Source organism: Protopterus annectens, chromosome 11.part0 (assembly GCF_019279795.1).
Source record: "Protopterus annectens isolate FY-2018-M chromosome 11.part0, PAN1.0, whole genome shotgun sequence".
Classification (NCBI taxonomy): Eukaryota; Metazoa; Chordata; order Ceratodontiformes; family Protopteridae; genus Protopterus; species Protopterus annectens.
Genome location: NC_056745.1, coordinates 837,805,624 through 837,877,712, shown reverse-complemented (window position 1 = coordinate 837,877,712; position 72,089 = coordinate 837,805,624).

Sequence of the window (72,089 nt, the reverse complement as noted above, 5' to 3'; positions counted from 1 at the left end):
GGGAATATGGATTAACTGAAAAAGTGGGCAATAAACCAAAAATAGTTTTCAGAAGAGGACCCAACATTAAGAACTTATTTGAAAGGAAGAAAGACAAAGATAGGATTCCATTAGGTAATATGAGGAAATGCAATGGCTGCAGGGAATATAGGTACATCTATGAATGCAGGAATATAGTGATAGAGGGTCACAATAGAATAATTTCAGTGACAGGGAATTATAACTGTAATACAAAAGGAGTTGTCTATGTGGCCTTGTGCCAGTCATGCTGTGCATATTATATAGGAAAATGGAAAACAAGTTAAAAAAGTGAATTTACCAACACATTTATGCAATTAAGAGACAAGACAAAACAAATGCCTTATTTAGACACAGCATAAACTGTAAGGATTTAAAAAAATCCTCTTCTGTGTATTGGAAAAGGTAGGTAGACAGGAGAGGGGGGGGGTAATTGGCCCTGTTTTTTAGAATATAGGGAAACAAACTGGCCACAGTTTTTCCTGGTATCAATGACAGGATTTTTCTAAGGAGCTTGCTTCATTTAAAGGCAGATGAGATTAGATAAAAATGGTTTAAGTGTTTGAACAGGGAATCAGGGAAGTAAATAGTGTGGGAAGAAATAGCCAGGGAATTGTCATGGCGAGGCTTGTATAGGCCCTAGGGCCGATAGCCTAGTACCAACCTATGAACTTATGAAAGTAATTACGTTAGTATCTAATATATGTATTGTTATTTATAAATATATTTTCTTAACAGATGAAATGTTTTATATGTTTATTATATATGTATTTTTTATAGGAGAACTATGCATGTATCATAGACAGCTATATATTTTTAAAGAAATAACATAGTAATGTGTTTTTAACTCGAGAGCACACTTAACTAATTAATTCATTTAAGTTAATTGATTGTGATTAATCAACTGAATTGTATATAAAAAAGGGAAGAAGTATGCAAGGTTTTGTATCTGATGAAGTTCAGTTTGTATTGAGTGTGAATAAAGGGAATGAAAGCGCTTATAACCTTACCCTGCCTGGTGTCTAGTTCTTTTCAAGGAGAAGGAATCCTGTGACATTTCTGTTGGATTATTTGCTTTTATGTGTTTTACTATTGTGATTCTTGGAGAGGTCAGAGCAATCAGCAAAACTGTTTTCCATTTTTAAAAACCTCAAGTAAGCCAGGTTAGCTGGTTCAAATAGAGCAGGTGTTAGCTTCCCTAACACAAAATTAAGATCCCAATGAGGGGCCTCCAGTTTTCTTGGAGGCCTCTTACACAAAACCCCTTTCAAAACTATTTTGACATGAGACTGTTTCAATGAGGAGGAAACATGGGCAGACATGCTGAAATGGCCAATAAATGAACCTTGACAGAGGAGTAAGAAATCATAGGATAGTAACTCACACAAATATTATAAACCCAGAAAACAGCTAGTCCTGAATGGGTGCTGGTTATGTTGTGGCACCAACTAGAAAACCTTTTTCATTTGCTAATATATTATTTTCTGGTACCAGGTTTTCTTGCTTCAGTTAGTACCCTCTGCACATCATCAGTAAAGAGATGTCTAAAAGGAATTAAGACCCTATCATTCAGGCAGTCAACTGAAGTTGATTGTTATTGGAGTGTATCAAACACCCCTGTTCTTGTGTGAGAAGTTTGTGGTAATTACAAATAAAGAAAGAACCACCGTTACCTGGGTCAGAAGGGAGTCTCCACAAGGATCTTGGAGGATTTCTTCTGAATCTTCAAAAGTGCACTGGATATTAGTGGAAAGGATAGAAGAGCATACAGGAACATTCCTGTCCATGGAAAAGAAAAGGCATGTATCTTCCAGGCATTCTTGCATGGAGTCCTGGAGCAAAATCTTGCAGCTGATTGTTCAGAGAGGATGCAAAGAAGTCTACATGAGAAACTCCCCCCTGATAGAAGAGAAATATCCAGAACTGGTCCCTAAGCATTTTCTTTCTTTGGAACTAAAACATCCTTAAAATATAATTCCTTTCCCATCTGAGAAAAGAGAACTGGTTCTATCACTCCCTGGGACAGCATGTGATGAAGGACATGTGAAAATAAAAGACTGTGGTCCTGAGGATGATGACTTACCCTCTGGAAAGGAGGAATCTCCCCTCATTGCTACCTGTAACCTTGATGGATGATCTTCAAAACCAATTTGTCTGAAACAATCTGTTGCCAAAGAGAAAAATGGATATTCAGACTTTCTGGAAGACAAAAGGGATGGAAGGAAGTGAGGAGGAACAAAGTCTCTTAAATAATTATTGTGACTTATTGGACTATTCTTGGTTTTGGGAGTTTCCAGAATTATTCTTGGAACTCCCTTGTCATTCCTTCTTAAACATCTATTTTCCTGCATTTTGTTGAGACTGTTTATTTTGTTTCTTACCAAAAAATGGGTGATGAGTTGAGAATCCCTTTGACAATTTGGAAAAGGAGAGCTGAAAAATCTTAGACGTTCCCTGTATCAGCATATCCCTTTCATCCCACTTTTTGAGCACCTTTGCAGCAGAGAGGTCAAAAACGAAATCTCTACTCAAAGGAGAATTTAAAATCTTATTTTAACATCATCTAGGAAGTTCTGAGAATGCAGCCATTCAGATCTCCTCAAAAACAGAACCAGTGGCCACAGCCCTTGAAGAAGTATCAACAGTAATATACGCAATCTGTATACAATGAAAGTATCACAAGAGTCACGCACACATTTTATAAGTGAATAGTGACTTGAGCAAAAGAAGAAATTACGTTATTTAAAGCTGATTTTTCTTCACAAGAAAAAAACTACAAAGCATTCCTGATACTTTCACAATTAGTCCAGACAAACCTTAACATATGAGCCTGACAATTCAAAATTCTGAAAATCAGAGTTGTAGAAGCAGACACTTTTTTCCCCATGCTTATCTATAATCTCCTCCTCCTTATCAGAAATAGTACGACTGGAATGAACTAAATGTTTACCATCAGAAGGGTTAACTAAAGCTATAGCTGCTGGATCAGGTTTGTGAACAGTGTATAAAAGCTTAAAATATTGAGGAACTTTATACACCCTATCTTTCTTTTTTAGGGACGGCTGGCTATCAAAAAAATTGCAGAAAGTGACACACACATCCTCCAAAGCAGATGAAACTGGAGAAAGGGGTGCAGGTTCTGGAAATTCCTTCTGTAAAAATTCATAGTATTTTCTGAGGGGCTGAGAAACCTTAGTGCTGTCCCACTGAAAACATTGGCACATTCTAGAAATAGTCTCAGGGAATGAGAAACCCTCACAGGGAGAATCAGAAACAAAGCTCACCTTCTGAGTCTGAATCAGAAATCTGAAGAGAAAATGCTTTATTTGTCCTTTCATCCTCCTGTCCAAATTCAGAATTTTAAATCTCTTCAAGATAGGAAGTATCCCTCTTTTTTTTACCAGGAGCCACATTACAAGAAGGATCAATAGCCTGAATTATACCCTGAGACAGACACAGTAAACTACTCCCATCTAAGCAAATTTAAGTAGGAGTTAATAACATGCTTAGTTTTCTGCTTCTTTTTGACAGGAAACATTTGGCAAAGAGTTATTCGTGGCAGTAGTAGCTTTCCTAGGGATGGACACAACATTCTGACAAAACAGGAAAGCCTTCCCTGTTCATTCTTCCAGGACCAACATGAATGGCTTAACTTACCCACTGATGGGACCCCAACAACTGTAGAGGATGTGTTTAACCCCTGGCCAATAGTGGCTTTAGGTGCTACACTAGAGGGATTCAGGGTAAAAGATGAGTAGTATTAGGTACATCAAATGGTCACAGCAGAATGTCCTACCTGCAGCTGAGGTAAATTGCTAGCCTGATTGGGTTCCAAGGGCTGTTTGCTTTTTTTTTCTTTTTGTGGCTGGAAGAAGGACCTATTGTGGGATCTGCTAGAAAGATGAAGATGAAGAGGAATTTCACCTTTCAACATGATAACGACTCCAAGCATACATCCAAATTAACAAAAGAATGGCTTCACCAGAAGAAAATTAAAGTTTTGGAATGGCCCAGCAACAGCCCAGACCTAAATCCAGTAGAAAATGAGGGGTGATCTAAAGAGGGCTGTGCACAAGAGATGCCCTTGCAATCTGACAGATTTGGAGCACTTTTGCAAGGAAGAGTGGGCAAATATTGCCAAGTCAAGACGTGCCATGCTGATAGACTCCTACCCAAGAAGACTGAATGCTGTAATTAAATCAAAAGGTGCTTCAACAAAGTATTAGTTTTAAGGGTGTGCACACATAGCAAAGTATTAGCTTAAGGGTGTGCAACCAGCGTATTGTACGTTTTTTATTTTTTATATTTTTTTCCCTAACAGATTTGTTTTTCAATTGAATTGTACAGGTTATACATCACATTAAAGGTGAGAAAAGTTTTGAAATTATTTATTGTGGTCTCAGTTTTTTATATCACAGAAACCTGGCATTTTAACAGGCGGTGTTTACACTTTTTGTATCCACTGTAGATGCCTTCTGTGCAGAATCTGCATGTCTTCCTTGTGTTTGTGTGCTTGTCCTCTGGGTGCTCTGCTTTCCTCCCACATTCCAAAGAAATACAGTAGGGGGATTGGACAGTCTAAATTGGTGTATGTGAGTGTGGGGGGTGGGTATTAACTCCCACAGAAGGGCTAGCAACCCAGCAGTGTAAACCTTGGGTCTAGATGATTGTCACTGGTGAAGTGACACCCCGACCCCATGTGCAAAAATTTGAAAAAGGGGTTGTTGATGGATGGGTTGATGGATTCCCCAGATAACAGCTGGAGGAACTGATAACAGCAGATACATGTGTTGATTGTTAACTGTACTGAGCATGTGAAAGTTGTCTGCATACTTGAAGTTAAAAATATAGGGATGAGTTACACCTGCCTGCCATTGATAACAAATGCATTTTTTTTGGACAGTCAGTAAATGCGTGACCATGGCAGGGCTAGCCACTCAATTATGTAAAATATGGCTGTGGGTGATTTGGTCATGTTGACTAAAGTCACCAGATGGGCATGAGCATTTGCCAGTGATAAGTGGGTTGAGGACCCAGCCTACTCCAACCTATGCCAGGGACCCATGTTATGGTGGGACAGGTGTATGTGCCCCTATTGGCCAGTGTGTGCCTGCCATAAAGCTCAGCAGCCCTGTGTCAATAAGCTATTGAATGGCTGGTGTCCAATTGTCCAGGCTGGGTTACCTGAGATAGCTCTGTTGAGTGAAAGCTGGATGTAAAAGTAATCAACCTGCCAAACATAAACTAAGAATTGCTACACTCAGTATAGGTTCACTGACAGGATGGAGTTTGGAAGTGGATGACATAATGGTACAGACAAGGGTGGACATCCTATGTATCCACAGCCAAAAAGAAAAAGTAAATCTTCTGCAATAAACTGCTCAGTTCTAAAAATTCAATGGAAAAAAAAACAACAACAACAGCAGCAGTAACACAGCGAGTTGATAAAACAAGCCGAGACTTTAATAAAAAATGATGAGCGCTTTCGCAAAACCACTTGTAAAGAGGTATGTCTGTAAAAATAGTTTTTAAAGTAGATAGATTGCTAATGACTTAATTATGCTTAGTCTTTGAATTGTACTAGTATCAAGTAATTAGTTACTTAGCAACCATAATTGTCTGTGTGTCTATTGGTTGGGGTGGCCCAGGGGAATATTATCTTTGTATTTAGTTCATGGTGTTTTAGTTGTTGAATATGCTCTGAAGAAGCAAAAGTGTTTTTTTTTCAAAAGCACTCATCATTTTTTATTAAAGTCTTGGCTTGTTTTATCCACTCGCTGTGTTTCTGCTGTGGTTTTTGTTGTTTTTTTTCCATCCTATGTATCCAAGAGACAAGATGAAAGGGCAGTGCAGCAAAGCCACTTGGCCTGGGATCCAGAGTCTATTACAAAAACACAGAACAGCACTGTATATAATCCACAAAACTCACACAAAAAATAGCACCAACAGATTGCTTTATCGTGTTATTAAATCTGTTGGCGCAATTTTCTGTGAGTTTTATCCAGAGTCTATTACTCAGGAGGAAAGGCTAGAAATGGTATGGGAAATGCAGTGAGACAGAGGCTTCAGAAGGCAGTGAGGGATGTCATCAGTATTAGTGGCAGACTCATGGCAATCAGACTTCAGTCTAATGATAGGACAGTACTTATAATCTCAGTCTATGCTACACAACAGGGTTGTGATAGTGAAGACAGGAGTACATTCAGACAGCAGTTGCAGGACCTACTTGATAAAGCAGGACAACAGGAATTGGTGTTGATAATGGGTGATCTGAATGCACATATCAGGACTGACAGAACAGGATATGAGGATTGCCTGAGTCCGCATGTGAAGGGCAATAGGAATAAAGAAGGATAGTCCATTCTAGACTTCCATCTGGCAAATGGCTTGATAGCAGCCAACACATGGTTCAGAAAGAGAAATATAGTCACAAGATCACATACAGTAGTGACCAACATGCAACTCAGCTAGACTTCCTCCTATTAAGGAAAGGGCACTAGGGCAGAATCAGTGATGTTAAAGTCTTCCCCAGTGAAACTGCTGGCCCATAGCATAAACCACTGGTTGCCAAATTCAGCTGCAAGCAGTGGTCAGAGAAGGCTCTAAGGTCAACACAGACCAGGCTGAAGACCTGGAGGATGACTGGAGAGAAAGTACAATTGTTCAAGGAATTACTCAGGGCTCTAGCACCCCAAGAAGAGGAGGAAATAGGTGGAGTTGAAGAACAATGGCAGCACTTCAAAACAGGATGGGTGAGGACTATGGAACAGATATGTGGCCGAGCCATGTATGAAAATAAGCTACATAAAGAAAGCTGGTGGTGGAAAGCAGAAGTCCAGGAAGCCATCAAAAGAAAGAAGGAGTGCAGAAAAAAGTGGGAGATAGAAAAGACAGACCAGGCTAGGAAGGATTACTGGTTGACTAACAAACAGGCTAAGGAAAAGTTGCAATAGCAAAGAACAGAGAATCAGTGGCACTCTACCAACTTCTGGAAAGTGGCACAAAGAAGCTATATCAGGTTGCAAGGCAAAGACAGGAAGATAAATAAGATATTGTGACACCTTCATAAGGGATGCCAGCAACAACCTGCGCACTAGCCCACAGGACATCAAAGGCAGATGGAAGGAGTACTCCCAGCAGCTTTTGAATGAAGAAAACCCCACAATAACTGTACTTCCCCAGACATACCCTACAATGAGTGAAGAATAGTAACACACCATAGAAGTAAGAACACCACTAAGGAAAATGAAGTCGGAGAAAGCAGCAGGTTCAGATAAGGTCACAACAGCTACGATAAACATGTTGCATGAGATAGGAGCCATGGCTCCTGAGGGTATTCATAGCAGTGTGGAGAGGAAGATATAGCCCAGATGACTGGAGAATAAACATACTCGTGCCTGTATACAAGAACAAAGAGGACATCAACAACAGTGGGCAGTACAGAGGTATCAAACTCCTGCCATATTGCATGAAAGTTGAGGAGAGGGTGATTAATAAACAGATACGCACAGTAGTAGAAAGTAAGATGGCAGATGAGCAGTTCAGATTCAAATCAAGATACAGCATAAGTGGCCCAATTTTTGCAGCTAGGCAGACAGTTGAGAAGAAGCTAGAGGTGAGGAATGTGTCCATTTTGGCATTCCTTGACTTGGAGAAAGCATAGGACAAGGCCCCAAGAAAGTTGACTTAGACAGTCTTGCTATGGTTCAAAGTCCCAGAAACATTGGTAGAATTAGTGCAGGCAATGTTCAAGGATCCAATGACTCAAGTATGAACAGTGTTCAGTTTCACAGAGGAGTTTCCAGTTGGTGTGGGTGTGCATCAGGGTTCAGCTCTGAACCCACTGTTATTCATACTGGTGGTGGATGTCGTTAACAAACAAGTCAGAGGGGACAGATCAACAAAGTTGCTGCATGCAGACAATGTGGCATTACAGGCAGACTCTGAGCAAGAACTTTAGCAAAGGATAGGGGAATGGAATGCAAAACTAAAGGCAGATGGGATGAAACTGAGTACAGATAACACAGTGATAATGACAGCAAATTGAGAAAATTGGAAGAAGTTGAGAACTTGAGATAGAAGGGAAGATAGTGGAAAAGGTTAACAGCTTAAAGTATCTGGAAGGGCTGGTTGAGGAGAATGGAAGTATGAATGAAGAGGTCAAAGCTAGAATCAGAAGGGCTGCAGCCAAATGAGATAGAGTGTCAGGTGTAGTGTATGACAGAAGAATGCCAAAGAAGCTGGAAAATAAGGTGTGCAAAACAGTGGCATGACCAGTACTACTATATGGTATAGAAATTTGGGCAGTAAAGGCAGAGCAGATGAGGAAGCTAGAGATGATGAAAATGAAGTCCCTGAGATGGGTGGTAGGATGCACACTGTGGGACAGATGACAAAATGACATAATAGCAGATGCCAAAGTAGCTCCAATTGCAGAAAAGATCAAACAGAACAGATTACAGTGGTTCACATGCATGTACAGAAAAGCAGAAGACAATCTGGTGAAGAAGATTTGGGACAGACAGGAAGAAGGCAAGAAGAAATGAGGGTGTTCAGAGAAGAGGTGGATGGATTGTGTGGCAGAAGATCTGTGACAGTCAGGCATGAGTGGCGAAGAAGGCAGGAGTGTGGCAATGAATCGAAAGAGATGGCAACAGTTATCATGACACCCCAACCCCATGTAGAAAATAAGGAAAAAGGAGTTGATGGTGATGATGAGCATCTAAAAGAGTGTACAAGATCAAAACCATAGGTAACCTCTGAGAGACAGAAAAAAAGGAGAAGCATAAAGGTGACCATTTTTGAGCAAGTCAATACAAGCTTATCAAAATAATCAGTGCATTTTTAATTTTTCATGGATTGCAGTCAAGAAAATGCATGATCAGTATCCCTGCACATATTTATGTCTAACATAAGAATACCAGATAGTTAAAAGGAAATTAGCTATTTCAGAATAACCAGCTCACCTATGTCAAATCTAAATCCAACACGAGTAGAAATGTGTAACAGGATTTCAACATGCACGATAGAGTTGCTCATTGACCCCATGCTGGAAAATGCTGTGATATACTTAGAAAGCAAGTCTATATTTTGTGCCACAATTCCGAGAGTGGAGAGAGGGGTGATAAAGAGAATCCTATCCATTGACTATTACTGTGCCTGATAGGCTTTTTGCAACTTCAACTGACAAGGATAATGGACAGGAAACCTTATGATCAATTTAATCCAGTGACATTTTTCATCTAATGGTTAGATCTAGGGAGTAGTCAAAGAAACTGAATACTATGTGCATAATGGTCCTAAGGTGTTATAGAATAAATTACTGGAATCTGTCTGGCACACTGGCGTAAATTATGAAACTGGACTGAATATCTGGTATGATCACACTTTAAGAACTAAGTGTGAAGAAAAGCATTCATAATACACAAACTGAGAGAATGTGAAATAAAATATAACATAGTGTTCATTTTGCTTGGGGGACTGGTGCCTCTTATCCATCCCACTGTTAAAATTAGACAGTAATGGGAGGAGATTAAGGGGGCTAGGGACACCTTTATTAATGTAATCAATGAGAAATACTCCATAATTAATGTTTTTTAATCACTCATTGCTCTTGTTGCCTGTTAACCATCAACCCCCTCCTGGTTAGTCAGCCCATTTGTTTACCATCATCAGGATAAGAGTTGACAAGTAGTGCTATCAATGAAATATCATTAGTGGTGATTTTTCTTCTTTTAACCATACTGTCCCCAATAATGCCTGGCTTGTAGAGCAGGAGGGGATGTGCAATGGACTAACTACACTGGCAATCACTCATTTCTGCAAGTCCCCCTTCCCTCAAATGTGGAAAATAGTTTTTACCAGTCTACACAGGAGAAATTGAAATTCACCATGTGCTCCCCAAGTGCCTGCTACCCTCCCTCTGGGGGAGGCACTTGGCTGTGCCCCTTCACTCCTGTGTCTCCCTACATGACTCCACCAGTGCCAGGGCCATAATCAAACCCCTGTTACCTGGGTTGCAGTAAGGGCTCCATTCTTCTGTGGCATGGAGCTTGACATACTCCATAATGATTTTTGTAAAATTATCTGAACCCACAATCAGCCACGCATGTGAAATTCAGAACCTTATATAAAATACAGTCATCCAGATTACTTTGAGGAAACTTGTGTCTAAGTCAAGTTACATTCTCAGATATCGCAACCTTACTTTTTATCTTTTCATTGAAAATCACATTGAAACTATGTTCCTTGACACGAACTCTATTCTGTTCTCCCAACAGATAATAATGAGGTTGAGGTCAGGAGCAGTGGCTGGACAGATTACCATATATGACCATAGCTTCTGTTTTGGCAGGTTTAAGCGATAGTCAAATATTCCTCATCCACTTAATAAAGGAATCTTGACTGCTTTCTAAGGATTGAAGGGCAACCTATACTCTTGAAGAAAGAAGAAGTAAAACTGAGTATAATCAGCATAGTGCTGAGAAGGCAGAGCTTTGTGTTTGATACCATCTACAACATGAAACAGGTAAATGGTAGAAAACAGGACCTAAAATAGAGCTATGTGGCACTTCACAACCCATAAAGTAGACTCAAGATATTTATATGTGAATCACCCTGCAGGTTCATCTCAAAAGTAGGAGACAAATCAATCAAAGGCAGTGGAAGAAAGAACACTATAGTTATGCAAGCACTTGTTTATGATACCATGTTCAGCCGTGCCAAATGTTTCTGAGATATTTTGAAGGACCAATACAAAGAGTCAATAATGATTCATCACCAGCAGATGAGTCTTAAAAAGTCCAGTGAATGATGTCTTGGCACTGCAGTACATCCTGAATCCATGCTGATATGGATTTAGGAGATCATGGGTCTTAAGAAGACTCAAACTGAATGCTGACCACATTCTCAATAATCTTACCTATAAAACAAGTTAGAGATGGGATGGTAACTTTCCAAAATCTCAGCAACCAAGATGCTTTTCTTTAGGCCTGGGAGAATGAAGCTCATGAGCTTAGAATATTAAAAATACTGAAACTGATATCAGAGCAAATCAAAGGGCCATCTGGCTGGATCAGTCATGGCATACTGGAATCATAGGGAAGAGGATCATATCTAATGAAATCATCCTTTCCTACAAAGAAATGAGCATTAACATCACAATAAGAGTCTGAAAATGGCTTCTGGTAAAATGACAGGATAGACCATGCAGCCTGTAAACTATCAGTAACAGCACAGTAGTTCATTGTAGAGCAGCAGAAATTTACCTGTGCAAAAAATAAGGCCTTCTTATAAGATTTTAAATGGTATCTATATTGGAATATGTTAAGCTCAAGTGAAGGTGGGTACATTTTCACCTGAATTCCAGGCTTTATCCTCTCTTCTCAGGGAATGATGACCAAGATTGTTCCATAGCTTACTTATCACTACTGTATCTGAACATACTTCAGCTGTGTGAACTGATCAAATGCAGTGGCTATTGCTTCCTTCTAGATCATGACCAAAAAAATTAGCCCCAGGATTCAATAAACTCTGTGTACGGTTTGTGCAGAGCCTACATGGAGTATTACCATGTACAGGAAATAGTGGCCATGGTGGTAGTGTGTAATCAATATTAATGAAGCTCTGCAAACTTAAACAAGGTTTCACAGCGTGCACCAGTGCATCTGACCATGAAACCTCTCTATGAATGCAGATAGTACTTCTGCATACCTCTCAACTGTACAAACCTTCCCAGAATGTCCAGATGTCCGGCTCATATTTTTGGCCTCTTACTCATAAAATTGTGGTTTACTGGCAAATCATTGCCAAATCTTTGAGGACCGAAGTCCAAAAATAATGACAGACTTCATGCGCAACAGAAAAGTTATGCTAATGCAAAACCTCTTAGTCTATCAACTTTCTAAGTTTGTAAGACCAATACATCAAAATTGTCCCTATTTTTGGTCCTTTGTCCTCCATTATGTATGGCTTTGTATAATTGTTTAATCTTCTCTCCTTTTTTATTTTGTATTTTTTTTTTTACTTTTCTTTCAAGGTTTGTATGATGCACTGCTTGCAGCAAATGGCTTCGGTTATGATTATCTCATTTGTGCGACTGGACCACACATGTATCAGAAAATGACTCAGACATCCAAAAATAGAAACCGGATGCATTCAATTAATACTGCTGGGCATCACACAAACCCGGTAAGGGAGGCTGCACTATGCTAATACAATGAAGTTAACAATGAATACTAATATAGGGGACCTTATGTAACTAATCCTGTGGTGAAAGGTGTTAGGTGTAAGACTGGCGTGCAGATGGTCCTGGGTTATAATATGTGGTATGCAAACTTTTTAATTACTTTGTTTTTCCACGTCACATTATATTTACTATCCCAGTTGAGTAACAAAGTTGCACAAGTGGCTGTATATCAAATAACCTTAAGAATGGGCACTGTCTAGTTTATGACACATTTGAAAACGCCGCACTTCACTTATCATCAAGCAAACAAATCCACTTGGCTTACCATGTTTGTGCAACGGTAAGCAGAGCACAGCTTTTTCAAATGTATCAAAATGTAGACAGTGTGCAGTCTCAGTAAGCACACTATGTGCAATTGTCAGGAAAACATGATGTTTAATGCGGAATAGGCAGGAAATGCACATTAGACATTGAGCTTAATCTTTTGTAGACCTGGCTGCTGTGATTGGAGATGGTGTGCACTTCTGAGCGCAACACTGGGGCATTCAGGAGTCCAAGGTTTTTGTTGGGCTCCTGGTTAAGGATTATGACCCTCATCACTTGGAGAGTAACTATACAGGCTCACAGTACAAGTCTGAGGCCTGGAATAGTATGACTAGGGCTTTGTCCAGTGTAGCAGGTATCCCACGCACTGGAGAACAATGGCATCATCACTATGATGATCTCAGAAGGAGGAAACGGGATAGCCTTGATCGTTAGATCAGGGAATGTCAGGCAGGGAACATCCCACAGTTGCATATGTATAACTTACATTGAGTTGCTGTGTCTTAATTGTAAATACTAAAGCTGAATATAGTCAACACTGGTATTCATGATGGCATTCTTTTCTTTTTTTCTTTTTCCACAGCTGCAGAAAAGAGGGCCTCGAACATGAGGTCTCACACACTGCGAATGATAAGGATGAAAAAAAAATGTAGCATGTAAGCATAATTATATATTGTGCTGTTACTGTAGCCTTAACAGTTAAAGATGGATTAGTTGTTATATCATACAGTTGTATAAGACTGAGCATGCATATCTCAACTGTAAAAGCAATTATGCATGCATTAGTCTGTAGCATAGCTCACAACTGGCCATATTTTCACTGAATACACAGTTTTGAATCACTGTTTTGGTCTATTCCTTATAACATTTATGATTTTCTGCCAAATAACCGAGACTGAAGTCAGTAAATAATGAGTGTCAAAATGTATGTTAATGCAAATCCTATGCAGCCTTTCATGTTTGTAAGAACAACAATTAAAATCTGTCCCTATTTTTGGGTCATTATACCCCCATTATTGTATGCTCTGTTCAAATATCTTGCTCTAAGTGGTTGACAAGTATGGTCTGTATCACAAAGCAACAGTTGCACATTCTCAGATAACAGTGAGCATGATTCTATGAAGTGTAAAAGGAAAGTGTGCATGCATTATGCTGTAATCCAAAAGAAAAGTGCAGTATGACAGTATTCACTGGTTGTTAGTTCAAATAGCACACTTCCCAAATATAAAACTTATTCATTTACAATACTGTTTCAGGTTTTCATCGTTAAATATACAATACTGTTATGTTTTCATCATTATAGCATTTGAAGTTCAGACCTCTATACCTGTGGCTTGAGTGGCCTGCTGTTAAGTGTAATCAGTGTACATGGAACAATATCTGCACCCATAAATGATTGCTGGATGCAATCTGATCTGTGCTATAGTGTGTATGTCTTAGGAACAGGCTAATACTCAAAGTAATAAAGACATTTCTTACAAGACAGGAAACTGTTGGTGAAGGACACAAGAAGGGAGTGAACACCTTGGTTGGGGTGGGGGGATGGGGGAATCATGAACTTATGGATGTCAAGTTTGGTGACAGTGAGAATGGAGTCCTCATCCACTGGACTGTCATCACTGTCACCTCACTGCACCAATGGCTGCAGTGTCTGTCATCTGCTTGCCCTTGTGTTATTCAGGACAATAATGGAGAGCAGTGTCTCAACTCAGCGTAGGCGTGCAGCAATTGTATGGGACACAATCTTACACAACAAAATGATCCCCTCTGTCTCTGCTTCCAGAAGAACCACAGGCCTATCCTCTGGGGCAGAACTACCTGAGGGTCCACGTAGGGCAGGGGTTGCATGGGGGGTGCTGTCTGGCTGCAGCCCAGAAGTGCTGGGCCTTGTTGCTGTAGCCAGTGGAAAGAGTTTAGCCAGATCACAGTGAACCAGCCTTCCCTGCTGTGCTATACTAATAACATAAAACATTAGCATACAATAATAAAATAAAACATAACCGGAAAAATGTAAATAATAAAAGAAAAATTATGACAAAGAAAAACAAATATTATAAATAACTATAAAAAATACAAACACAATTAAAAATAATATTAAATAAACAAATAGGTAAGAAAGAAATTAAAAATTATACATAACACAAAAATTAAGTAAACAAAAAAAAAGAAGAAAAAGAAGAAAAGGGGAGGGGTAAGAGAAAAAAAAGAGAAAATTACTAATGTCAAATGTGACATACGATGCGCATGTATACAATTCTATGACTATTTTGATCATACCAATCCACCTCTTAGTGCAAGAAAACTGGACAAACTGTGTCAAAATGAGTGTACAAAGGCCCAAAGATAGAGATATATTTTAAATATTACTCCTATTAACCGAGAAAGTTGTTAGAGTAACAGGTTTTTTTTGGAACATACATTTTTAAGAAGGATTTGATGTGTCAGAAAACCACACATTTTATGAGGAACATACCAAATATATGAAATACAAATATGGGCATGCTGCAAATATCTGAACAGTTGAGAAGTATGATTCTGCTACCTTTACTTTTAACACTACCAACTCTTAGCAAATAACTTTTAAATAGTTACAACAACCAAGCTCATAACAGATGCACAGTATATAGTTTACTATCAAAATGTGGAACTGCACTTATGCAAAACTGGGATGGTCGAATGCCATACCTCTCAACTTCTTAGTATAAGAAATCTGGACAAAGCCTGAGAAAATGGAGGGACAAAGGCCAACAATAGGGACAGATTTTAAATATTGCTGTTACAAAGTTATACAGTTGCTAGAGTAATAGGTTTTGTGTTACAATGCATTTTCTGAAGGACTTAAAGTCTGAAACTCAAATGTATGTCATTACATAACGACTTCAATCCTCAGATCATTCCAGTGACTTGCCAGAAAATCACAAATTTTATGAGGAATAGACCAAAAATAAGAGGCAAAAGTCTGGACATTCTGCAAAAATCTAGACAGTTGACAGGTATGTCAAATGCATGTTTCCCAGTTTCAATAATGCCGATCTGGAAATGTTCGAACCCACATTAGCGAATGGTAGTGTGCAATCGCTAATATGAGATCAACTACAGTGGGGATTGGGAAATTTACCCTTTTCCTCACTGTAGTGCAATCTTGGAGTTGGAATATATAATATGCAGGGAATGCGGGGGGCACAGCCCCACCCATATGTGGAGTGCAGGGGGGCTTGCCCCCATGCAAAAACTAAAAAAGAAACAGGAAGTTAGGAGTTCGAATGGCGATCACCATGTTTATGACGTTCAGATATTGGTATACCCGAAGTTCCTAAAATCGACATATATATAGTCGCTGCTTTCATTAAAAAATATTGTGTGATTGCTGATTTTGATAGTAAACCCAACATATTGCTGATTGCATCAGGCAATCATGGATATGTGAATATATTGTACATATGCATGTACCAATTACACTGATGACAATCTTCAGCAGGCTATTGTTGTCCCTGGTTTATAGTTCTTACTTGCAATATTGATGTGAACAGTATTACATAGTTGGGAATTGTGGTTTTTGAACTAACAACCTCTTATTACTCTGTAGTATTGGACTGTTGTTTTATCCTACAAACTAATGCATTGCATACTTTTCCTTTACAATTGAAAAATGCATACCCAATGTGATACAAGTGTTTAACACAGTAAGCTGCATTTACAGTTAATGCTATGATAGCAGTACTATTTGGATACATACATATCACTTTCTTTTCACATACATGCCAATCTTGCTTCATAAATTTGCTGATTCAGTAATCTATCTGCATGAGCTGTGGAAAAAGCAGAACACAGCAGAATACCATTAAGAATACCAATCCTGAACAAATGCAATTGCTAACTTTTACAAATATTGTCTGTAAGCGATACTTACATATCTGTGGAGTGCTGCCAGTCTGACATTCTGCGATCCAACATTCAAGGGAATCCTTCTTAGGTTCATAGGTAGGTACTAGGCTATCTTCCTGAAGGCGTTTATAAGCCTAGCCAGAATGTGTTAGCTTTCACCGCCCCCTTAGATTAGTTCCCTGTGCCTCTGTCCAGCAGAGCCACTGAAGTGATCCCCGGGGTAAACTTTCTGTTGAAGAGTTTCTTTTGAAGAGTGTTAGTGAGGAGCTCTGCCTAATGTAGATTGGGAAGTCTCTGGGACAGGAATCTATCCCACCAGCACGTCCTATTTATTGTTGTGGTGAGGTTTAGATCCCTAGAGCGTGTGGCTCGAGGGGATATGGTTTTCTTTAGGTGGAGCATGTCCATCAATTCTGGGGTGGACATGGCCTTGTATGTCAGGCAGAGATCACCTCTGAGTAGGCAGTATGCAACTGAGTACAGCTGGAGTTTCTTCAGTCGAGCTGCATAGGGCATCTCTTTGAGTCCAGTAATCCTCTTGGTGAGGTACTTCTGTGGTCTTTCCAGCTGTTGCAGGTGTCTTGTAAGGTACATCCCAAATGGGGCGTTGTACTCTATGATGGGTCTGATGAGTGATGAGTAGAGGGGCACAATTACCTCTTTTGATCTGGATGCGAACCCTTTTGTGATTAGGTGGGCCACATAGAAGGATTTTCTAACCACTTTGGCAATGTGATTATCAAAGGAAAGATTACTATCTACTTGGGTCCCCAGATCCCTTATTACGTCTTCCATATTTAGGGGACTACCACCTATGTGGTAGTTTATGGGTACTTTGTTTTTTCCAAAGGGGATGACTATGCAATTTTTGGCATTTAGCTTGAGGCCATGATTTTGACACCAGGTATCCATCTCAGTGAGACCCTTTTGGAGGATGTCTGTGTCAGCTGGAGAGCGAATTATAACCCCTAGTTTGCAGTCATCTGTGAACTTGGTCAGCCATAGTCCTCCTGTGCTTGCCTGTACCTCTGAGATGTATATGCCAAACATGAGGAGTCCTAGGACTGAGCCCTGGGGAATGCCACTTGTAACCGGTTTAGAGTTGGACCTAGCTCCCACAACTCTCACCATGTGGGTTCTGTCCGTGAGCCAGTTGGCAACCCATCTTGTGACATAGGGGTTTATGTTCAGGCTGGTGAGCTTGTCTATAATACCAGAATGGGGAATGGTGTCAAAGGCCTTTGTGAGGTCTAGGTAGGCTGTGTGTACCACCGTTCCCTCATCTATAGCCTTGGTAACTGTCTCAAAGAAGTTCACCAGGTTTAGGAGGCATGATCTGCCCTTAACAAAGCTGAACTGGGTAGGGTCCAGTGTTTGGAGGTTCCCAATGTCTATGTTAATGAGTTCCATGATGCAGACCAAGCTAGTCAGGCTTATAGGGTGATAGTTCCCAGGGTCTGTTGTGGCTCCACCTTTGTGGAGCGGAATAACCGTTGCTGTGTGCCACTCTATTGGGTATGTTATTTTGCCTTAAGGGCTGTGATTGCATGGCACACTGGTTTTGTGAAGTATGTGTTTCATGGTTTGTGTTGGGGGTGTGAAGGTTGCTTGGATGTCTGCTTTGGAGGTCTCTGTTGCTTTTGCAGATTTTTATTTAGAGCCTCCGAGTATGTTTTTGTGTATTTATGTGTGTTTTTTGCCTGTGTTGATTTAATGGGTCTGTGTGAGACTGGTGGTGTGATGCAAGTATTTGCCTTCTCCTCTTGACTGTCTGATCCAGTCTTGGGTTGAGAGAGCTTAGCCTCCAGTTTGGTTGTATAACTGCATCTCTCGCATGTATTAGTGTTTGGTGGAAGGAGGAGAAGGTTGTCTGTCTACATGAGGCAGTTGTAACATTGCCTCAAAATGCCCAGATTCACCAGTTGGACTGGAGAGTACAACTGAAACTGCCCTTTGGATATGCCTGGATAGGTACAGTGAACTGTTTTACTGATTGGCTGGTAAGGTCGAATAGACAGCCTTGTCCTTCTGTACAGTATAGGGGGGGGTCTAGTGCTAGGGTTTATAAGTGCTTGCTATGAGTTTTGAGCAAGTGCCGGGCTGAGAAATGAATGGTTTGAGTGCTTAAGTTGAAAGTTTGTCTAGTACCAAGGGAAAAATTGAAGATTATGTTAGGAACCTGGGTGGTAATTCCCAGATATGCTCAGAATTAGTCCAAAATGACAAAAATACACCGAACCCACAGACATTGCCAACATCCTAGCTGACAGGTTCAGCGCAAACTTCTCCCCCCCCACCAAAAGGGCAAATATCTATCCCAGCAGAGTGCTGCCCCCCTGACATCTCAGATGCTCAGGTAAGAGCCCCCTCTCCAAAGCATAAAACACAGCATCAATGGGACCAGATGGTGTCCCGGGCTGCGTCCTACATGAACTCAAAGAAGAGCTAAACCCAAACATAAAACTACTGTTCAATCTCAGCCTTACTACAGGATATGTGCCCAAAGAGTGGCGTACAGCAACAGTGGTCCCTCTCCATAAAGGTGGTGCCTCAAAGGATCCTGGAAACTATCGCCCCATAAGCCTGACTAGCTTGGTCTGCAAAGCTATGGAAAGGATCATCATGGACCTCATAAATAAAGATATTGAGACCTACAAACACTGGATCCTACCCAGTTCGGCTTTGTTAAGGGCAGATCCTGCCTCTTAAACCTGGTTGATTTCTTTGAAACAGTCACCAAGGCCATTGACAGGGAAGGTGGTCCACACAGCCTACCTGGACCTCGCAAAAGCCTTCGATACAATACCCCACTCGGGCATTATAGATAAGCTCACCAGCTTAAATATAAACCCTATGTCACTAGATGGATTGCAAACTGGCTCAAGGACAGAACCCACATGGTTAGAATTGCTGGAGCCATGTCAGACTCTAAACCAGTTACAAGTGGTGTCCCACAAGGCTCAGTCCTGGGACCTCTCTTGTTCGGTATATATTTCTCGGAGGTACAGGCCAACACGGAAGGACTGTGGCTGACCAAGTTCGCAGATGACTGCAAACTGGGCCATAATCGACTCTCCAGCCGACACAAGCATCCTCCAAAAGGGCCTCATAGAAACAGACAACTGGTGCCAGAGCCATGGCCTCAAGCTAAATGCCAAAAAGTGTATAGTCATCCCTTTGGCAAAACAAAGTGCCCACAAATTACCACATAGGTGGAAATCCATTAAGTACAGAAGAAGTGATTAGGGACCTGGGGACCCAAGTTGATAGCAATCTCTCATTTGACAACCACGTGGCCAAAGTGGTTAGAAAACATTTTATATAGCCCACCTAATCATGAAGGGCTTCACATCTAGATCAGGGGAGGTCATTGTGCCTCTTTACTCATCCCTCATCAGGCCCATAATTGAGTACAATGCCCCTTTTGGGATGTACCTTACCAGACACCTGCAGCAACTGGAAAGACCCCAAAAGTACCTCACCAAGAGGATCAAAGGGCTCAAACAGATGCAATATGCTGCCCGGTTAAAGAAACTCCAGCTCTACTCAGTGGCATACCGCCTGTTCAGAGGCGATCTGTGCCTGACGTATAAAGCCATGTCCAACCCAGAATTAATGGACATGCTGCACCTCAGAAAATCCAAATCCCATCGAGCCACGCTCGAGACTTGAACCTCAGCACTGAAATAAATAGGACATGCTGGAGGGACAGATTCATAACCCAGAGGCTCCCTTCACTCTGGAATAAAATCCCAGTCCAGGTTAGGCAGAGTCCCTCATTGACTCTCTTCAAGAGGAATCTTGATGAGTGGATGGGAGATCGTAGGTTTACCCCGGGTATCACTTCTGTGTCACTGTTAGATAGAGGCACAGTATACTAACCTCGAAAAAGGGCATAGCAAAATAAATTTAAAATGGGTGGTGAAAGCCAAACACATTCTGGCTAGGCTTATAAATGCCCTAGGGCAGATAGCCTAGTATGAACCTATGAACCTATGAACCTATAAGACTTTGCGGAGCCGGTAATAGTTATACCCTAGCTAACTGGCGCTACCCAGCACGCAAAACCGGGCAAATGCGGTTTTTATAGCAGGGAAATGAAAGAGATAGAAGTTAGCCCAAAATGGCCAGTAAACTACTAATTTCTGGGCTGATACCACTCCTCCAGGGACAGATAGGCTGCTCAAAGCTCCCCTCTCTCACAGGTGAACAGAGAAATTTCCTTCTATCCAAGTAAGGTATGGGCAAACAGAGAGACGTGTAACACAGCCCTAAATTCAGCACTAACCTGAAAACTGGACTATACTAGCTTAGAAAGGCGGGAAACAACTGTATTTTTTTTTTCAGAAAATAAAGCATATACAATCAAAAAACACAGAAAAGGATACTTATTGTTATATATCTCAGATCAGAGTTGTAGTCAATGCCCCTAGTAATAAAGTAGGAAGAACCACAAATACAGTAAAAGCCGATGAATAAAGTGCAATATATATATATATATATATATATATATATATAAAACAAGAGAAAATGAACAAACCGATTTAAACAAGTTACCCAATTAACCAGAAAAAAGCTGAAAACTGAGCCCTGTTCCAGCAGTCTTCAATCAGACAAGTTCTAACTGCAAACTCCTGCCACTAGGGTGCACGGGAACCTTCTCCAAAAAAAGATGGCCTGTATCAGTGCTCAAGTTATACAAACAAAGCTAGATTCAGCAGACCTGAATCTGATCTATGCTACAGGAACAAGGTGCACCAATTTCAGAACAGTTCAAATAAGCAGGCACAATAAGCCTGTGACCAGAAATTCCCAGCTCAGAAGGGAAGAATTCAGCAACTCCTCCCACAAGAGTGCAGACCACAAACCTTCTTCACGTAGAATAAATGGCCTGAAGCCCAAGTGCTTATACCAGAACTAATACACTTTTAGAATAGCAGACACTGAGCCTTCAATCAGCAATTCCCAGCTTAGAAGGATGTAAGCTACCTGTCCTGCCACAACAGTGCAGACCACAAACCTTCTTAATGTAAAACAACTGGTATGAAGCCAAAGTGCTTAAACCAAAAGACTTAGAATAGCAGTTACAATTTAATCAGGCTACTACCATGCAGTAATAAATGCAGCAGAATAAATAAAACTGAGTACTTTTAAGAAGAGGCAAAAGCAAAATAAAGTAGGAGGAAACACAAACACAGTAAAAGCAGATGAATAAAGTGCAATTTTTTGTCAGTAAAGTGCAAGGAGAGAGGAAGGAGGAAAATCTTCTCTCTGTATTAAGTAGAGTGAACACTAGACTCAGAATATGATCTCACTGTACTCAGTTAAGTGAGCAAATGAGATGGATCCAGAAGGAGTGTTCAAATACAGACTTACAGGAGGGGCGGGATATTCCAAAGCCACCAACACTAACACCAAGACCAGAACAGGGACTGTGGGTGGGGAGCTAATTGCAGAGAGACACAAAGCACACTATTCAGTGAAACAATTAGGTAACAGAAAAAAATAAAATACAGTACTTTTAAAACTGCAAGTTTGCACTTAGAAAGAATAAAACAAAGTACTGCAAGTTTGCAATTAACTTCAACTTCTAATGCAGGTGATTGTAGCCAACCAAATCACTCAGAAATTGAGCATTAAATGAATTCTCAAACTCTGTGGCTAGCACTGAAAGTACAGAGGAAACCCTCTAGGCTAACAGTTAAATATCAGATAACAAAGAAGTGGGAAGACCACCACCCCCTCTTACAGCAGAGAGACACACAGCACACTATTCAGTGAAACAATTAGGTAACAGAAAAAATAAAATGCAGTACTTTTAAAACTGCAAGTTTGCACTTAACAGAAGAATAAAAACACAGCATGGCAAGTTTGCACTTAACTTCAGCTTCTAATGCAGGTGATTGAAGCCAACCAAGTCACTCAGAAATTGAGCATAAAATGAATTCTCAAACTCTGTGGCAAGCGCTGAAAGTACAGAGGAAACCCTCTAGGCTAACAGTTAAATAGATAACAAAGAAGTGAGCAGACCACCACCCCCTCTTACAGCAGAGACACACATCACACTATTCAGTGAAACAATTAGGTAACAGAAAAAAAATAAAATGCAGTACTTTTAAAACTGCAAGTTTGCACTTAACAGAAGAATAAAACACAGTACTGCAAGTTTGCACTTAACTTCAGCTTCTAATGCAGGTGAATGTAGCCAACCAAGTCACTCAGAAATTGAGCATAAAATGAATTCTCAAACTTTGTGGCTAGCACTTAAAGTACAGAAGAAACCCTCTAGGCTAACAGTTAAATATCAAATAACAAAGAAGTGAGAAGACCACCACCTCCTCTTACAGTGGAGAGACACATAGCACACTATTCATTGAAACAGGTAACAGAAAAATAAAATACAGTACTATTAAAACTGCAAGTTTGCACTTAACAGAAGAATAAAACACAGTACTGCAAGTTTGCACTTAACTTCACCTTCTAATGCAGGTGATTGTAGCCAACCAAGTCACCCAGAAGTTGAGCAAAAAATGAATTCTCAAACTTTGTGGCTAGTACTTAAAGTACAGAGGAAACCCTCTAGGCTAACAGTTAAATATCAGATAACAAAGAAGTGAGAAGACCACCACCCCCTCTTACAGTAGAGAGACACATAGCACATTATTCAGTGAAGCAAGTAGGTAACAGAAAAATAAAATACAGTACTATTAAAACTGCAAGTTTGCATGTAACAGAAGAATAAAACACAGTACTGCAAGTTTGCACTTAACTTCATCTTCTAATGCAGGTGATTGTTGTCAACCAAATCACTCAGAAATTGAGCATACCTCATCTTGAGGTCTCTGTAGTGATGTCTACACTGTTTGCCAGTGCAGGGGATACTGGCAGCACTGGACAAATCCCAGACCAAACTATTCCATGCATCTGATTTGTAATCGGATCCACGATAGTGCTCCTGCAACAGCCGGGACCATACTCATTCACTAGGAGTCCAACAAACACTTTGGACTCCTGCAAACCCGTTCTTTGAGACCGAAATCTCAAAACCTCTCCATGAACACCAGCCATGTTAATGCAGATGAAGACCAATCTATAATGATGTTTCCCACCAATTCCAGTTATCACAGATACTGAGAGTGTGCACTTTTTGATTTTCCCATATTTGAAAATGGTGCACATCGCTTACCATTGCGCAAACACAAGTAATGTGTTTGTGCAATGGAAACCATTACAGAGATGGTAACCAATTCAGACATTAATACATAAGTACATAACTGACACAATATTAGTGTGTCAGCCATCAGGAACATAATTATAAGAAATACAGGGTCAACTGCGATAATTGAGAGTGACTGTAATGTGAAGTGAGGCACCATTAAAAAAAGAATGGAGTCTGCTGTGTTCGAACCCTTGACCTTATGCATAGTAGTCTTACACTTAGCTGTTGCCACAAGATGAATAAAAAAATACTTGTCTCTGTTTAATTTTATTGCTATCTAATGCAAGGTCACAACAGTAATATAAAGGCTGCAATCCTTGTAGTTGAACCCAGGACCATGTAGATTTCAGCCTGACACTTAACATCTTCAGCCACAGGAGAAGTTACATGACCATCGTCCAGATTAATTTTGAGGTTCACACTGTTAAACACAGCATAACTGCACTTAGCAGGTTTGCACAAGGCACAGTCACATTAATAAAATGCATACAATGTCTATTATTAGATGTCTGGGTCCTGTCTGCTACCTGGGTGGTTTAATCGTCTAGTTTGTGCACTGCCACTGTGCAGACAAACCAGCTGAGCATAGGCAAAACCATTTGTGATAAGTGCAGCACCACACAAACAGTGGCCCAAAAAATTAAGAGGAAAATAAAAACAAGTAATAATAAGTAGAAAATGAAATCAATGTATGACAGACACAGTACAATACGTTAGTACACATGACATATGCCTACATATGTCTGGAATCCAAATCACCATCCAGTGCACATTCAGAACACAGGATGGATGCCATAATCATGTTTTCTACAAAAACACCTTTGTAGCAAACAACAACACTCATTCAGCACACTAACAAATTAAACAGAATGTACAGCTGTAGTAAAATATTACATGTTAGTTACACATTTAGTGAAATGTTGATCTTTGAAAATACTGCACTTAGTGATTATACACCCTGTTATGATTCTTACTTGCAAATATACAGCACTGTCCTACTTTTCTGTATTCTTTGGTCATTCAGCAGTTATCTGACCAGTACTCTGGGACATACAGTGTGTAAACCATTCTATATCATTGCACTTACCGTGTCAAAGGATATTAACTGGGAATGATATGATATGCAGTTGCCAACTAAGGAAAGCCAGGTTGGATGTCACAAACAAGCATTGCCTGTCCTTTTGGGGGTGGGGGATTAAATGTGTGTTCATGCTATGGCACTAACAAGACTGTGTTGGTCTGATCACTCTGCTTGTTTAGCATCCTGTCTGTTGTCTGATTTAGGGAGGGTTGAGAAGGCAGAAACTGCAATGTGTATCCTTACTGTTGAACTTTTCTATGTAATGCTTTCCCAGTACAAAAGTATGGTGAAGTAGGAGGATGGTTTTAGGCTGCTAGGTGGTGAGGTACAGTGTGCTATGGCTTATTTCCTAGCCAATGCAAGGGCATACTGAGCATGCCTATGTTTGCCTACAACCACACCAGCTGCCAGTTTCACTTTTGACTCATCATCGGCCTGTGGCTGTGGTGACCTTGGCATTGTCAGAAGGATGTGTTTCCCCTTCCCCTTGCTGATCTTGCTAAAGCTGTTTCCACAAGATTAACTTGGGTAGCATAGCACATATTATGGGCATTGTGGGACATGTCAGTGGATTGAAATGGAGGCCTTGGCCAGATGTATGCAGGCACTGGCACTTTGACTGCAGTAGCTCAAAAACATGCTCTATGACATTACAGGTTGGACCGTGTGTCTCTTTAAGGTGTTCATGTATGTGTGTGTGTGTGTGTGTGTGTGTGTGTGTGTGTGTGTGTGTGTGTGTGTGTGTGTGTGTGTGTGTGTGTGCACATTTCTGATGAGTTTCGTCAGCCATGACTCCAGTGCATAGCATGCATCCACCTCTAAATGAGCCTGTTAGATATCCTCCATAGCATACATGTGGTGTGGTGCAGTTGTCAGATGTGGCACATACGGTAGTCATGTTAACTGCCAGGTTTGCCAGCACACACATTCCAGATTATTCCCATGCCATTACACATGACCTGGCAGTTGTTCGAGTGGTGGACCTTACAGTTAATGTAGACCCTACCCTGTTCCCCAGGTGTTGTTTTCAAGTGTACATGACTGCGATATATGGCACACATTACTTCAGGGTAGTGAGATACATAGCACAATTGTAGCATTCTTGTGACACTCTCCACAGAACTAATGGTAAAATATATGTGCTGTCTGCCATGTTGTAGCATAGCATGCAGGAATGTTTGGGAGATCCTGGATGCTGATGCCTATGACACACCAAGCATGTCCTCCAGTAGTCTGTGAAAGGTACTTTTGGCTAAGATTCTAAGTTCAACACATACCTTATTTTCCACTGTGATGGGTTCCCTCCATTTGGCTCTGGCTCTGGGTCAAGGCTGCCAGAGGTCACACAGTTCTTGTACTGTGTCCTTGGCCTGCAAAGTTTTCACCTTCTCTGTCTATGGCTATTGGTGGCAGCAGCAACAGCACTGGCCTGTAGCACAGACAAATGCATTGAAAAAGGAGCATCTACTAACAATCTGTCTGTGATTACTTTGTGTCTGCACTCCACTATTTTCCCAATCTGCATAAAAATAGCATGGCATCCACATGGATGCTTTACATCTTGTTGAATAGCTCCACAAGGTTGGTTGAGTATCATGCAATTCAGCTGCTCGTGCTGTAATCAGCATTTCTGAAGCGCAGACGCAATCCATTACTAATGTAATCCATTATAAAAAGTCAAATCTGTAGCTAGGCAAACTGAGAAGAGAGTTATTGCATTGTTTAACTCAGTGACACATTTATTTTAAACAGTACATCTCTACAGCAGAGTATTGTAATCCAGCAGCTATGTATCTATTTTGTTACCTTCATAATGCATATGCTGGAATGTAGCTAAGAATAATGTGAAGTAAATCTATATGCATTTTTTAGAACTGTAATCATGACATGGCCTTGTTTTTCAAGCCATTTCAGAGGTACAGAGGATGTTGAGTAGGCTGAAATTATAATGCTATGTGATAACTATGTACACGTTTCATGGAAAGGTCCTTTGATAGCACTTTTAGTATTTTACAGTTGTTTGGTTAGTACAATTGATCCTTAGCCTATTATTTTGTTTGGGGGCAAATATGAGTTCCTGCTATGGCACAAACCAGAATGGACATTTAATTTTGGGTGAGTGAGCATAGCTGAGTATCTGTTATGGCTTAAACAAGGATCTGTTTCTGTTGTTACTCTCCTTGTTTTTGTATCCTCCCCATTACATTTTGATCCTTTTGAATCTTTAAAGTATATCAAGTGTTGAATACTGACAGCCTTCCTTTACTGCTTTATCTATAAACAGTTTATTTGTACTTATGCGATCCTTATATGTGTTATCATTTTTTTGTCTTTCAGGACATAAAATGTCTGACATAGGCCCCCCCTTTACCAAGGCAGAGAATGACCTCATCATAGAGGCACTACATCAACATCATGCAGTACTGCTGTCCAGAAGGTGGGCCAATTTGGCTCAGAGTACAGCCCTGTGGGATGAATTAGTTTGCAAAATAAATGAGATTGGGTGACACAGTCGCATTTATGAGCAGGTGCGTCACAGAGTCATTGATATGATAACAATTGCAAAGAGGCATGCAGCTGCAGTGGCACATGACCACTAGAGGACCAGTGATAGGCCTGCTGCAGAACCCCCTCTCACTGCCAAAGAGGAATTCCTGGAAAACATTGTCACACAGGACAGCTCCCAGCAGTCAATGACCCAGTACATTCTAGACATGGGTGTCACTCTTGCGTCTCAAGATGAACTTCTATGTATGCTTTGTTAGATCATCATTAGAGTACTGTGGCATTCTAAAATAGTGTCAATAGTTTATATGTGTGTCAAGTTGTTTTTTGGGTGGGGGAATTGAAGATTGCTGCAGTTTTAAGCTTATTTTGAAATTGTCAGCCACATTCTTTTTCAGTTACTTTCACTATAGATGAGTAAAGATATTATCCCCTGTTATACTGTTAAATGTGGTGCTGTTGCCATTACCTTACTTTACTCATTTCAGGACCATCAGGAATTCAGAGACTTAGGGCTCCTGCATTTGGTAAGCATAATACATTTATGTCAGTACTGTAGATAAATTCCAAGATATCTGATAATGTGTCTTTTCAGGCCTGCTATATGTATTGCTGTACTGTCTGCATACCTGTCAACTGTACAGATTTTTGCTGAATGCCCAGATTTTGGACTCATATGCCTGGCCTGTATTTTATATTATGGTGATTTTCTGGCAAATTATTGACAAGTCATTAAAGATCACTGACATAAAATAATGACAGACATCTGAGTTTCAGACTTCATACCCTTCAGAAATGTCATGCTAAAGCAAAACCTGTTATTCTATCAACTTTCTAAGTTTGTAAGAGCAATATTTCAAAATTGTCTCTATTCTTGGGCATTGGTCCATCCATTTTTTATGGCTTTGTCCAGATTTCTTGCTCTAAGAAGTTGAGAGGTATGATTGTCTGTAATAGCAGCAGCAGTATAAATTGTTTAGCATATATTGCAACATAGTAGTGCAGGTATTAATGTATTCCTGTGTTTCTTTCTTTTATCACAGGTGATCATGGAAGTGGTTATGTGTCCATTACACCACCTGATATCAGTGTCCCATCGGACTTTGATGATGATGATGGTGGCCAAAGTGTGGCACAGCCAGGGGTTACAGAGGCTGAATCTGAAACTAAGGTTGACACTCAGTGACCCTCTCATTTTACCTGTACACAGCCAGTACACCTACGCATCCCCAGTCCACTGAGGCCACAGACATTAGACAGGTGGAGGGCAAGGACATTGACCAGGGAAGTGTAGCTACTGCTGCTTCACAGCCTGTTGACTCTGGCCCTAGCCAAACTGTTGGCAAGGTGCCACACAGGAGGCTCAATAGGGGTGCTCAGAGGAAGCCTGTCCCTCCTCCACCTGGTGCATGTGTCTCTTCACATATAATGTTACGTATGTTTAGAGTCATCTTGGAGGCACAGACACATTCAGAAAGGTGCTCCAGACAAATGCTCAGGGTTCTAGATGTGTTACAGTTTGACATCCATGACTGCCTCCATCGTGTTATTGATTCCATGGATTGGATGAGCAACACATTGGAGTGAGGTGTGTCTGTGATGGAGCAGAGAGTATCTGTCATGGAATGCATATTGTCTGTGATGGTGCATCTGCTGGGAGGGGAACGTTGGCCTCATGGGCGTAGTTCAGCAATTACATCTGCTGTAAGCCAAATGTGGTCATGCCTGATAACACTACCATACTGGCAGTACTTCTGCTGCTCCATCAGGGAGTGTGCTATCCCAGACATGGCAGTCCATGGGGTCGTGGCCCTGGGTGTTTCCATGAAGGAAGCACATCTAGCAGACATCACTCACCTGCAGGTAGTAGCCCTGCATCCAACCTTGGGCATGGAGGTGCCAGTGCAACTCCTGGCATCCAGTTCTCATGGTCAGGGTGACAAAGATGAACTGTCAATTCTACCATGCATGGCTCACATCTGTCCAACATACAGACACATACAGCTAGCACTGAACATGGCTGTGTGCATGCAGACAGTCACACAGCAATGTTACATTCTGGGCACCTACAGACACACACACAACATTTTCATGGTCCATCTTGCCTGCTTCACTTCCTTACTTACACACACGCACACAACTTTTGTGTCAGCCTAGGCTTCCTGCATCCCATACAACACGCAGTGCAAGTAATGATAACTGTGCCATATCCCTGTTTTCTATCTTTTGGCTTCAGGGATAGTAAAGCTGTGTCTGATGCACAGGGTGACTATTTACATAAATGATGATTACATCTGCATGTGTGGTGTTGAACTGATGATTGCACCTGTTAGTTATGTTGTTCTTGGTCAGTTATACAGATGCTACCATCATCATTTCATTACTTTACAGTGGATGCTCTTGTAAGAGTTGTGAGGTTAACAACTGAATTTTGTATCATATAATTTGAAATGTTCTCTCTATGGCAGAGTTGTGGTGCACATCAGAGGTCACAACATCAGATCCAGATATCAGGATTTTAAGTATGCACTGTAGTCAACTCTCATCAAAACAGTAATACAATATAACAGTATGTCTGGCACGTACATCACCATAGCTTCATAGGTACATAGGATGTTACTAGGTTATTGACCTGATGGTTTTTAGAAGCCTAGCCAGGAAATCACAATATAAAATTCAATGTCAGATATCATGTATGGGCAAGATTTGTCTAGCAAGAACTACCCATGTCCAGGTGAGAAGCAGGGACAATGCAGGGCAGAGATTAACAGTTTCACATCAAGTCATCCAGGCTGTGATGAAACAGTGTCATGGAGGTGCTTAGCTTGACATGGTTTTGAAGCCTATTCCAGAAGAGTGGCAACCTATGGGAGAAATATCTATCTCTCCAACATATCTTATATATATATATATATATATATATATATATATATATATATATATATATATATATATATATATATATATATCAGTCTACACTGATGTCCCTTGAACAGCTGACTGTAGTCCCAAATGACATATGGAGGGGCATCATTTCCATCACAATTGGGTCAGAGATAGCACTGAAAGGCATACATAAGTCACCGCGAACCAGCTATATCATACTGATTACAGTGATGGCTACAGTCTGTCCATATTAGACACATGTTTGGCAGCCTGATATATATTACTTGTAAATCTCCGAGGTCTGTGAAGTTTCTGCAGGTGTCTGTTAAATAGCAAAGGGAGCATTATATTCAGGAGTAGGCCTGAGGAGGGATGACTATAGGGGAATTAGAACTGAATGTAATACTGCTGCAATGGTTTTGCTAATCTGATGCAATATGCAGAAAACCTTCCTCACCACAATTGACACATGTTGCAGTCTACTTGTATTCCCAGGTCTATCAATGCATAATTGCTTATTAGGGTATTCAGGGTTATGTCAGAATAAGCTGGAACATTGTTAATAACAAAGGAAATGATGATGCATTTATATGACGGTTGTTTAACAGCACAGAGTTGTTATCAGTCATTGGTCTGTGTAAGCCCCTTTTGAACAGCAATCACGTTGCTATAGGATACAATGACAGCACCTAAGTGTTCTTCAACCACAAACTTGGCTAGCCACAGACACTCTATTTTGGTGTGGACTTCTGAGACGTATATGGCTAACTTGAATGGACACAGTAGTGATGCTTTTTATAACCTATGGGTGACAGTTCTGCTGCTAGAGGTGAACTGTCCCACTTTGAATGAGTATTGTTTGTCTATGAGCCAGTTTGCAACCCACTGGACAACATAGCAGTTGATATTCACCTGGCTTCGCTTCTCAATGATGCATGTATGTGGGATTGTGTGGAAAGCCTTGGCCAAGTCAAGATACACAAAATCAATGTTTTACACACATGTCTGTGGTCACATTATTGAATACCAACAGTTTTAGCATGCACAACTTTCCCTTGAGGAAGCTATGGTGGAAGAGATGTAGGGTTTGGATGTCAACTCTGTTCTTGTATCTGACATCCATGAAAATCCATTCCATTGTCTTACAGTTGAGGCTTGTGAAACTTAAGGGACTATAAGCACATGTGTATGTTGCTGATCCACTCTTGTGTATGGGGAAATAGGTTGCTGATTTTAAATCCTGTGGACAAAGGCAGTACTCAAACTGTAATTGTATAGAGTGCCTAGTGCAGTAGTTAGCTGGTTAATAACATTAGGAACACATGCTAGAATGTCATATGGTCCCATGGAGGCTGTGTTTCTAGTATTGGAGAGATCAGTGATCACTTGCTCTTTGTAGAGGCAGGTTGGAGGTGATGTTAAAGACGTGTTGTGGTAAGCTTGTGGGTAGGTGTGGTGGTGGGGGGGGTAATTGTTATCCAAGCATGTCCGCTAGCTGGTTTTAAATTTACACTGGTTCTGTGTGTGCAATGCCATCCACAATTAATTTAGCACACATCTGAGTTATACCTTTGATGTCGCATATGTAGCACAGGAAAGCCTTATGGTTATCCTTGGCTATGCTTTCGACATATTTCCTGTAGCTGCTGTGTGAGGCTTTTACAAGGTGTCTTATTGTCTTGTTTAGGCTGTGGATGTTAGTCTTCCAGTCTGGGATTTAAACTTTTGTATTTGTAGACATCAGCCTTATTTGCTTACTGTATAATCAAGTAATGTCAGACATTCATCAGCATGGTTATGATTTTATTATGGATCTTTCTTTGAACTTATTAGGTACATCTGTGTCTATACATGTGTGTAGATGTTTATACAGGGCATCAGGGTATGGTTCACAGGTGAACGCTAGGCTAACTGCCCTGAAGGGTCATTTTAAGCCTAGCTAATAACCTGTGATCAGAATCAAACCCTGTACTTGTGTTTATAAGGTGAAGACCTTAACCATCCTTACTATAGTTGTTAATATCCTATGTGGAAACTGGAGTGTGGAAGATTATTATACCATCCCTTAGGATGGCAAATTTACCTTGGAAGATGTATGTTCAGCTGACCTCTCATTTTTTAATTCTGTACCTATTACAAAATCTGAAAAACTACTTTATGGATGGATTAAAACAGTGCAGGCCCTATACATGAGGGCTTGCATTGGTCAATGCTTTTTGTGAGAACTAGATCTAGAATATTACAGACACTTGTGGGATGGTCCAGTCTTAGCTCTATGGCATATGTGTTATCATAGTCCAGGAATTGTTGTGCAAGTGAGTTTGGCCTCATATAAGTTTCACAATCAATGTAGTCATAGTTGCAATCATCTCTGAGTAGGTTGCATTGTTCAACTTTAATTGTTACAAGTACTTATAAGTAAGTTGTGTGGCCTTTCTTATTCATGGAAGGGGACATATAACTAGTGATAACATTTAGGGGTTTCTTAGCCACAGTAAATTGGAGTTATATTAACTCCAGAGATGTATGTTTTCTACCCCTGTAAAGGAGGAGGAATTATCCTCAATGAGGAGAGATAATCCTCATTGCAATCTGAATGTGTGGAAGGCATTGTAGCCTTGCAAGGCCAGGCTACTTACTGCAGCCTTGCATCAGGTTTCTGGGACTGCACTTCCATTGGGACAAATGCTGACAGAGAGTGCAGTTTCTGATGTTAACTCCAACAGTTTAGCAGCATGACCCTTACTTTGTTGGAGTTGCATATTTTCATATGGTAACTTCTGCTTTTGTGATATTGTCTAATAAAGGCATTATGGTTATCCAGCAAACAAAAGTCTAGAGGTCCGAGGTGAAGTTCATGTCTTTCAAAGCAGCATGGTCTATCCACAATGTCATCCCACACTGACAGGAACTGGAGCCCCTTAGTATGATGCCAGGCACATAACCAATTTCAGAGGATCATTTGTTCTTTATATTGTTGTCTCATCCTAGGTGAGCTTATAATGTTGGTCAAACACAGGGGCATACATGCCTGTGACTCAAATTTAGAGAGTTGAGTCATGTCTGTCTCTATGTATTCCCTAGAGGTATGTTTCATGTTGTGCATACCAACACCAACTATGATGGATTAATAGTGGGACTTGTGGAGAGACTTAATTGCATGTGTGATGTGACAGGTATTTGTGACAGACAGTTGACTCTACACTTCTCCTTGTTTAAGGTGGAAAGTGGGGAAGATGTATGGCGCACTGTACAATCAACTGTAAGGACAACCTTTGCAATACATAACTATTGCCTTAGGCACTTCCTGGGCAGACACTGGTGCTCTTTGTTTATGTGTATTGTGTGCTTTGGTTTTAGTGTTAGGTGTACCATGCTTGTGTTTTGGATGTCTCTGCTGTTTCTGTAGGTTGCTGGAGAGTATCTCTGCTCATGATGGTACTTCACTGATGTTGTAGTACAGACCTGAGGCATTATCTGCTCTGAGTCAATAAAGACATGTCAACTAGGCTAGCAGATGAAAGAGAAGGATACTAACAGCTCATAATGTGAGGTGTGATCCTGTTGTCTACATAGAGAATGAGAAAAGGATGGGTGTATGTGATATTGTGCTATTTTTCGGGAACTAACATATGGGGTGTACAGTAGGAGGTCTATCCAAAGTGAAATCTATACTTCTGTTGTGGAGAGATAAGATGTGACATTAATGCTCATTTAACTAACATTTACCCCGCTATGTTGAGCTGTAGAAGATCTGCTCTACTAGATAGTATTGGCCGATTGTAAGGGAAAATAATTTAATTGTTTTTTGCTGCATCTATAACTGCAAAGAGTTAAGCTCTCTGCACGCAAAAAAGAGCAGAGCAGCTAAGACAATAAAACATTGTTAAAGCTAAAAATGAGAGCAGAAATAGTTAACTTAAAAATATATAGTCCTAGTGTACACTCCAGGCATAAGGGTACAGGGGTGTTTTCTCACATATCATGTGTAATGATGTTTACTTATCAATAGGTGAACTGAACTGGATTCATGCAGTGTGAATCCAATGTATAGTGTGGGCAACACAACTGCAACACAATATAAGCAGTAATTGACAATTCACTTGTTAATAATATTACATAGGCAACAGAGTCAAAAGCAACACAGTTTTTTTAAATGAATCATAGCAACACAATGCAAATGAACTATACTTTTTTCTTACATAAGTAAAAGCAGCAACTGCACATACTGCAGGGCTTTCATTTCATAACAGTGGCCTGATGAATATACATAGAACAGTGTTCCATAGGCTGTTGTAGAACACTTTCTGTTTAATGTCCAGTAATAGCTCAGACACACATACACTACCTCCACCCAGTTGACTGCAGTGAGAATAGAACCCCTACCTAAGTACACAGACTACAGAACACAGTACTTAACGCATGTGCCACAGCACAACTCTGATTTTAACATGACTGCAAGTGAACTTATAGTAGATGACATGAGCAGGCCATGTGGGGGACAAGAGGTTGGAGGGCTGCTTGAAATGGATGTTTGTGCAAGTGCAAAAACACTGTAAAACCATGACATTGGAGAAGTCAGTTAGGAATACACACTTCCACTTTTTATGGACAGACACGCACACACGCACACACACACACCTAGTTGACTTTGGTCAGAATAGAACCCCTACCTATCTTAGTACACAGACTACAGAACACAGTACTTAATGCAGGTGCCACAGCACAAGTTTGATTTATATAAGACTGCAGGTTAACTTATAGTAGATGACATCAGCAGGCCATGTCGGGGACAAGAGGTTGGAGGCCTGCTTGAAATGGATGCTTGTGCAAGCACCAAAACACTGAAGAAACATGCCATTAGAGAAGTCAGTTTGGGATACACACTTCCACTCTTCTTTATAGACACACACACACACACACACACACACACACACACACACACACACACACACACACACACACACACACACACACACCCACACACCCACACACACACACACACACACACACACACACACACACACACACACACACACACACACACACACACACACACACACACACACACACACACACTCTACTGCAGTGAAAACCAAACCCCTACCTAAGTGCATAGACTACAGAACACAGTACTTAACGCAAGTGCCATGGCACAAGTCTGCTGTATCTACAACTGCAGATGAACTTACAGTAGATGACATCAGCAAGTCATGTGGGGAACAATAGTCTGGGAGGCCTACATGGGCAGATCACTTCTTAGTGTCATCTGAGGCTAGTAGCCTAACAAACGTAAACTGTTTAGAAGCCTAGGTGTGTAACAACACCAGTACCCTTTTTGAGCTCATTTGGCATTTTGATTTTGGCACACAAGCCTGTGAGCATCACCAAATGGCCCTGTCAATGAAAAAGCACACAACATTATATATTACACTATGTATTGTGGTTGATATATGTGTTGAAAAATTAAGGAGACCCCATGATTGTACTAATTGTTGGTGTGGTTGGTGATGGGTAAACAAATGGGTGAGTGAAAATATATACACATATAGTTATATTGTGCCCTCAGTTTGCAATGTTTCCACATGTAGTTTTAGGTCAGACAAAGGAACCAAGAAATATAGAGCAATAAGAACATATCAAATCTATTATATATATATATATATATATATATATATGTATAATGTGATAGTGGAAGAAGCATTGGATGTACGCTATGGTTAGCTAAGTGTACATGAATGCTCATTTGCCTCTTTACCTGTTTGTGCGTAGGTAAGCAGTGCACAAACGCGAGCTACATTGCTATCATCTGAGACTTACTATTGGGTAATACATATCTGCTATTATAGCACACTCCTATCTCTACTCCAGGCCAGGATTTCTCAATGACTGAAGCAATAATTGAACATATTCACTTTCTATTGTTGACAGTCTGACATACATCATATCTGTTTTTTTCCCTGTTTCTGCAATGCTGCAATTCATGCAAACTAGATAAGCCTTCTTAAAAATATTTTCTAGCTGCAGCACATCGCACAAATGTGGAATTAAAACAAGACAAAGAGGATAAATATTAAAAGTATGGTACACATAAGCAAAGTCTGTAAAAGCACACTACTAATTGATAGTACACATCCAAAATTTCTACTTATGTCAGGATTAGAACCCCTACACCAATACAGCTTCAGCAAAAAGGATGACTGCCTTAGTCCTCTTTGCCACAGAAGCAACTTCCCAAGAATTGGGGTTATTCATCACACAACCAACTGCATAATAATGTACACTGCTATCAAACCATGGACTGTATATTGTACAATTAATTCTCTGTATTATATTTGGACATAGAGCAGTTAGTCACACAACCTCTCATAATTATGGTTACAAATACACATCTGTCTGTTTTACGTGCGTGTTTGTTGGTGAATCATCAGTTACTTAACGTATGCAATGTGTAAGTAATTCTATAAAATTATCATTAAAATGTGAGAGGATATTAACTGTGGCATAAACACATATATACTGTGGGTTTGGGGTAACAAATCTGAGTTACTGCTATGGCAGGTACAAGGGTACACTCCTCATTTGGGGGGTGGGGCAACAGGGTGCATTTACTGTTATGATGCAGACAAGTCTGAAGTCAGAAACTGCAATGTGTAGCCTCACTTTCTAACTTCTCTCTTGAATGATTTACTAGTATTCTGCAGAGGTATGTTTGTGTGAATGTTTCATGCTTGAGGCCCTACTAATTATTTAGTAAAATAAGTATCTGTAGTCCCATGTTGATGTAATTTCTGTACAAATCCACCACCATTTACTTGCTTACTCTACCAAGTTACAAGAGAGATTCAAGGATATGTCATAATAATCTTCAAGAATACAGTCTAGGTTCAGGACTTACCTTGCAAATGGAGCAGTTGACACACCTCTAGTTCAGGGCTGACTCTGTCTGATGCAAGCAGTACACATCCTATACATGTATGTGTGAAGTGAAGTATATGTGAAGTGTTGTGTGAGTTGTCTGGCATCAATTTTAATATATGTATGTGAGTAGGAGAAAGGTATAATGACCCTAGGTGGCCAGTGAATGTGCTATGCATTGTCACTTACATCTGCCTACAGGGACAGCAACTGGTGGTTCCCCCTCAGAGTCCTCCGCTGACTGTGGTTGTGGTGACCTAGGTGATGGTGGGGGGATGTGTGGCCCTCTCCCTTGCTGATCCTGCTGCAGCTGTTTCCGCAGGATCAGATTGTGGAGCATAGCACATACTGTGAATATCTATGTATATGTGTATAGATTACACTGCAGGGCTCCACCGGGTATATCTAGGCACCAGAATCATGACATCAGCAGGCCAAACAGATGCTCTGTGATGTTTCTAGTTTGAATGTGTGCCTCATTAAGGGGTTCTTCCTCTATGTGCACCTTCACACAGCTCTGTGCACCATTGCATAAATAAGATAAGCATAAGCAAAATTCATATTTTTACCTCTGTTTTCCTGATATTGTGCAAACATGGAACATAAAACATACAGATAAGCTTGTACATCCTATACTCAATCCCCGGCTCATTGAGACTGTAGCCCTACACATACAGGTGCTGCCACTGGAATAGTTACATAACAAGCCTTTTATTGCTCCATTTCCTGTAGGTGTGCTAAGCAGACCAACAAGCAAACATGTTAAGGAAAAAAAGGGAAGTTGACAAACTTCCCTGATGTCATCACTCACTTTTGATGTCCATTGGAAACAAAAACACCTTGTAGGTGCCTACATGTAGTGAACATCCCTACAGGGTTACTGTTTTTGTGATTCAACAACTCTACAGATTTTTTGGCCTCATTTGCACAATGACAGTGCTGACAGCCTGGAATCTACAGAGTTAGTAGCCATGTAAGCAGGGCACCTGCACAGCAGCACAATGTTGTAAACATAAGGCAGGGTATTACTTTGCCAATATATGTGATACATAACACATGATGCTTACAGTACATTATAGTACTTTGTTTAATCAGTTTTAAACCTTTTAGCAGCCTGCATAATGTACAAGTTTATTCTTCAGTTGAGGGTGGGGGACCAAAGGTGCATTTATGTCATGGTAGTTAAAATGGAATTTTTTGGAGAAGACTGATTTTCTCACATCCACAGTGTGTACTTACTCAATAATATGTGTGGTGTTACCTGTTAAGGTCAATTCTGTCAATATTTCAGGACTTTTACATGCCCTTGTTTCCATATTGACTTCTGTACTGAGAAATTTTCCGCATACACTGCCAACACGTACACAGAGTCTACAGGGTTTCATTATAGCTTGTTGGATCACTCAATCGTGTTGATTCACTTCATTAGCATAAATTTCAGCTACTTATGCTGAAATTTGCATTTCATGAAACTTTCCATATTTGCGTGTGAGTGCGCGTGATTGCACGCTGCTACATGGAGCTTACTGTATTGAAAACTTGCTGCGTCCATGTACGCATCGCAATGTGAACACGATAAAACTTATCATGTAAGCTTTACTGAATTCCCACCTAGGATTATTTATACTATGTAACAAAAGAAGTTGATCAAGCACAATAACCAGATTTTCATAGATAACACTGTTTTATTTCCTATACTCAACCATCTTAAGATCAGGATATCTAATACTGGGAACTCCAAACCAAGGTGGTTCAAGTCGTGATCTAATGATGAGACTAGTTCCACCCCCAAGTGTAATGTGAGCACACCTAGCTGAAATATCAAGCCCAGTGAATGAGCATTATATTATCAGAAGTAATGACCTGAAGACAGTGAAATCCTTTCATAACTGATAAGAATCCATTAGTAATAGCCACTACTTACTTATCATTACTAGCCAGTTAGGGTACTTCAGAAAAAACAAGGAGCATTTCACCATAGTTAAATGATAAGAAAAATCTTTAATGAAAAAATCCACTGACAACTCAAAAACAGGACAAGCGCTTTTGGCGTAATGCCTTCTTCAGATCCTGATTATTGTGTCCTGAGTGCCTTAATTTAAATTACTAACTTCCAATCACTAAGCCAAGTCTTAGTCAAGTGATTCCATCCAAAAGAATCCAGTTAAAAACAATAATCTACCATGCTTCATGATACAGCCAATCACAGATTGGTAAAAACAGGAGGCGTTTATTCTGACCAGTAGAGTATATCCTGTATTACTTCCTGCTCATTGTCCTTCAATAAAAATGCACATCTCCACATTGAAGTGTCTCCCCAATAGCATGCAAGAAAACGCTACATACCTCTTTGTCGTCCTATCAGAAAATGGCTGTATTTCTTCTGTGTTCATGGGACAGCCTCCTAGGGCAACATTTGATAAGTAATGCAGAGATCAACTGCAAATATTTTAACTACAAGTATTGTTCATCAATTTCTTGCTTCCCTATTAAGTTTACAACCCGCTTTACATAATCAGATGTGTTACTGCATAAATCGTAGCTATTATTTACAGAGGGTCTATCCAGTTCCTCCTTCCTCATGCATAAACTCTTTATTATTCTCTCTTTAAGCAAAGGGTAAGCAAGAAAATTACAGGTCTTCTTTATTAGATGGCATGGATATGTCATTAACTATGAATCACAGCTCCAAATCAAAATCAGGATATCCTCGGTTGCTGCCTCATCTTGCCAATAAACCAAGTTAAGCAACGGACTTTTTCTCTAGCTAATAAGATATCTTCTTCTTTTGCTAATAACTTCCCTTGTGCAAGGAATCCATTGATTAGTACATTAGACAAATCCATTCCAAAGCCATAAATTATTGACTTATTTCACTTCTGAACGGACCAATCTCTCTATTAATCCAGTCCAGGAGTTCATGTTCAGAGATTACTCTAAGCACATCAGCTGTCAGTACCTGATATTTTCAGCCATTCACCATTCAGATCAAAAGCAATGCAAAGAGATTAAACCCTTCCTTTCACCTACAGCCAAAACAACTATAGCTCACACTCATCTAATCTCTACACTCCTCTATGTCTCACCCATTTTTACTAAGCTATCTAAAAATAACCTCAGCAAATTAGAAATGTCCTACAATAACATTGCCAGAGTTGCTACAGGCAACCCATTTAAAACCCACCATTGCATTAATATAAAGCAGCTAGGATGGCTTGAACTACAAACCTGATTAAATTCCACCAACTAACCATTGCCCATAAAACTCTTTATAAACCTTCCAGTACTCCTATTCTATCTACCCTCATCACCCCCTATAAAAATGTGAAGTCCTTATGGTCTTCACACAAACTTCTTGCACATACCTCTAAACCTAACAACAAGGCTGGGGATTCTCTCTTCTCCAGTGCTGTCAGAAAATCCTGGAATCTTCTCCCCAGTGACCTTTCCTCACTTCCCCCTTTATCACTCTTCAAAGACAGACTGAAACTTTTCCTCAGAACACACTGGTTATGCCCCTGTACTAAACCTGACTAGATATCTATCTGTTCAAAATTAGCTCTGCCTATCCCATACTACTCATGAACTGTTATACCTTCCTTATTGACTATAAATACTTTCTCCCTCTAAATTTACACTATGTCCAACCTCTGTGGATACTTTTTATTGAGGGAATTGTTTATTTTAATACAATTAACCTGTCTTCTTTGTTTTTATTTCTTCTTTATTATGTATTGTACCTGTATGTTGTATTATACATGCATTCTGCACTATTAGGATTTTTGTCCTCACTGAATTTTCTGTTTTAATCTGTAATATGCATTGTATATAAGACTGTTGTTGATATTCATTTTTTGTTGTTTTCTTGTTTCTGTCTTAGAACTTATCTCCCCGGGCCTCTACTGAAAATGGACATACATCCAGTTAGAGTAGTCCGGTCAACAAATGTAAAATAAATAAAATAAATTCTAAGATCACTCTCTTGATGTTACTTATTTCCAAAATACAGGAAGTCATAAAGAATCATAATTCAGAAACAGATGAAATATTCAGCTACTAATAGACCTGACCAATGAAAAGTCTAAAAAAACAGCAAAGAAAAAAACAGCAAGCTTCTATTTTAGCCAATGGGGGGTTTACTTCCTGTACGAATGTCAAGCTGAAGCTCCCAGTCAGATATTATGTCTGGAGTTCAATGCGAAGAGATTCTAAGATCACTCTCTTGATGTTACTTATTTCCAAACTATGGGAAGTTATAAAGAATCAAAGTTCAGAAGCAGCTGAAATACTCAGCTACCTGACCAATGAAAAGCCTGAGAGAATGGCAAGCTTCTATTTTAGCCAATGGGGTTTTTACTTCCTGTATGAATTTCAAGCTGCAGCTCCCAGTCAAATATTATGCCTGGAGACAGCATTTCTTCATCTCTATAACTCACAGTTACTTGTTTACAAAACAAAGGAAGTCATCGAGAATCAGAATTACAGAACATTTGGAATAATCAGCTACTAAACCATCTAACCAATGAAAGATTGTAAAAACGGAAAGTCTCTATTTAGCTAATAGGGGCTGCACTTCCTATATGAATGTCAAGCAGGAGCTCCCAGCCAAATATTATGTCTGGAGACAACATATCTCTTACATCCATTGGTAAACTGTTTTATCTTTTAATACTTAATCTCCTTTCCTTTAGAAAGGGTTTCAATAGAACTACGCTATTCAACCCAGGTGGACGATCAGCTATTAAGTTCATAATCCATTTAGCCTCCTCCATTTCTGTTTTATTAACTAAGTCTCCTTCTCCTAGAGTTTGTTCAATCTTCAAAATAACCATGAACTTAAAAGAATGTGTAATGTTGTCCCGGATATGAGTGAATAGAGTATTAGTCTCTATTTTACTCCTTATGTCTGATTGATGTTTGTATATACATTCTTTTAGCATTTGTTTGTCTTTCCTACATAATATCTCAGACATTTGGTACGGGTAGCAATATAAACAACATTTTTACTATTACAGTTGGCATATCCAAAGAATCTATAACCTCTTCCAGTACTGGGATGAATAAAGTTATTGGAATTTATTGCTGCACAAGCCTTACATGAACCACATCTACGTGTGCCCACTATTTGTGGAGATAATTTATGCTGTATTTGTGATCCATTCTTATTGCACAACATCCTTTTTCAGTTATTTTTATTTTTAAAATTAAAACAAGGAACTTCTCCCACTATATCTTTTAACTTGATATCTGAGGTCAGGATGGGCCAATATTTCTTAATTGCTGTACATACTGTGGTGTTATCCGTACTATAGGTAATGTTAATCCTCATTAACTGTTGTTTGTCCTTGCCATCTATATTCTCAAAACTAATTGGTTTTTCACTGGTTCCTTGGCAATGGAGAGCAGAATAATAAGGTCTACCTTTATTAGCTTGAAGAGCCATAGCTTGCTCCTCAGTCATATTTATTTTGCCCAAATTATATCCACGTTCTTTGAAATCGTACATCAATTTATTTTCTTCCCTAAGGAAGATCTTTAGTGGTGTTTGCCGGATGTTTTTCTCAATGGCCAGTTAGGGTGAGACAATAGACAACCTATAAGAAAATTAGTAAAGTCTTGTAGGACGAGCCTCACTTTAACTGGTGGACATAATTGGAAAGAAACCTACAGTTGGTTCCTGCAATCATGGGCATATTTAAAAGTGTTGCTGTTCCTACTAGAAATCTAAACTCTTTGCAATTCACACCTGAAACGTGTATCATCCTCATCCTTCTTGTCACATCAAGGGTGCTAAATAATGGAGAGGAACAGAGACACAACTGTTGCTAGGTGTGGACCAATGTTAAGACCTGGCCTACTGTCCATTATAAATGCAAAGGTAGCATCACACAAGTCAGCAGCAACAAAATCAAATACAGCCTCTTCTTATTAAACTATGCTCTTCGCTTTCACTTAGTTCTGCAGGATAAATCAACCTTTCTATGCAGAGGAAAATAAAAAAAGAAATTATATACCATCTTGCACTGCTATATTTTATTCTATCAGGGAAAATCTATGACTGACTATCTTCTGTCTGAAATGAGAGCAGATTTGCACTGACCTGCTGTGGTTGATTTTTTTAGAGAGCAGTTTGTTATTAATGAGGTCTTCTATGCTTCTTTGAGCAACAAACAAAAAAAATGAAAATTACCTTCAACAATCACAGCAGAGGGCCATAATACTTTATTATCCTATTATGAAACAGAACCACATGTACTGGACACAGTTCACTAAGTAATAAACGTGCCAGGATTCATAGACAGGCTGCATAGTAAACAACACACACTTGTCCTGGAATGCCCACTAACAGACTAATGCAGTATAGTGACAATTTTATAGTTCCCCATAGTGCTACAGTGCAATGTGACCAGATGTGTAACAGAAGATAAGTGAAAATGACTTCATTATTGCATGCAGATGAAATGGGGTAGCAAAATGAGGTCCAAATAATATTCAAATGTATGCAAGGAAATATAGTCATGCATAGAGGAAGTTGCACAGCTCTGTACAAATGGGAAAAGCAGGAATGCTGAGTCACTTTGAGCAGCAATGTATTGTAAGTCTTAAGTGCTGCTGGACTGCATGAGCTGCCATCTGGCACCAATATAGATGGTACCATTAGTGGGTGACCTACCACAATTTCACCGATTCAAAGATTATTGATCACTTTAGCGTTGATCAGGACATTGGATAGGTCTTGGTTGATATGTGTCACTCAAAATGCTTGGCCCTTCCATATCTGTGGATACCTGTGGAAATCAAGGTGTGTGTGTGTGTATATATATATATATATATATATACACACATACATCTCTCTCTCTCTCTCTCTCTCTCTATATATATATATATATATATATATATATATATATATATATTGCTTCTACATGTGGTGTAACATATTCAGTTTCTTACCACACCACAGGAGAGAGAGATAATACCAAGTGTGCTTCTATGACATTGTCTGCCTCCCTGAGGTACTCAGTGACATATACTGCACACATAGCAATAAAGGCCTCACCTGGCCCACAGTCACAAATATTTATAAACAGAAAGGGATATTATATTTTCAAGAAGCATAAGACATACATGGGACCTTAACCAATGTGTCTGCACCCAACCAGCTCACATCTTAGCTATATCACCTCTTCTTGCATATTGAAATTGCACAAGGACATCTAGTTGGTAAGTGCAGGCATTGTGGCTAATGCTAATCTATATGGCTATGTTTATGGTGAATCCAAGTGTAGTAACCCCCATATGTTCATACTTCATGCAGGTGATGCTCGACAGCAGGTGGAGCCCTGACTTATGAAAAATATTTGGAACCCCCCCCAGAGTCATCCCTAATTCCAGAATAACACACACACACACATACACACACACACACACACACACACACACACACACACACACACACACACACACACACACACACACACACACACACATACACTAATTCCCGAATAACAGTGGACACACACACACACACACACACACACACACACACACACACACACTAATTCCCGAATAACAGTGGACACACACACACACACACACACACACACACACACACACACACACACACACACACACACACACACACACACACACACACACAAACACACACACACAGACTTGCAACCTTATATAGTGCATGTTTTATCTGTTCAAATCATACTTCCCTTGCCTTAGCATGTCTGTGTAGCACACCAGTATGTCCCTTTCACAGACTGCAGGATCTTTTTAATATATTGTATTCTCCATAATATGATGGTGAGGAGACAAGACTCCCTAGGGTAATGGTATGATTGGACCATGCACACTGTGGCCAAGAGGGAAGGCATATCAATATCATCATCCAATGACAGTGTAGTGGACCAGCAACAACTGGCAGCTGCACAACCACCACACCCAACAGTAATACGTAGAATAAATCAGCAATGGCTAGACCAAAACTATGTTCCCAGACAAGTACAGCATGATACTGTAGTGTCATACAGATCAGACATAATATGCACAGTTTAAATATCAAGCTGTGCTGGTCTGGGCATGATTGAGCCACATGGTGCATCAAACATTCCTACATTTATGACACCAGATCATCATCATGTGGACAAGTGGCACTGACACAGTGAAACATATCTACTATACACACACTCTGGATGGGGAGACATATCCCAGAAATCTGAGATGGAGGTTTTGGGATGGGATGGAGACTCTGTGTCACAGATAATTTCCTCCTGTGATAGGGAGGGTCTCACTATGTGACTGTGGCCTTATCCAGGAAAAGGGAGCCTCAGGATGATGGATACTTTACCAGAGATAATTTCTTCCTGCACTACGAGTTGGGTCCCTTCTCAAAGTGACAGTGTGGCCATTGGACTGTGACCTAAATGCGGTCCACTGATGAGGTGTCCTGCCATGGGAAGCCAAGTGCTGTGACTGCCCAGGACCAGAAGTGGCAGAGTCTTGGTCATATCCAGATGCAGGTGATGACTGTATACCCTGTGATGGTGTCCCTCCATAGCCACCCCTGATACATACCCTATTCTGACCTCTGACAACACTGCCAGCGTGAGAGGTAATGGTGGCACTTGCAATTCTCCACATGGAGGTGAACATGCAAGCAATGTGTTGTACTATAAAACTCATAAGACCAATCTTTACCATGTTGTTGACCTCCATGTTTTCATGAATGCCACACAAAAGGGCATTAATGTCCACACTGGGCTGGGATGCAGCTGAATGGGCCTGGATGATACAGTAGCACAGCTGCTGATTGATACTGCCTGCTGCTTACATGCCATGGCAACATGTGACATGTACTGGCATCAGGACCCCTTTGAAGCTGTGAAATGATGGGCATACCCACTTCAGATGCAGTGTATTCATCTGCAGAGAGAGGAGTAGTGATGCTGGTTGGAATCATAGGGATCATTTCCACCACTGAGGATGGAGAACCTCATGCTCATCTGTGAGTGAGGCCATATTTTCAGTGTGCATTGTTGGTGAACGCACGCCCAGAATGGAAACACACAGTGCCACCATACCATCAGACTGTGACTCAGGTATGTGTGTCTTGTCACCATCATCAGCCCCTAGATGAATACCAACATCAGCCTGTTATCATGGCCCTGCCTCCACAGTTGTCTCTGTACCAGTGCTATATCCTCTAAATACAAAACATTAGACATACAAATGTGAGCAATGGTACCTGTGTCAAAGCCATGCTCCTGTGGCATGCAGGTTAAAGATGTCAATGTAAGATGTACAATACAATCCCAATCTACATCTGCTGCCACCCTACTACTACTTATCTTTCAGCTTTTCATGGTTAGGGGTCACCACAGTGGAACTCCGGTCCGCTAATGATTGGCAGTTTATTTTTACGTGCTGAGTTGCCAGCCCTAACGCACAACCTTCAATGAAGGTATGCCCATTCACGCATGTCTCCACGCAGAAGATGCTCTAGCTGAGAGTCGAACTGGTCAGCATCTTACTGTGAGGCGACAACGCTACCACAGCACCACTACCACGGATTTGGCTATCTACCTGACATATCTATAATAATAGGCACATCAGGTACATAGCCACCTTATGATGGCAGCAGATGTACCTGGGATGACACACCACTGGACCAGTAATCAAGGAGCCTTAATCCTCAATACTGGCAACAGTGGGGGATGTTCACCGAGAGGATAACAGGTACACACAGTATTTCCAGATGCAGCTCTCTGCATCAAGTGAAATTTCCCTTAAGAGCACACAGAGACCACAGCCAGTCCAGGGTTGATTTCTCACTCTTTCTCTAGATCCCCAATAAGACTCCCCACTGACACAGCTATAGAGTTGAGATCTCAGCTGAGTGACCAAGCTAAGACCTCCAGCACCCTCTCTGTCCACCAGTGCATCATGTCTCTGCTCAAGTAGCTGACACACACACACTCTTTGAGGTTTGATTTACAAACACGCACACACCTGGGAAAGGCTGGCACAGGTTTACTAGCTATGCCCCCTTCTGCCAGACTATAAGGTAGTTACCACTGCACCAGTCAACTCCTTATCAGCTACTTTAAGGCCCTTAACAAAGGGTGTCTAATCTTACTGTGTAATATTAATATTAACACAAATGGTAGTTTGACCAAGAGCAAGTCTATTAGGAGTGGCCCACACAGTGTCACCAAATAAATATGCAAGTACTTTCAAAACTTAAATATCTCTACACAGATCAACCACAATGAAAGGTTTAAATATATTTAATAATAAATAATAAAATAACAAGACAATAGTAAATATATATTCACAGTGACATCAGAGTTCAAGACCACAGGGATATTTAAAATAACATTGCAGGACAGTCTCAAATAAATAAAGAAAAATATCTAAACTAAGCTTCACTATGTTCCTGACTGAATCTAAGAGAATTACTATAACCTAAGAACTTAATAATAAAGCAAGGCAGATGTGGTGAATGGATATTTTATTTGTTGTCAGTTCCAAGACAGAAAGCAGAATACTCTGTTCACTAAGAGACTTCTCAAAATAATATCTAAAATATTACTGCTGGGATAGCTTGCAGAATGACACCACTTCTTGTCATCTGACTTCTAGTCCCCAATCAAAATAACCATTGATGAAGCTGGCAGTATTTATCATCTACCTGTAAAAATATACAGACAAGGGCTTCTCCTCAGATCTCTGACTGATGCTGGAAGTCATAAAACAATTGCATTCCTTCATGCTTTCAAGACTAATAATTAGGTCACCCTAAAGACTATACAGAAAGTTTCCTAGTGCAGACATTGTGTCTCTTGCTGCATTGAAAACTGAAAGATACCATCTTTTATGGCCTAACCATAAAGTAATTTAATTTCAGTTGTTTTTCCAAAGTTAACCTCCTGCATTGCAGTTTCCACTGTTAAAATATATACATTTAAACAGTTACAATAGTGCATGTACATTTCTGTTCTCTTCCAGTAGGGCACACTGTGGATCCATTTTAAACACAAGCATTTTATAAATACCTTTACAACACACACACATCTGTACAAGCAGTTTGATATACATATGACATACAGTTCTGATAAATTTATAACACAAGCATGCTATATAAATCATTTTGATATTCACCAATGACATATAATTATTTACAAAATTCCAGCTAGCTGTGCTAGCAGTACCTCCTTTTGACACACGTCTTACCCCTTTCAAATACTCAAGCTAGTTTTTAAGTGATCGTTGAGAAACGTTGCTTGAGAGTAATGAGCCTATCTGGAAATACATTACCCAATTCCCTGTCTTGGGAGCCATCTAAATTGGCATTGCTAACCCCACTGCAGTGCTGCATTGTCATATCGTATGCCTGCAACCCTAGGCTCCACCTTAGTAGCTTGGCATTTTGCTGGCTGGCTCGATGTAGCCATGTTAAGAGATTGTGGACTAACTATAGTGAATTTCCTTCCATACAGATAAAGTTGAAGTTTCTGCAGTGCTCATACTATGGCTAGACATTCCTTTTCTACAGCTGCATAGCATGCCTCCCTGGATTGGAGTCTGTTGCTAAGATATACCACTGGGTGCTCTTCCCCCCTGTGAGGAAATCTGGCTGAGTACAGCCCCCACCCCATGGTTTGAAGCATCCACCTGCACAACAAATTATTTGCTGTAATCTGGACTCACTAACACAAGGGGCCCTCCCAAAGTTCCTTTAAGCTTCTGGAATGCCTGCTCACATGCTGGGATCCACACTACCTTATCTTGCCTGTTTTTCTTGTAAGGTCTGTGAGGGGAGCAGCTATGGTACTATAATTGGGGACAAACTTTCTGTAGTACACTGCCGTACCTAAGAATGCCCTCACCTGCTTTCTGGTAATGGGGCAGTTCATGCCTGAATGGCTTCCACTTTGGCAGGTTCTGGTGTGATCTTACTCTGTGTCCCAGGTAGGAGACCTCATCCATACCTGCCTGACACTTACTACCTTAATGGTCAACCCTGCCCTCTGTAGTCTGCCCAGCACCTCCCTGACATGTTGAAGGTGCTCTTGCCAGGAATGACTGTAGATGGCAATATCATTCAGGTAAGCAAGAGCAAAATCTCATGCTCCTGCTAGGATATGATCTACCAGCCTCTGGAAAGTCGCTGGGGCATTTTTCATCCCAAAGGGCATCTTCATGAACTCATACAAGCTGAAAGGAATCACAAAGGCTGACCTGTCTCTAGCATTGGGAGTCAAGAAAGCCTGCCAGTAGCCCTTAGTAAGTTCAAAAGTGGTAAGATGCTTATCCCTACCCAGCTGCTCCAGAGCTTCATCTGTCCTAGACATGGGGTAAGCATCTGACTCTGTGTGACTATTTAATTTCCTGTAGTCCACACAGAACCTGGTGCTGCCATCCTTCTTTGGTATCAGCACCACTGGGGAGGCCCAGAGACTGATGGACTCCCTAAGAGCCTGTTTTACTCTCTCAGGAACCTCTATAAGGAGCCTGCTTGATTGGCCTTTGGGGTCCTGTATCCACATGGTGATGCACCAGGTGAGTACACCCTGGTTTCCCAGTGAACATGCCCCCAAACTCCTCTAATACTGCTCGGATTTCTCAAACCTGGGTAGGGGATAGCTGGTTGGACATTGCTGTCCCTTTCACTGAGGTGTCTGTCCGAGCTGCACCAAGGAGATCACTCTCAAACACCTCCTGCCATCCACTGCAAATACTCAGCACCAGGGCCTCCTATCATGGTAAGGTTTCATCAGGTTAACATGGTACAGTTTGTGCCCCTGCCTCCTGCCTAGCAGTTCTAACATATAGTTAACATCACTGACCTTCCTTACCAAGCTGCCTGCAGCTTATTGTGTCTGCCAGAAATGGGAACCATAACCTGCTGCTCAACAGCATACTCTCTAGCTTGAGCATTCCTGTCACACCAGACCTTTTTCTGATGTTGGGCTTCTGCCAGGTTCTCCTGGGCCAAGCCCATGAGTTCCCTGAGCCTTATTCTGAGGTTTGGGATGCATGCCACAACAGACACCTTGTGAGATTCACACTAACCCTCCCACTCATCACAAGTCATATCTAGAGGTCCCCTCACCCTATGCCCATACAGCAACTCAAAGGGTGAAAAACTTGTGGATTCCTGGGGTACCTCTCTGTAAGCAAACAACAGATGGGGCAAATATTTGTCCCACTCCCTCTTAAACTTGACTGCGGATGCCCAAAGCATGATCTTTAGTGTAGAGTTTAACCGCTCCACCAAACCATCAGTCAGGGGGTGGTAGGAGGTGGTCTTTAGGTACTTCACCCCACAGTGCTTCCACAGACAAGCTAGCAGGTCTGACGTGAAATTGGCACCTCTGTCAGTCAGTATTTCTTTTGGTAAACCTACCCTGCTGAAAATCTCTAACAAAGCATTTGCCACCTTTTCTGCCTCAGTAGAGGACAGAGCCACCACTGCAGGGTATCTGGTAGCATAATCAACTACAACTAGGATATATTTCTTTCCTGTGGAACTTGGGGTAATCAGAGGCCCTACAATATCCATAGCTACCCTCTGAAATGGCTCCTCAATCACAGGCAAATGCATCAAAGGAGCTTTGTCCTTGTCTCCTGCATTGCCTACGTTTTGTCACTGCTCACAGGTCCTGCAGTACTCTGTTACATCCCTCAAAATCCCAGGCTAATAAAAGTTCTGCATAATACATCTCTTGGTACACTTTATGTCCATATGACCTGCAAAGGGAATGTCTGGTCTATGGCTAGAAGTGCAAGATGGTAGGCTCTGGGCACTACCAACTGCTGTATTACCTCACCCTGTAGCCCTCCCTCAGGGCTCCACTCTCTGTACAGTAACTCTTTGTCCCAGTATACAGATTCCCCTTTTCCTTGAGAATCAGGCTCCGCCCTGACTACATCCCTCAAGCCTTGTAATGTAGGGTCTGAGAGCTGAGCCTGTCTCAACTCTCTCTTTGTAACCCTTCCCAGCTCCCCTTCCACAGGAAGTCTGGCATCCTCTGACAGCAGTGCCTCACTGTCAGCCTGGGTACTACTACTCATCTCTGCTCTTGCAGTCACTCTCTCCAAGGGAAAATCAGTACCCACAAGCAGCTGTGGCTCACTTTCAGTCTCACTGCTACAGGGTAGTTCCCTACCTGAAGTAGCAACCTCACTAATCCTGGCTTCAAGTGTGCAGTCTGAATGGGTCCCCAGGCTACTAGACCCACATGCCTGCCTCCAAGCCTGACTGCATATAACTGCATGCACATAAGGTACTGCATTATCAAAATCATTCCCTATCAGGACATCTACAGGGATACCCTCAAACACACCTACATGCTTGCTTCCTTTTCCACCCTCCCAGTCAAGGTGAACCCTAGCCAAAGTTATTTGGAATGCAGTCCCTCCTAAAGATCTGACTGGAGTAGACTATCCGAACAAGTAGTGTTCCTCTTTAACCACTGCAGGCTTCACAATGGTTAGGTCAGAGGCTGTGTCTCTCTTAGCAGTGGGCTTTTTCCCATCTACTAAGATAGGATATAACCTCTGGTGGTAGTTTGGTACCCTTGTTGTCTGCAGACAACTTACCACTTGCATTCTGTCATTCTCGCTTGCTGGCTTCCCTGTGTTTTGTTCCCCACCTTGCCTCCATGGACATCTATATGCTACATGGCCCCAATGGTTACATTTAAATCATTTAACCTTTGACCCTGGACATGTACCTGAACTAGTGGCTTCACCAGTTACTGGTGGAATCTCTTGGGGTGGTTTAGGCTGCCCACCATGGGTTTCCTTAGACCCATGTGCAGTACTGGGTATCCCTTTCCTGTGCAGTGATGCCCTGCCTGCTAGGTATAGGTCTCACTTCTTCCCCAACTCATCTGTGGTGTTACATTCTCTATCTGCCAACCAGATTCTCATGTCCTTAGGCAAAGTGCTAGTGCTTGTTCCTCTCACCAAACAGTCTGCCAGCCCATAAAAAGTGGTGACCTGACACCCACTCACCCATCTATGAAAATAAGTGCTTAATTCAGCAATATATTCGTACACACTTTCATCTTCCTTGCGCCTATGCTCACAAAACTTTTTTTCTGTAAACTTCAGGTGTTAACTTAAAACACTCTAATAAACACTTTTTAACTGTATTATAATTTAAGCAATCAGTATCAGACAGCTTTACCATGGAGTAAAGGGGTCCGGGACCATACCTAGAGCCCTTGGTCAACATTATACTGTTTACATACCCTTTTAAACATCTGAATAAAACTATCAAAATTATCACCCTCTGTAAATTGTGGAAGAAATTTACTGACCTTTATTGCTTCTGGGGTTCGGTTACTCACTTCCCCATTACCTCCATGATGTTTGGGAAGAGTCAGTGTCTTCTTTTCATGTTCCATCTGCCTCTCATTTTCTTTAGCCTCCAACCATCTCTCATTTTCTTTAGCCTCCAATTGCCACAGTTTCTTATTTTCTTTGGCTTTCAGACATCTCAAGCTCTCTGCTAATTCTAATGCCATCCAAGCCCACATAGCCTACAAAGTGGCAGACATCGATAAGGTTATGTAAGTTTCTTCCTATTTGTGTGTAATGTAGGCAAATTAGGTCTGGTTATATGAATATGAATTGTTTTATCTTGCTGCCATACATTTGCATCTTAAAGTGCATCTTGCAGCCTATGTTCACCAGTGAGAGCCCATGGACATAAGTTTGTGCTGGAGACTTACACAAGGAGGCATGCTGTGTTATTTTGCCACTACCTGTGATTCAAAAATAATGTTACAGGCATGATTCATGCATGGGCTACCATTTTGTTCCTTATGAAAGTAGCACCATTTTCATAGGAGAGTCAGAACAGCAGCTTCTGGTAGTGTCTGTCAGAGAGTACCTACGTGGTGCACAAAGGGGAACAAGATTATACTTTATTTCCTGTTGGGCCCCTGTCATGGTGCTTTTTAAAAAAAGTGGATGCCTAGTATGACCTGACTGAGGTGTTGTCCTCAACCACTGGCACCGTTTTCATAGGAGAGTCAGAAGAACAGTAGCTTCTGGTAGTGTCTGTCAGAGAGTACCTACATGGTGCACAAAGGGAAACAAGATTATACTTTATTTCCTGCTGGGCCCCTGTCATGGTGCTTTTTAAAAAAAGTGGATGCCTAGTATGACCTGACTGAAGTGTTGTCCTCAACCACTGGCATCATCAGAATGTGGTAACAGTGCAGACATCTTTATGATGGTCTGTGGCTCAGGAGCTCTGATAATTTCTGTGCATGTGAAGCACAAGTTGGACAACAATGCTCTGCATGTTATGGTAAGTGGAGAACAGTTGTTTTATTTTATATTTTCCTCTCTTATCCTATTTTAGGATTTCAAACTGTTGTTGTTAGTGGCAAGTATTTCTCTAGCAATTCTTAAGACACAGGTGCCTAATATATTGTCCGGATCTTCCATGTCAGGTTGAGGTGGTGGTGAGGCACTAAATGTAAGATGCCAACTAAATTTTCTGTGGGTTTCTTCTGCTCCACCATCTCACAGTGACTGCACACTATCTGATATGTTTTCATGTATAACTGTGCCATATTCTGTTTAAGTATGTTAATGTATGTAGGGGACACATACAATTGCCTGTGGCCTGTCACACAACTAAGGGGAAATATGTATAAGATTATATCTATTGTTCTAGAATCTTATGTTACAGTTATCATGCTTCTTTGATGTGCTCTTTCTCTTTCAGTGTGGGCAGACTGACAGCAATCATGTTGCCTTCCACAGGAGGCAAGATAGGCTTGGAGCCAGTCATGGTTAATTTCCTTCATACCTGCTGATATGCCTGTTGAATATATTCAGCCCAATGTTAGGTTAGATTCACTTATGTCTAACTTCCCATTTTGTCTGTGCACTGCAGGTCAGGGTGATAGATTTTGCTAGCAAGTAATACTGTCTCCTGCTTCTGCTTAGGCTGTATTTGTTGTATATGAAGGTGATGAGGCTGGAAGTGCTTCATTGGAGGGGGATGATCTGACTCTTCACTGTCAGGTAACATACCTGTAGTGCCTGAGGTAGCCTAGCCACAGCTGGAACAGGTAATAGAGGCTGCACTGGAGACAGCAGTGGGCAGAATATGACCAGATGGAGATGCAACCTGGACTGGATTGCAGATTTCCTTGACCAGCTAACCCCTATAATCATGCAACCAGACGAGAGTATGGCCTATACCACTAGCCACCTGATCAATTACAAGTTGAATGAATTCTGTAGTACTCCTCTGGGCAAATACAAGAACTGACATCTCAGCTGCCTATACTCTTTCCACTACCATTTGTTTGCCCGCTGTTTATTTTACTTCCTTTTATATGTCCCAATTCAAGTGTGTGCATTTCCATCTCTGTTCATCTATGCTGCTCTGTCTGAATCTATCTGACCACCCCATACTCTCCTGCTTCACCTTTCTTGCAGTACCTTACCTTTCACCCTTCTATTTATTTTTTTCTGAAGGGAAAATGGGACCTTATCTTTGCAAAATAGATCTTGCCCTCCTTCCCCCATCCTGCAAAGTTCTATATCTTTTTTTGTAAACACCTTTGTTAAATTCATATATATTGAGTTGTGACATGGGTATACATACATTAAATAAAAAGAAAACAAGCCAAACATTTTTCATTCTCATGAGTTATACATTATGCTTTCTTTTCTAAAAATTATCAACAACTCCAGTATTACAAAAACTGATGACGCCCTGCCTTCCCTGATATTTCACTCCTCCTTTGGAACATTATTCTGAGAATATTGTTCCAACAAATCCCATTTTAATGTGGTTTGTGCATTCTGTTTTCTAAAGATCCCACCTTCAATTCTTTTTTCTCATTTACAATCTTCAAAACATCAGTTACAGTTGGTTTAGATTTTGATTTTGATGTTCTAGTAATTGCTTCTTTAGCAGCCAATACATTAAAATTATTAACATCTTAATATGCCTAGGCAATTCAGTTTCTATATCCCAGCTTAAAAGAATCAGTTGCTTACTTTCAATAATTTGCTCCCTCAAAATTTCTGACAAAGTACTCCACAGGGATTTTTTTTAAATCTACCAGTTCATTACATTCCCAAAAAACATGTTCCCAATTACCCATCTCTTTACTATCATACCTCTAGCATTTACTATATACCTGAGAAAACTGGTTTGCTTGGTGTATAAAAATAGCTATGCAAACACTTGTGTGCAAGAATCCTAAACCTTCTAGACTTTGTTGCATACTTGGGAGCCATACAAATGCCCTTCCACTATTCCTTTGTATATTGCCTTTCATTTCTCACTTCCAAGTCTTTTCTAACCCCTTCTGATTAATTCTTGCAATTATCATACATTGTGTTATACACCCTACTCCTTATCCATTTTTTAACAGCAGCTTCTGTTATAGACCCAGCCAGAACTGGTCTATCACTTAACACTGTCCTACTCCTTCCTCATTGCTTATACTCTGTTATCGATCTCTGACACAGAAGATAGACAACAACCTACAGTACAAACCTTAGCTTGTCCTCATCCCACTCTATTGCCTTCCCACCTGGTTATTAGCTCCAGTATCTTGGCTCCTTTTCAATTTTTTCTCCAATAAACTCCATTCCTTTCTTGCCTCATTCCTACACCTCTACTTGCAGTTATCCCTATTGGTAAAAATCTTATTCCTCCATTCCCATATTGGCTTAGTTCTTAAAATACTTTCTATTACTTTATAAATATATTATTCTGCATTGCTGTAATTATTCTCCTTAATTGTCTGTATCCAAAATCTACTAATCTCCTTATTTCATGCCCCCTCATTCCAACATAATTTATTTCCATTTTGATTTGTAATCATTTGCTTGTATTATATATCTGAACCTTAACTGTATAGTTTGAAGGTATCCCTCCAAATTTACTAATCCTAAACCACCTTGTTCTATGGGGAGACAAAATATCCCATTTGACCCTTGCCCTCTTTCCCCCAAAATAAATTATTTATTAATTATGATCCACAACTTCTCTGATTGATAGAAATATACCTGAGCTGTATATAACCCCAAAGAACTACAAACATGTTCACTGCTTATACATTACCATTCACAGCCATAATCAGGAGCTCCAAGTTTCTCAGTGTTTGTATTGTCTTTTGTTAAGTTTCTTCCCACATATCCTTAAGCTTTGAACTTTTTGAGTTAATGATCAAATATTATGCATTAAATATTTCATAGTTGTTAGAGGAAACCGATAAACTGAATACTGATATCAAGCAAGATTTAATGTTTGACCAGTATAGTAGTTTATATTCCAAAGCTTTGTTTAATGTGGACAAAAAGTATAATGTGAATTTGAAGAGGAAACAGAAAAAATACTTACAGTACAAAAAGAACAGAGCTTATCCTGTTCAGGTGGGTTAATTTTTCTTTGAAGGGTGTGATGCTAATGTGAGTTTGGAAAAGGATGTTTCTATTGATGTGTTTTTGGAAAGTACAAGCAATTAGAGGGAAGGAGTTCAGACTGGGGCATCATGTGATTTGGATAATTTTCAGGATTTTTCAACTTTGAGGAGATTAGAATGCCTGGTGAGTAGGTCCCTTCAGGGACCAGCCGCATCCCCATGCCCAAACCTGACATTCCAACTAGAGGATGGACAGGAAGAAAATGTACTGAAATGTCTCTATGACTACAAACCAATTTTGTTTTCTGGTGATTATATCCAAAATGTGAAATTTTTGTCCCCTTTCCGTGCTCTGGTTTTGTATTTGGGCCTATTCAGGATGAGGAATGTTTTATTCCTCTCCAACATTATCAACAGCAACAACTGTTTTTGTATTCTTTTAAAGGTTATAACATTTTAACTACACCAAACATACTATTTTTATGGAACCTTTTGATCTGATTTTTTTCAAAAAGGGTTTAAGTTTGTTCCACCTAAAAGGTTGGATTTAGTGGATTCCTTAGTGGAGCTCAAACTGTTTACAAGGAACTGAACTTGGAGGTATTCTTTAATCCTAATGGTGATGGTTCTTGTAACAATGTTGTTAAAATCAATTCTCTATTTGATAAAGGTACTATCAAGTGTGGGACATGCAGGCAAAGCCCCTATATACTTGAATCTAATAATACAGTATTAAAGGAAAATGGATATAAGGTTAAAGAAATTGTAACAGCAAGGGTAAAGTTTACATTTCAATCTGTCAAACTTGTGGCAGTTATTACATAGGTAAGACAGAAAGAAAACGTAGAACAAGGATCTATGAACACTTGTACGCAATATCAAGGGGGTAATGTGAATAATTCACTGTATAAACACCCTTACAGTGTCAGGACTTCACTAGATTTAAATTTGGGATCTTAGAATAAGTTCCATTAAATGCCTGAGGTGGGTGGTGGGAGCTCCGGTTGGAGTTAAGAGAACTTTTTTGAATAATAAAATTAAACTCTAAGACACCACCAGGTGTTAAAAAAGAGAGCTCTAGATGTGGCATAGTATTCTTCTTAAAGCTTCAACATTTTATAATTTTAACATAAACATTTTAAGTTGTCAGTTTATGGAGCAGTGTGGATTACTTTAATTACAGAATTTTTAATTTGTAAATTGTCTAACTAACTAGAATATAAACGGCACCTATTATATAAGAGTTGTTTATGGGAATAATAACTTAGTTCTGAAGAAGTCTCTGTTTTGGTGATGGAGAAGAAAGCGCTTAATTTTCTTTGTGTTTGGAATAAAGTGTGCTCATAAGAATTTTGGTCCTGTTATTCCTGTGGACGTATAGAGTTTATGGTGTGGACCTAGTGAATTGCTTTCTAAGTTGGTTTTGGCAGAATATAAAATTCCATTTGCATTTTTTTGGATGATATATTCATCCTTTGGGAAGGCTTTGACACTTGGGTTGATGATTTTATTAATTATTTAAATGGGACTACACAATTCTTAAAGTTCACCTCCCACACTAGTAATACCAGTATGAATTTTTTAGGTACTTTCATTACAAGTATTGACAAGGGTTTTAAGTCACAGGTTTATAGGAAAATTACTTTTAGTAACTGCTGCTTACACTTTAGGAGTCCTCACCTATTCTTCCAAAAAAGGAATTTAGTTAAATGACAAAGTGTTAGAGCAGTTAGAATGATGTCTGAGTGGAAGGATGTGGTGATCAAACTTAGGAAAGATTTTTAATATGTTTATAGACAGGGGTTACCCTGAAAATTTAGTAAGGGATATTATTAATAAGGTTAAGGAGGGCCAGGGTATCAAATAAAATAAAACTTTTAGGAATTGGTTTTCACCCATAACACATGTAAACCCTTACAATACTACCCCTGCAAGGCGTTATGGGTGGGCTATGGTGGTTCAATTTAATGCTTGCACTAGGGAAATAAGAAATATTATTGTTAAACATTGGAATGTGTTTAGAGCTAGCCCTACTATTTTTAAATTATTAGGATAAAAGCCACTTTTTATTTATAAGATGGGTCAAAATTTTAAAACAATTTTTGAACTCCCCCCATTAAGACCTTTGATTACATTAAGCTTAGTACAACCCAATGTGGTCACTGCAACCAATATAGGTATATTTTAGAAGGAAATGTTAAACAAATTAGACAACTGTTTAAAATCTACAATTTATTTGTTGAAGGGAAACTGTGGTAGCAAAGGAGTGGTGTACATTGCTAAATGTTCAGAGTGTCCTGGTTTTTATACAGGCAAAACTCGAAAGTGTGTGCGTTAAAGAATATATGAACATTTATATGATATTAAGAAAAAAAATTATAACAATACCTTACTTAAACACATTACATCAAATGAAGTATGTAATAATTTTGGCTTTGCCATTTTGGAACAAGTAGACATTAGCCCCAATGGAGGGGACTGGCTACAAAGCTGGAACACAGGGAAATGTTATGGCAGCTGAAATTAAATGTAGCTAGCCCTCCAGGTTTAAATTATAACCTGTCCTAAATTACAAAGCAGCAAAACTATGAAGAGAATAGATTTTATTGTCTCATGAACTAATATTTTAGTATGTTTTTAATGTGAAGTTTTTATCTTATGTTTCCCACTCCTTTTTATAGGCTGTAACTTTAAAATTATTCATGCTTTGATTTAATTAACTTTCTTGTGACATGATCAATTTATTCTATATTATGATGTGGTGATTCTTAGGTGCTCATTCTGATGAAGTTCCATGTACTACAGGGATAAAAGCACTCAATGTATTTTTATTTGTTTGTGTTCTTATGAAAAGTGCTGTTTTAGTTGGAGCTTTGTGGTGTGTGACCCTACATTTCAAATGTTCAGTTTGCTTTGGTTCTTGGTATTTTTGTTCTGAACATTTTCTATTGCTTTTATGTTTTTCCCACATATCCTTACCTAACATAATAGAATCCTTTTTAAACCATACACCTAAATAATTCATTGTAGCATATCCCCATAAATATGGGTATTGCTGAACCAGTTCAGGTGCATGAGCATAGATTACTGTTATAGCCTTTGCTTTATACTCATTTATTCTATATCCAGCAAAAAAACTTGAACTATCTCAGATGTTCTACAACACTTAAATAGCCTTTTCAGAATTTAGTAAGAGCAAAGTAATATCATCTGCAAATAAGGCAAATGTTTCTTGATTACCATACCAGTTATATCCTTGAATTTGTGAATCCCTTTACTTTTGTTTGCCAATGGCTCTAAGTATAAACCAAATAGCAAAGGGAAAGAAGATACTCCTGCCCAGTTCATCTGTTCAAACACAGCTTGTCAGACAGGAATTTTCCCACCTTAATTCTTGCTTCTGCTCCTTCACATATCTTCTTAATTAACTCTATTAGTCTAAAAGGTGATGTAGACTGCGGTGGTGGTGCTGCGGTAGCGTTGTCACCTCATAGCAAGACGTTATCCCATTCGATTCAGCTAGAACGTCTTCTGTGTGGAGGCATACGTGAATGGGGCTTGCCTTCGTTGAAGGTTGTGCATCAGGGCTGGTAACCCGGTACGTAAAAATCCACTACCAATCATTAGCGGACCAGAGTTCCGCTGTGGCGACCCCTAACCGGGAAAACGCCGAAAGACACAAAGTCTAAAAGGTGATGTAAATGCTGCCATTGCTCTACTCATAACATCCCAGCTGACTTTATTGAATGTCTTCTCTGTTTGGATCATCATTCTTTGATTAATGTTGTCCCATGTTTGCCTCCCCTCTACAAAACCACATTGTTCCATATCTGCCCATTTTGGCAATACCTTAGCTATTCTCCAAGTTAGTATAGTCATAAACACTTTATAATCATGGTTAAAAATTGAAAATGATCTATATGAAGCTGAGTCTGGGGGCTCTTTACCCAATCTGGGAAGTAGAGCCACCATAGTACTCTTCCAATATGCAGGTACACTCCTTCCTTTTAAAATATTGTTAAACAAAACATTCCAGATTGTTATAACTAACCCCTCAATTTCAGAACTTTCACAGGAATACCATCTGTTCCTGGAGACTTCCCTGTTGATTGATTATACATTGCCATTTTTATCTCACCCCCTCCTATCTAAGCTGTGAATTTGTAAGCTTCCTCTTACCCTACTCTAGGCATAGTTAGGTCTTCTATAAATATTTCATTTTGCGCCTTTCATTAGTTCCTCACTTATATGCTTTATACAGATTTTCACAGAATTTCCAAAATATCTGTAATATCTCTGTAGAGTCTCTGGTTATTTTTCTTGTCATAGGCTCCTTACATATGGCAACATTCCTTTCTATTTTCTATTGTCTATTACATTGTGTTTATTATGTTTGTGCCCTGGAGTTGTAAAAATACTAGCTTAACAGCAACCTTTCTCAACTCAAGCATATTGTCCAAATACTTCCTTACTTCCCTTTAGCACTCAGCAATTGTCCCTCTTTCTGTTCAAGAAGATTTCTTTTCGTCTGCAATATTTTAACCTTTGATAACCCTTCTTAATAAATCTTACTATTTCTTTCCCATATTTCTTTCAATCTTATTACTGTCATAGTTTACAATTCCATTTTATTTCACTTCCTAGCTATCCCTTATGAAGAAATGATCTTCCATAAAAACTCATCAATCATATTCACTACCCATTCCTTAAATTCTCTCTTTTTAAGAAATAAGCAGGAAAGATCCAGTGTCTCATTTTACTTGATTATCATGCAACTTTATTCCAGTCTTTACAGGTGGATAATTAGAAATAATTATTTGATGTGTTTCAAAGATTTCAGCTACATACCTGTAATGTTAGAAAAACCTTAATCTTACATGCTTTCCATTTTCTAGTCTGTATGCTCAGAAAAATAAAGAAAACTTGTTTTCATTGTCTATAGCACAAACCAAGAACATTAGCCTCCACCTGTATAACACCAGGAAATCACCATAATTTAAAAATACATATGATCAGTGAGCTTCCACATCTTCCCCCTAACAGCCCATGATTACAGCATCATGCTGCTTATATTCAGCCTTTACCTTGTTATAGTATGTAGCCCGGACACATTACAGTTAAGGATATCCAAAGTTTACTTTGTTACTGTATGTACCCTGGACACATTACAGTTAAGGAAAAAGTACTTTCTTACTTTGATATCACTGGCATAAATGGCAGTCACTGATAAATCCCCACCTCACATTTAAAATACCTCTACATTCCTTGCAGAACTACTTTACAGTGTAACATGCAATTTACTACAAAGAATTTATTATACATATATTACTAAGAAAAAGGAACTTTTTTTACTTACAGTTACATCTTCATCCCTTCATTATCATTCTAAATTTAATGACAAAGTGGGAATTATGCATTAGAGTCCTCTGGACAATTTAACACAATCCACACATTTCTAGTCTTTCAGACACTTCTTGCAGAACCAGAGTTCTTGTGACATTACTTCTTAGAGAAATGACACTTTACAATTCTTCCATTTATTTCTTGCTTTCACATTACTACTGGTCTTCTTCCTCATCCTCTTGAACAGCCAGTACTGGTCTGGTTCAAGTCTGAGGTAGTCTCGATTTTTCTAGTTGGTTCCTGAGCTTTTTTTCTGTCACTCAAAGATTTCTTTCAGAAGAATGTAAATGGTATTACTTGTAGGTTCTGTTTATGAACTTTCTTTTTTCAGAGGAATGCGAAGCGGAGTCCCCTTCAACTTGCTGGCTTACTCTTTGCTTTGCAAAATATTTTATTTCCTCCTTAGCCTATTCTATATATACAAATGTTTTGATTCTTCAGGAAAAATATTCAAAAAACAGCTGGATATAGCAACTTGAATCTCACATCTGCCTCTTGGCATCCTCTTGGTTGCAGGGTAAACTCACTTTTCTTTTGTCTGGGGTACAGTGAATAATAATTTTCCACAAACACTCTGGTGTCCCCAGTTCTTAATACTTTTCTGTTGTTCCACAATTTTGTCATTCTGCTGGTATGACTGCATCTTTAATATTACAAGTCTTGGTTTCTTTTCATGAACAAATTTGGATATATATATGGTGTGCCCTTTCAATTAATAATTCCTACTGTGGAATTCCAGTCAGTTGCTTATTTGTGCTTTCGTAAAATGAATGCAATTGATACCTTTCTGATTTTCTGGAATAAGAGAAAACCTTAGGTTTTCTTTGCATGCTCTATTTTCTAACCACTATTTTTTGAAACAACCTCCAGAGACATTATGTTCATATAGTCCTTCCTTGTTTTATCCACTGATTTCTGCAGTATTTATAATGTTATCTGAATAGCAACTTAAATGTTCTTCTATACTTTCCAGCCTTTTCTCATTCACCTTTATATATTCCTCCAGTTTCTCCCTTATTTTAAGCATCTCATCTCAGAATGCACATCATTCATTTTTCCTGTAAATTACTGAAGGCCATATCTGGTACCAACGTTGAAACCTGAAGTAGTGTTTGATGAACACCTACAAGACTCTTCCTCACTGTAGTTTTTTCTTCTCCTTTTATAGTTGATTTTCTCTTCCTTTCTCTAGGCTTTTTCTTTACTGACATCCAGGCAGCATAGTCACTAGCTAGTAACTGAATTTTTTCCAGTTTATCAGTCTCCACTAGCTCCTTTACTTCTCTTTTCTTTTTCACAGTGAGAGATCTCTAATCAACCTGCTCTTCAGAAGGCAGCTACTTTGGACTCTCTCCAGTTCTATATGTTGTCATTTTGTGAACCCTGCTCTTCCACTCTTTCCTAAGTTTAGCCACAACCATTTTCCTTCGCTTTTACACATCAGACAAGTGTGGACACTATCACAGTGCAACTGCAAATGCTATATGCCTACTTAGCTTTTTGGAGCATTTTGGTGCTATTCTTCTGAAAGACATGTTAATGTGAGCAGGCTAGTTACCACAAGCACTGATTTATATTGAGATACATTTGTCTGAGTTCACAGTTTCTGTTCTTACAAGATTGCACAATGTAGAGAGTGACCACTCTGTGTATTTATTTATTGTGTTTAATTGTATATCTTCTAGTGCATGACTGTGGCATTTTTCTCAGTTTCTCTGCATGCATAGCTCAACTTCTGTAGTTGCTGATTCACTCCTTTACATTCCCTGAAGTACAGCTAGGGTGCACTGAAGTCTTACATCTTTCATTTTCATCTGAATATTTCATGTCTTCCTATGTTGTTGTGTAGTACTGCTTAGCTGTTTAGTTCTTGTGCAGAAGTGGTGTACATCTCTATGAATCTTAGCCAGAACCTTTGTACAGTCAGCTTTGTGAGTTAATAATTTATGTAGCTGAACAACTATAACTTTTTAAGGGCATAAGTAATTGTAGTTGGAACAAGGATTAAGTGTGTGTCCAAAATCACCTATATAGCTATATATATATATATATATATATATATATATATATATATATATATATATATACACATATATGGGTTCACTTCAAAATCTTGAAAGCTCAAAATCCTGAATCTCAAAATATTGAACTCAAAATCTTGAAAGCTCAAAATACTGAAAACTCATAATACTGAATCTCATAATATAGAAAAACATACAGGACACCAACGCTGATTATATTGCAGCAGAAATACATACAGAAACATATTACCCTTCTACAATTATAAGCAGGGGGGCAAACCACCCTGCACCCCGCACCCCCTGCTATTAAAATATATCAACTCCGAGATTGCACTTCACTACACTAAGATGAGTTATGTTGTAGTATAGTACATTAAAAGGGAACATGCATGACTAAGGTTACAACAGGCAGTCATGAAGTATGTAATGGTATGTTTGCTATTGTCTTCCGTGAAGTGCGATTTCGGAATTGATATATTTAAGTAGCAGGGTGTGCAGGGTGGCTTGCCCCCCTGCTTATAATTGTAGAAGCTATATGTTATAATATAACAGTGTTGTGTATTCTCTGTATGTTCTTCTGTAATTGGTGTTTCGTTTTATTTTGATTTTTCAGATTTTTCAAGTATTTCTTTTTTTTTTTTTTTTTTTAACTAACATAACTAACAAACTACAATAAAATAAATACAAAGTAAAAATATGTCAGAAAAAATGAATGTCATTGAACTGAATGACTGAAATGAATTTGAAAATTGGTACATTGAACACAAAACTTGAACACAAAAAACAAAAAAAAAAGAAAAAAAAAAAATCAAATATTTATATTACAGTATATTCCATTTCCATTTATCATCCATTTCAAACATGTCAAAACAATGTAAACCTTCTAAAACGATGTTTAAACACAAATTCTGGCCATTTTTCTAAATCATTTTTAGACTCATGCTTCAAGGCACATCTACATTTCAGTATGTATAGATGTTATGTGGAGAGAATAGCAGGAACATGAGTTGCTGAAAAACATGTCATTACTGTACTTTTCCATTGAGAGTATTATTAGTGTCACTTCCATGATAATATGTTGCATTAATCCTACTGAACCCTTCTCCATATCTTGCTCATCCAGCTACCTGAGGCTTGCTGCTTTTCTCTATAGCTACCTTCTTTAACTGCATTGTAAGTTACAGATTTGTTAACCTAACACATTGTCCATCATGGTACATATATGGTGACCTCTTATGCAGCATGGTACAAATGATGTCTTGCTAATCATAACTAAAGAAAAGAAAATCTATTGTTGTACTTCACATGTATTACACAAACTTTTCTTATATCTTGAGTGGGATTTCTAAGTTGGGGAACAGTAAGCCAAGTTCAGACAGGTAATTATATGCATACATGTAGCAATGCATAAAGTCATCCCCATGCATCTTCTAGGCAAATAAAAGAAGGCCTTATGTCTGGCAGTGCTGTACAGGCTTAATATTTTACACCATAAGTGAACCACGTTAGAAATCTTTATAGTGCTAAAATTATGTGATTACATTGGGTGTCATATTCTTTATAATCTTCAAACATCAAAAATATGACTGGAAATTGAGAGAGGTAGCTTCAGACTGATGTTAATCTGCCATCAGAAGATGGTTGGGCTAAGACTGGCATGCTTCAAACAGATGGGGCATAGTAATTAAATAATTATGAGGCAATACTATGGTTTTCCTAAAGACAGGTACATGGGGGTAAGTCTGGTAAATATCATTAGATACTGGCATCTAAAAGCAGACCCAGTAGTTCTCTTTTAACATTCATATCTATAATCTGATAAATACAAATGAGCATAGCCATACCACTACCAGAAAAGCAGAATGTCCTACTGCAATGCTGGTGAAGCAAACATGGAAATGGGCTCGGATTTGCAAAAGGGTCAGCCAGGAGCATATAGGATGCAATGACTAGCAGCCAGCTCTTATATCCCAAGGGGAGAGTTCAAGGGAAACCACTGGCTGCGTGATCACTAGTGGAAACTAGGAGCCTTGTAGGAAGCCTACTTGACAGGGGGAGTGGCAGGACATCATGATGCCATTGCACTTGCCACTTTTCTAAGATAAGAATTCTGACTGTTTCTATGAACATGAAGGTTCCTGGTACCATAACCTGTATCTCCCCAAAGAATCCCTCATTCCTCAGGTGCAACTAATGTGCACTAGAAGGTCAATTCCCCAAGTAGTTGGTGTAAGGCTATATCAGGGGTAGCCTAGAAAGGAGCAAATGGTGAATTCAGGGCATGCAGGTATGGTAACCATGGGAATAACAGAACTGCTAACAGGTCAGGTAGGGAGACACAATGAAAAAAATGAATATGAGTGGATATACCATCCTCATAAGTGAGCCTTTATAAGCACGTTAAAAACATTTGTTGCGAGTTCCATATAAAGGGAACATCAGAAAGACATACTCTGATGGATAACTGCAGTGATGACAGCCCCTGACAAATTCAACCAATAGCAAAAAAAAGGCTTTACTTCTAACATTTAATGTGGGATTTCATATAGTGATAAAATTATGACTTTCATGCATTTAAGAATTTTGATGTCTAAAGGAAAGTTATATTCCAGACTGTATCCCCCCCCCAAAAAAAAGAGAAACAGAAAAGATTTTTACCAGAGGAAAAAGAAAAACAACTGCTTACGACATCTGAGACAGTTCATAAAGGCCTTGACTGTATATATTCCCTCTGAGGGGAAGTTTACAGTATGTTAGCTTCACAACATTTCTAAAGAAGTCATACAGGCAGAAAACAGAAGAGAAGAAATATGATCATAAGGTAGAAACCATGACCCTAGGGCAAAAACAGGAACAGACAAGCAAGATAATGTTCATTATGACATACTTAAGTTTGCTTTCAGGTCAGGAAGGCCATTGTTTAAACACTGGTGAGTACAGACTACATCAGCAGGAGAGGAGCCAGTTTTAAAAATAGTCTCAGAAGTAGGAAACAAAGGCTAAAATGATCACAGGAAGCTGCATGTATTCAGCATAAAACATCTAGTCAGTCTAAAAATTATGCTTGATATAGAGTTGTTTTTCTCATTCTTTCAGGATGTCATAATGCACATCATTCAGTTTGGCTCTTTATTCTTGTAACCTTTGGCCATGGTTTCTGCCTTGAGATAAAGTGATATTGTGCTGTCTACACAATCAATTAAAGGGATGAAAAAATGACAAATGTGTGAAATGAAGAGGCTATAAAGATGCAGAGTTGAGAACCCATTTGCCTTCTCGTGTGTGGTGTCTGTTCACTTATCTATCCAAAGAAGACATGCTTTTGATGTACAGCAATTTCCATGTTACAACTTTGTTTCATAAATGTATATTTTTGTATTTCTTTTATTCTAAATTTGGGTTTTTGGCAGTATATATTAGTTCACAAGGAAGGCAGTACTGAGTGATACTAGACCACCCAGAGGTATTCTGAGGTTCAGCACTGCAGCTACTGAGCTTCATTGTCTCTAGAATGTCTGCATTACCCATGCTACCCTCACTGGAAGGTGTTATTATTATTATTATTATTATTATATTTGTTAAGTTGGATGCTAAGTTGTTTTATATTTGTTTTATTATCAATATGCATTTTTATATTTTAGATGTGAAGTAGTTCTTCATTAAATGCTTGAAAGTTAGTGTAAATGTAACTTTTTGCGGCAAAAGTATTTTCAGATCAAAAATATAAAAAGTAAGTAGTGTAACAAATATACGTTGCCAAACTATTTAATGGAAACATTGCTTCCTCAGTTATGGTTCAAGGTTCAATGTTTGTGTTTAAGCTATTTACAGGTCTATTTGGGGACTTAATGCAGAATCACTGACAGTTCTAGAAACTTTTTGTGTTATCAACATGGTAAGAAATAAGTAGACTGTTAATTTGTTAAATGATAACCACACAAGACTGAAAAAGTTAACAAAAATGCTTAACAGAGTGACTGGCATTAAATATATGCAGCAGTTTGGATACAGCTACTTAGATGGCACTGCTGGTGTGAAAAGAATCTGATTAACACTTTGGATGTCAAGTTCACCTAAATTATTTCAATGTACAGTTCCCAATAACCACTAATGCACTTCACCTGAAATACTGACAGTTATTAGAATCTTTTAGGAGGTATGGAGTAGCATCTATTTTGGCCTTTTATTACACTTATTGCTGAGTCCTACTTTAATTTATCCAAGTCTTTTGAGTTTCTAATACCATGAGGGGAATGGACTCCATTGGTAAGTCAAAGTATGATTAAAGTTCATTAAATTAGTATTGTTTCAATCTTTGATGTTAGCCAAAAGTGCTCTTTGCAGCACCTGCAATGTGCCCAGAATTGACCCTTTCTGCAATTCATATGGAGTTACATTTGTTGATGGCACATCTATATATGACTATAAATTCTTTTTTTATGAGACCCATTGCTCCTTCTACTATTGGAACTGCATGGGTATCCTTCTTCCATATTGCCCACGTTTTTGCTTGCAAATCCTGGTATTTTATGACTTTGGGTCTTTCTGTATGTAAGACACTGTAATCACTGGGTGTAGCAATTTCAATGATCAATGCTATTTTTGTTTTCTTCTCATGGGCTACTATATCTGGTTTTCTCACATCTATTTTTGAACTGTTGGTAATGGGTAACCACATGTGACGTAAACATCACCATTTTCTAAAATGCATTGTGGCTCATGTTTCCAATGCTTCTCAGTGACTTCAGTATTGTGATATTTGCATAATCCCCAATGCAACATTCTTGCCATATTATAATGCCTTTCAGTATACAGGCCCTCTGCCATTAGTGTATCACATCCAGCAACAAGATGTGCAGCTGTTTCCAATTCTGTTTTACAAAACCTGTATTTGCATGTTTCTGCAACATGCTCAGTGGACTTTGTAAACCAATGTGTATGTACTCCGTTATCCTGGGATGCAAATGTTAACCTTTCGTCTTTTGGTTTAAATTCACTTCACCTTAACCATTCCTGTGTCAGATCCTGATCAATATGAGGTTGTTCCAGCAGTTTTCTGTATTTGCAATTACATTTATGCCTTTTCCACATTTCTTGCCTTCTCATCTGATCCTTCACCTTATATTCTTTCTTTAGTTTTTTGGTACAGTCAGTTATTGCCTGATTTTTGTCCAATTCTGTTTTTCATTTCCATTCCCGCTTGACGCCAATATGCTTCTGCTAAACTAAGAAAGGAAGTTATCTTAGACTTGTTCTCCTCATGTTTTAAAACTTTCACTATGTTTGGACCTTATGAGGTGAGCAGATATATATATATATATATATATATATATATATATATATATATATATATATATATATATACAGTCTTATGATTGCAGATCTATACATGTAATCAGTTTCGAGGAGGCCCATACTGCCTTCATAATGGGGAATATATAATCGTGGTATACACTGACTTTTATAAATTATTTGATAAGCATGAAGCATTTTTCTTGTTTTTCTGTCCAGTTGATCCAATACCTTTTGGGGCTAGTCAATCACCCCAAAATTGTAAGTTAGAACAAGAAGAGCAAATTGATTTATAACTTGGACTTTGTTCCTAGATGTCGGGCTGTTTTCAGTATTAACTTTCATCTTCTAAAATATTGATTACTAAGTATTGTTTGCATTTGTTCATATTTTATTGTTGAGCCTTCATCAATTCCAAAATATTTATACCTTCCCTCCTGGTCAAGTTCCTTTATATCACATTCCTGTCATAGACTGATATTTTCTTGGTGCTGTAGCTTTCCTGCTTTAAAGGTTGCTTTTGCACATTTATCAAGACCAAATTACATTCTTATATCATCTGAGAAAGTTTTGACCATTTGCAGTTGTGCTTTCAGCTTCTCTTCTGATGAAGTGTAGTTTTAAATCACCTACAAAAGGAAGATAAGAAGTCTTTACACTTTGTTGTTTTCTGGAAGCCAAATTGTAACCATGGCCTAATCTGTTAAGTAAACAGCTTAATGGGTTAAGGAGAAGACAAAAGAGCAGCAGAGATGAAGAGTCACCCTGAAATATCCCCCTTTGAATTTTTATCCCTGGGATAATAATTTGTCCTTTATTATGGCTTAGCTGCAGAGTGGTTCGGCACTGTTTCATGGCCACTGTAATGTAACTGATTAATGTAGGGTGTATCTTATACATTTGCAAACATTCCTCTATCCATGAATGTGGGGTGCTGTCAAATACTTTTTTTGAAATCTATCCATACCATACTTAGATTCTTCCCCTTTTACAATTCTTCTTTATGACTTTATTATCAACAGATGATCCCTTGTTCCATATGACTTTCTTTTATTACTGGTTTGTTCTATTGCCATGATTGAGTTTTATTCTAAATCACTATAAACTCTGTCAGCATCCATTCCAGTATGGAGTTTATACATTACTGAAGGGCAAGTTATTGGTCTATATTTTCTGGGATAACTTGTAGGTTCACTGTTAAGGAGCAGTATCATTTTCCTGGTGCTAACCAAATTGGTGTCTGTTCAGAATGCACATATAAATAGTTCTTACTCAGGGCTAAATATTCATGTAAAGATATCAGCACTTTTAGCCAGAAATTAGGTACTACATCTGGGCCTGGGGTTTTTCACTTAGGAGCTTTTCTTAATTTTGTTTCAATTTCTCTGGCTGTTACTTCATCCCATTTCATGTCATGCACATTTAAACTTCTTACTGTTTCTTTTACCTCTTCTATCCATTTAGCATCTTTGTTATGTTTCACAGGGTCTTCATAGATAGTTCTGCAAAATGTGTCTATTTCTTCTTTTTTTGGGGTGGTATCCCTTTTGCTTTGTTTCCCAATTCTCTATAAAACTTTTTTGGGTCATTAATAAATTGCTTATTTTTTATTTTTCTTTATATTTATCTGCATATCTTCTATTTTTTCCTGGGCTGATATCATTAGCTTATTATTTGCAATAGTGCACAATAGATCCAGGTCTATTCTGATACTGTGCTTTGCTTCGTGTCTATCTTTATAAGTATTTTTATCTGTTCCCTCTTCTGTACTCTACTAACAGTGACACTTCTTGTTTTATCTGCTTTATTGTTTTCTCTGATACTTCCATGATAGCATTGGATTTCTTTCCTTCCTTTCCTTTATTGCCCTATATTTTTGTGGTAAGACTTTGTCTGTTATTAATTTATCTGCACAGTAATATATCCTATTTACTTCCATTACATCATATGGATTTCTATGAACAGAATCAAACGTTTAATATTTTAGGTCTTATTGACTTTCCATAATGCATTTCTTTCATTAATCTTAATATGTCTACCCAGCTCTATTAAATCAGGCAACTCTTCCCTTAGATCATTTTCTTCTAAACTAAGGGCACATTCTATTTTCTACCTTTCCTGTGGGCATTCTACAAAAGGTTCCAGAACATCTTCCTGTGACATATTCTGTTTAGCTTCATCCTGTGCCACCCATTGCTCTTTCGTATTGGAACTCACTGGCCTATCACTCCACAGTATTGACTGCATCAGAGTTCCCACCATTTCCTGCTCCTAACCTTGCTGTGCAAGTCTAACTGAACTTTTACACTGGTTTCCTACTGAAGGCTCCAAAGTATCTTCATATGTCAACTGATCAGATGCTTCACATTTCACCAGTTTCTCCTTAATTTGGGGACTCATTGTTCTGTCATGTTGTGATGTTACCAAATTTAGATTGTCTACATCCTTCTAAATCCTTAATTTTGCAGATAGTCCATAACTTCAGTTTCTATTTCTTTAACTTCTCCATTACTAATCCTCTTTTCTACTTTCCCCCTTTGTTTTCTTATTTTTCGTATTGTAAAATTTTCCACATCTGGATGCCTTTGCTTGTATTTCTCTTCAAATATCTTTGGTGCTGATTTGTTTGTATTGATTAGTTTAGATTTCTCCTTTGCATGAATATTGTACCATATTAAATCTCTTTTTCTTTCCCATGTCCATATTTCTTATACAGATGTCTCCCGATCCAGCTGTTTCTCCTTATTTTGGAGACTTATTGTTCTGTCATGGTGTGACATAACCTATGTTAGACTTTCTACACTAAATTCTTCAATTCACAGGTATTCCATAACTTCAGCTTCTATTTGTGTAACTTCTACTGTTCAGTGTTCTCCCTTTGTGATCTTAATTTTTACATTATGAACATTTTTATATCTGGGTGAAT